The sequence below is a fragment of the Copadichromis virginalis genome, linkage group LG4 (genome assembly GCF_057382275.1).
Source record: "Copadichromis virginalis isolate Kocher_CV1m ecotype Utaka linkage group LG4, C_Virginalis_male_GT1.1, whole genome shotgun sequence".
Lineage (NCBI taxonomy): Eukaryota > Metazoa > Chordata > Actinopteri > Cichliformes > Cichlidae > Copadichromis > Copadichromis virginalis.
The window spans coordinates 1,248,919-1,311,543 of NC_140621.1; the positions used below are offsets into that span (position 1 = coordinate 1,248,919).

The 62,625-nt window shown below is 43.0% G+C and overlaps 1 protein-coding gene across 1 annotated transcript; it reads left to right on the plus strand.

Moving 5' to 3' along the window:
* The first annotated feature begins 19,879 nt into the window (after positions 1–19,879).
* Positions 19,880–43,496, plus strand: LOC146710493 (actin-related protein 2/3 complex subunit 1A-A). The gene is made up of 10 exons (XM_085453056.1): positions 19,880–19,998; positions 20,416–20,546; positions 21,962–22,066; positions 38,767–38,989; positions 39,102–39,209; positions 41,193–41,399; positions 41,550–41,625; positions 41,912–42,102; positions 42,726–42,816; positions 43,335–43,496. The coding sequence occupies exons 2-10, from the start codon at positions 20,483–20,485 to the stop codon at positions 43,338–43,340; spliced, it is 1,071 nt and encodes a 356-aa protein (XP_085309182.1). The 5' UTR covers positions 19,880–19,998; positions 20,416–20,482; the 3' UTR covers positions 43,341–43,496.
* The last annotated feature ends 19,129 nt before the right edge of the window (positions 43,497–62,625 follow it).

Sequence of the window (62,625 nt, forward strand, 5' to 3'; positions counted from 1 at the left end):
GGAAGATGACACATTATGTTAGACCTGGCAGGATATTGACAATGTTGTTGTACACGGTACTGACTGACCCGGCTAGTTGGGAAGTTAGTGTGTTTGTACGTACACTGTGTACTAATACCACTCTGAGCTTTGGTAATAATTGTAATTGTAGGTACTTGATAAACTTTCTTCTAAAGTATTGGAGGGAAAATGTTTGCCACAGGCTCACCCTCTGATTGAGTTAAAATGAAACAAAAGACAACAGCAAAAAACAAACAAGCTGTGTGGTTAAACTTCACATCAATACACACTTTGCTTTCATTTAGCCCCCATTACGTTGAAGACAAGCTAAAATATTGTTGATTTATACCCTTAAATGCACAGTCTGACATGAAATTTGGATATGCCAAAGTTCATGTAGATCCATAACAATAATATCAGTAACTGAAACAATGATGTTACAAATGGTGCCAGAGTGGGGACCAAAATATAACATTGACTAAAAGGACTTTTATTTTTGTTTGCATGTTGGTCTCTTTTAGTTTGTGGTCTAAAGCTTTGAGACATTATTTATTCATATTTGATACTTGGATAAATCCAATACTGTCTATGTGTTCTGATATATACACATATATAAATTAAGTATATATTGTCATATATATATTTTGTACATGGTTTCTGAGTGGAAGTAACATGAAAATGGGACCATTGTATTTCACTTCTAGTTCATCCTCAGTAATATTGTGTGAAGTGGTGTCTAGAGCACACTGATATCATTGCCATCCACCTTCCTACTCTCCTAACTGCACTGGACATAGCTACAGAACACTATTGTTGTTCTGTAAAATGGAAGAAATATCATTCTTAGAGCAAACGGCCTCATGATGATTGCCATAATCGTGTGTTTGATCTTGTGTAAATAAATCCATTGGTTTTTAATGACTCTATACCCTTATACTGCCCTCAGGAAATATTTTTAGCTCTGAGAATAGCTGAATCATCACATCAAAACATTTAATTGTGTAGGTGCTGCACACAAAAACTCATACTAATTGTTTTTAATTAATATTGTGTGTTATTGAGCCAGGATCAATGCATGTGGTTTGTTGAAAAATAATGTGTTATACCTCCAGATATACACAACTGACACTAAACTCTTAGCTCATCGATTTGCCTGTCCCTCCCCCTACATGCTGTCCCCAGAATAGATGGATTTCTGCAGGGAGGAGTTGACAGCCGTTCTATTTTAAAACACACACTGTAAGAGTCAGTGTAATGTGAGCCTTCCTGGCTCTGTTAGTGGTACCAAAACAGTTTCCCACATCCTCTGTCAATTCTCACCTCTACATGCATCAAGAAAGAGGTTGGTGACAGGAACCTCTGATATACCTCCTAAACTAAGCTTAAAGACGTGATTATAGTGAATAAATATACTTATTATACTCTTTTTGGCCACTGTTGTGATGCCGGTGACGCAGACAACACAAAAGCTGGTTGCATTTTTGGGAAGGTCTTTATACGTGTGTGTGTAATAAGAAAAGCAGGGCAGAAGACTGAATGAGCAAAGGTCAGTCTCTGCAGTGTGTCAGTGTTTTTAATATCAACATGTAATTTATAGATGGAAGTCATAGCATGCATGATGTTGGCAACAAATGTTGGCAACAAATCACAGCCCTGCACACTCAATAAAAAGGAGAATTAACCTTAAAGCCTTGTAGAGAATCAAATGTACAGTAATCAGCAAAGTTTGAGAACAAGTTCCCATGAAGTTCTGAATACTGATTAGATCGTGGCAGTGAGAAACAGCTGAGCTGCAAAGAGTTAAGGACAGAATGAGCGAAGAGACCAAACTGAAATGAGGAGTGCAAAGTGGTTGAAAGTGGAGATGAGCTCAGACATACCAGAGACATTTCTTCTATCTTAGTTTGGCCCGTGGTTGTCGCTGCAGTGACCCATTTATACCGCAACTGTTAATTTTCTTATTCCCGTATTGTAATGAAAAAAAACCCTCAACTCAGTTCAGTTTTATTTATATTGCACTGAATCACAACAACAGCTGCCTCGATGCGTTTCAGTTATAAGACTGGAAAACACGCGTTGGACACTTCTTCCACAGAATGAGGCAGAGAGCACATACCGATCCAACAGGTCTTGGTAAAGGAAAAAAAAGGTGTTATTGGAGGTGTTGGGCAGGGAATAGCAGTGAATTAGAGAGGTGACAGTTAATACACTTCTTCTGCTCATTAATCACCTAGATATGACATTCCCCAGCTGGATTGATTTTCCTCTATGAATTTAGTCCAGTGCCAAATTCATCCCAAGCTCTTTCCATGTAAGGACTGTCTAAAGAAGGAAATCGGTTTCCATGATACAGTTACTGAAGGGGAGTGGTGCATGTGTATGTGGGTGTACGAGCGAAAGCTAAAATATTCAACTTAACACTTTAAAGCCTGAACTGTGAAATTAATTGACAGAACATTAAAATGTTTTGGAGAGGGAGTAATTATGGATCCTCACATTCAAATGACGTATCAGTGTCATCATTTATTCATTTATAGATTACATTTTTGCCAGTCATCTTTATAATTCTTGACCAATAGAAGGAAAATAGGAAAAAAGTGATATTTTTGAAGCAACTGGTATATAATGCGTGTATCTGAAGAACAGCATAGGACACTTCCCTGCAACTGTGCAACTGTCAAAAAATGAGCATTGCTTAAAGGAGTGAATAAATCTGGAGAAATGTGATGTTTATAGACTGCTATCCTCAGAGACTGGCTGAGACATTTTCTTCTCAAAGGTAAAAAACGTCTTAGATGCTACGAAAAATCTGTGACGGCCCTAGGAAGCCAGGTTCCTCCCTGACATGACATTTTGTTTAGTTTTGCTGAGTTCATTCTTTGTTTAAGCCATGTGTAGTTTAAAGTTACACATCTACACAGAGAGAAAAGAGAAAGCACAAAGCAGACGATGACGACCCCAGTTTAAACTACATATGTTTCCAGCCCGTTCTCACTCCCGAGGCGTAATATAATGACGATTTGTCACCTAGCTAAAAATGTTACGCTTTAGGAGTGAGAACGTGTTGAGGTTTCTGTTTTGCATTTGTGCACAGAAACATTTCCATTTTCATTCTTGGAGGCACAATGTTGTTTTCTCGCCGGAGAATATGATATGATACTGAAAGCAATATTTGCAGTCACGTGCTACATGTTTTAAAAGTTTCTCCTTAGCTAGCTAAGTGTAGACCTAATGCTAAATCTTTATTTAATGTGCAAGTCTCTTAACATGATGTTGTTCTGTGTTGTTTGGTGTCTTTCTTACATTCACTTCTATTTCAGCAGCTTAAAAAATCCCTTAACACATCATTCACTATGGCTTGTAAAACAGCAGGGCTGCTCGTTAACCCAAAAGGCGCTACCAAGTACTTGAAGTGACCAAGAGGCGTGTCGTATGCAGTTTAACACTCGTCCTCTTCGTGAATGTGGACGAGGTGGTAAGCAATGTGAAGATCAAGTTTGTGAACATGGTGGCGTAGTGGATGGGTTCAAAAGCTGAGTTTATTAGTGTCAAAGGATATATATGTTTTTACAGTGATGTCGTTTAGGCCTAGATAATCAATACATCCTTCTTCCCTAAGAACAAGAATTCAGCCTCAACTGGAGAAGAAGATAGCCAAATGATTCCTGCCACGAGAGACTCCCAAATGTAATCTCCAGTGCGGCCAGCATTCAGGTGAGCAAAAGGCAAACTGCAAACGTTGAGTATGATGAATCTGAAGAGATACTAGGAGCACAAGGAAAACAAGGTGAGGAAAAAGAAACAAAGCATGGAGAGTTAAGGCGGCCTATACTAACAGGGGTTTTGGACGAACTGGTGAAGAATAGTTGACAACCCTGGCCTTAAATACCGCTGGTTGATTACCAGCGGTATTTAAGGTCACCCACTCACCCAGCCCATGACAGGTGGTGGTGGTGAAGATGAAGCCTGAACCTTGAACAGAGCTCTAGCTAAGGTGCCTGAGGTGGAGATGGGGAGGAGGTAGGTTACATGAAGGACGGAGAGCACAGATTTACAGTGGGACAAAAAAGTATTTAGTCAGCCACCGATTGTGCAAGTTCCCCCACCTAAAATGATGACAGAGGTCAGTAATTTGCACCAGAGGTACACTTCAACTGTGAGAGACAGAATGTGGAAAAAAAAATCCATGAATCCACATGGTAGGATTTGTAAAGAATTTATTGGTAAATCAGGGTGGAAAATAAGTATTTGGTCATTAACAAAAATACAACTCAATACTTTGTAACATAACCTTTGTTGGCAATAACAGAGGTCAAACGTTTACTATAGGTCTTTACCAGGTTTGCACACACAGTAGCTGGTATTTTGGCCCATTCCTCCATGCAGATCTTCTCGAGAGCAGTGATGTTTTGGGGCTGTCGCCGAGCAACATGGACTTTCAACTCCCGCCACAGATTTTCTATGGGGTTGAGGTCTGGAGACTGGCTAGGCCACTCCAGGACTTTCAAATGCTTCTTACGGAGCCACTCCTTTGTTGCCCGGGCGGTGTGTTTTGGATCATTGTCATGTTGGAAGACCCAGCCTCGTTTCATCTTCAAAGTTCTCACTGATGGAAGGAGGTTTTGGCTCAAAATCTCACGATACATGGCCCCATTCATTCTGTCCTTAACACGGATCAGTCGTCCTGTCCCCTTGGCAGAAAAACAGCCCCATAGCATGATGTTTCCACCCCCATGCTTCACAGTAGGTATGGTGTTCTTGGGATGCAACTCAGTATTCTTCTTCCTCCAAACACGACGAGTTGAGTTTATACCAAAAAGTTCTACTTTGGTTTCATCTGACCACATGACATTCTCCCAATCCTCTGCTGTATCATCCATGTGCTCTCTGGCAAACTTCAGACGGGCCTGGACATGCACTGGCTTCAGCAGCGGAACACGTCTGGCACTGCGGGATTTGATTCCCTGCCGTTGTAGTGTGTTACTGATGGTGACCTTTGTTACTTTGGTCCCAGCTCTCTGCAGGTCATTCACCAGGTCCCCCCGTGTGGTTCTGGGATCTTTGCTCACCGTTCTCATGATCATTTTGACCCCACGGGATGAGATCTTGCGTGGAGCCCCAGATCGAGGGAGATTATCAGTGGTCTTGTATGTCTTCCATTTTCTGATGATTGCTCCCACAGTTGATTTTTTCACACCAAGCTGCTTGCCTATTGTAGATTCACTCTTCCCAGTCTGGTGCAGGTCTACAATACTTTTCCTGGTGTCCTTCGAAAGCTCTTTGGTCTTGGCCATGGCGGAGTTTGGAGTCTGACTGTTTGAGGCTGTGGACAGGTGTCTTTTATACAGATGATGAGTTCAAACAGGTGCCATTCATACAGGTAACGAGTGGGGGACAGAAAAGCTTCTTACAGAAGACGTTACAGGTCTGTGAGAGCCAGAGATTTTCCTTGTTTGAGGTGACCAAATACTTATTTTCCACCCTGATTTACCAATAAATTCTTTACAAATCCTACCATGTGGATTCATGGATTTTTTTTCACATTCTGTGTCTCACAGTTGAAGTGTACCTCTGGTGCAAATTACTGACCTCTGTCATCATTTTAAGTGGGGGAACTTGCACAATCGGTGGCTGACTAAATACTTTTTTGCCCCACTGTACACCATGCAAAGCTGAGGCTGATTGGCTAGAAGAAGCCAAGCAAAAAGATGACTGGACAAGAGTAATGAAGTCAGTACTGAGACTTACAGCGTGGGTAGACATGTGGTAGACATGTTAAACAAAAAAGCAGATGAACACCAAAGAAAGCAGGCAGATGAGTGATTACCGATCTTCCTTACTGAACTTAGGCATAAGCTAAACAGCCCATGCAACAGCTTGGCCTTCCATGACGTTTCCTCTTCCTCATCATCATCTGTCTTCCACTTCTTGAGGCCCTCTTGGAGGAGATCATCTCTGAGATGCCATCTTCCTGATGTTTTCATGGGTGCTACTTCTTTCCTCCTAGATGGGGCCCCAAATGGCTGCCTCGGTACTTCGCTCTCCCCCACACACAGACCATCAGCATCAGCCTACCACAGGGATGTGTTCTCTCCCCACTGCTCTTCTTCCTCTACACTTCCTCCCCACGTCAGGGGAACCATCTGTAGAACTCCTGAAGTTCGCAGATGACATCACAGTCATTGGTCTGATCCACGAATAACGACGAGTCCGCACACAGAAACTTTGGATGTAAGGCTCTGTGCTCTGTGAGTAGTTTTCATGTTGTTGCATCACTGGCATCTACACTACCACTTAAAAGTTTAGAACACCCCAGTCAAGTGGAAATGGTCCAAAAGTAAGGGAAAAAAACTGTCAAACGTGGAGGAGGAAGTGTGATGGTCTGGGGCTGTTTGCTGGATCCAGGGTCGATGACTCGTACACAGTCAGGTAACCTGAACCAAAACAACTATGACAGCATTCTGCAGCACCATGCAGTGCCCTCTGCTTGGTCAGGGGTTCATCCTACCGCAAGATAATGACCCCAAACATAAGTCAGAGTTATGCCAGAACTACCTCGGGAAAAAAGAACAAATGGTGAGCTTGAAAACATGGAGTGTCCAGCACAGTCTCCAGACTTAAACCCCATCGCGCTGGTTTGGGATAAACTGGACAGAAGAGTGAAAGCAAAGCAAACTACAAGGTCCACATTTATGGAACTTCTGCTACAGATATGGGAGAATACTTGATTTCTATTTTAGAAAGAATGCCACGGCTGTGTTCAGCTGTTATATCTGCCAAAGGGGGCGACTTTGATGGGTCAAAGTTTAGAATACATTTTGGTCCATGATTCCATTAATTCTTTTTTAACTCGAGTTTGTTATTTGTACTATGCTTTCATTTCAGATTGCAACAAGACATTAAACTGCATAGTTTTCAATAAAAAACTGGAAAATTGGGGTGTTCTAAAACTTTTGACTGGTAGTGTATGTCCTTCTGTGGCCATTTTATTATCTGTATCTGTATATGACCAGGAGGGCAGATGTATTGATAGCTCATTCCTACTGTTGAGCTGAGTTCTCAGCACCTGTCTTGCCTTCTGGTTATGTGGCTGTGGCTAATGCTTGTGGCCTATGAGAATACCCAGGTAATGGTAGCTATTCTGAGTGGCACCAGATCACCTCCTGGATCACCTTCTCTCACTTTGCAACCAATTGGCTGCATTTTCCAGTCCAAAACTGGAGATAATATCTGAAATTCAGGAAGGAGACCACACCTTCATACACACCCCTTCAAGTTCTCTGTCCATCCCGTCTCTATAGTCTGTTCGTTCTCATCTGTTCGGTCAGGACTTCTGTAAATATTTTTTCCGTTAAGGATTCAGATTGGACTGTAGCCCTTCTACAAAGGGGCACGCAAAAGAGAGTCATTTTATTTCACAGCTATTCTAACTGTATTTAGCTTCTTAAAACTCACATATTCAAACATCGTGCAGAAGCAAAGATAGCACCTGAAACAGCAAAGCTACTGCCTACCTTGGAGGTCCACACCCACCAGCACCAGGTAGAAGAGCAGAAGAGCCTCACTCAGGGCAACATAATAAGAAATCTGCCTTCACCCCACAGAGGGTATGTGTGTGTGTGTGTGTGGCTAGGCCTGGGTCTGGGGCTTACCGGGCCTTGATCCCTCTGGGACATTGTTATTAAGGGGGATTCTTCTCCCTGCTACTCCCCACTGGTTGTACAACACAGTCCAGTTCATGTGCTGGTGGGGTTGGGGCAGTCAGTGAAAAGGCAATAGTGGCGGTTCAGAGTTTTGTATGATTAGGGGTTGGGGGGTTCAGAGGGTAGAGATGAATGCAGGTCTGGAGTTGGTGTGTGTGAGAGCAGGGAGTGAATTCAGCATCCTGGCAGCCTGATGGATAAAGCTGTCTCTCAGTCTGCTGGTTCTGGCCCAGAGGCTCTTCAGTCTCCTTCCTGATAGCAGCAAACTGAAGAAGCTGTTGGACGGATGAGTGGAGTCACCTGTAATGCAGAGGGCTTTGGTTAGTGGGGTTTGCAGGGTGTGAGTTCTCCTGAAATCTGTGATGATCTCCTTTGTTTTCTCTACATTCAGGGACAGGTAGTTGTTGCTGCACTACTTGGTCAGATGTTTAGTCTGAGTCTGCAGAGGGTCCCAGTGCTGTGGAAGACGTCATGCGTCATTCCTGTACCAAAGACGCCACGTCCCACGGCCCCCTAGATTACAGGCCTGTGGGACTGATATCCCACGTCATGAAGACTCTGAAAAGACTCATCCTGGAATAGCTCCAACCCATAGTCAGACCACATCAGGTTCTCCTTCAGTTTGCTTACCAGCTCTGCCTCGGAGCTGAGGATGCCACCTGCTCAATCGTATCTACACCCATCTGGACCAGCCGGCGAGCACTGTGAGGGTCATGTTCTCTTACTTTTCCACTGTATTAAACACCATCAGGCCGACCTTCCTGGGTGATAAGCTAACAGTGATGCAAGTGGATGCGTCTCTGGTGTCCTGGATTGTTGATTACCTGACAGGAAGACCACAATACGTGCATCTTCCACAGTGTGTGTCTGAAAAGGTAATCAGCAACACAGGGGCACCACAAGGGACTGTCCTCTCCCCCTTCCTCTTCACTGTCTACACCACAGACTTCAGCCACCGCACAGAGACCTCCATCTTCAGAAGTTTTCTGTTAACTCTCCGGCATAGCCTTAAAACACAAACACTTAATTTGAAATAACAACTCTCCCTGAGCACAATAAACAAAAGAAAACGTTACTATGATGAGGGTAATGAACACGAATAGGGTGAACCACACTACGAGGACAAGATCCTGCGCGATGCGAGCAAAACACACTAAAACTTAACAGTCTGAAACAAGTGAAACAACCAGTTTTACTGAGTACTGGAAGGGGTCCGAGAGGGAGCCTTGGGGCTGTCGCAGTCGGGGAGGAGAACCCGACACTGGGTATGTTCCAGTGCAGGAACTCCGGGGAAGAGGGAAAGAGGTAAGGAAGTGTCACTATGAAGAGCAGGGAGAGAGTACTGATTAGCGGATTGTTCAAGTAAATGTCTACAAACTCACAGGATAATGCCACAGTCTTACTTTAGCATGAGCGGGGCTAAGCCAGAGGGGGGCAGTGGAGTAGCTGGACAGGGAGGCAGGCAGGTGAGCGTGGAAGTGGTAGAAGCGATCCAGCCTAATAATCCAAAAGGTCCTCAGAGAACAAATCCTGCCAGAGAGCTGAGCCAAACCGGCTTCACCTGAGACACATGGGACACCGGATGGACACGTAAGGCAGGCAGCAATGAAAGTTTGAGAGCAGTAGAACTGAGTACCTCTGTGATCTTGAATGGCCCGATGTAATGAGGAGATAGCTTATGAGAAACCGCCTGAAGGGGAATGTCCTTGGCAGTAAGCCAAGCCTCCTGACCAGCGGTGTACACCGGGGCCGGAGTCCGTCGCTGATTGGCGTAGTACTGCTGGCGAACAGGCGTCCTCGTCAACGCCTCCTGAGTCCTACTCCAAGTCCGCCAGCAACGTTGGAGATGGTGTCGCACCGAAGGCACCGCCAGCTCTGCCTCCTGCTCAGGGAACAATGGAGGCTGATATCCCACTGAGGCTTCAAATGGAGACAAACCAGTGGCAGAGGAAGTCAAGGTATTATGTGCGTACTCAAACCAAGGTAAGTAGGAGGCCCAGGTGGATGGAATGTGGGAGGTAACGCAGCGAAGTGTGGATTCTAACTCTTGGTTTAAACACTCAGTCTGTCCATCAGATTGAGGGTGGTAGCCTGAACTCAATGATGGTTTAGCCCCTAGGGCAGTACAAAAAGCCCTCCAAACTTGTGAAGTAAACTGAGGACCTCTGTCTGACACTATATCCGTGGGAATTCCGTGAAGTCTAAAAACATGTTCCACCAAAAGTTTAAAGGTCTCTGACACTGTGGGAAGCTTTTTCAGTGCCACAAAATGGGCTATCTTAGAGAATATGTCTATAATAGTGAGAATTACCGTGTTCCCCGAGGAATCAGGGAGCCCAGTGACAAAGTCCAAGGCGATGTGGGACCATGGACGGTGAGGTGTTTGCAAAGGATGTACAGTGGGGCAAAAAAGTATTTAGTCAGCCACCGATTGTGCAAGTTCCCCCACTTAAAATGATGACAGAGGTCAGTAATTTGCACCAGAGGTACACTTCAACTGTGAGAGACAGAATGTGAAAAAAAAATCCATGAATTCACATGGTAGGATTTGTAAAGAATTTATTGGTAAATCAGGGTGGAAAATAAGTATTTGGTCACCTCAAACAAGGAAAATCTCTGGCTCTCACAGACCTGTAACGTCTTCTGTAAGAAGCTTTTCTGTCCCCCACTCGTTACCTGTATGAATGGCACCTGTTTGAACTCATCATCTGTATAAAAGACACCTGTCCACAGCCTCAAACAGTCAGACTCCAAACTCCGCCATGGCCAAGACCAAAGAGCTTTCGAAGGACACCAGGAAAAGTATTGTAGACCTGCACCAGACTGGGAAGAGTGAATCTACAATAGCATGAGGTTTAATACTTGTAAATAAACGGTTAATCACACAAATCACTGTAACAGTAATAGTAAACATTGTTTAATGTTAATCCCTGGACCCCTCCTCTTGACTCATGGACACTCCCACGAGTCAACTCATCAAACCTGGATCCCTGTCATAAAGAAAAAGGTTAGCTAGACCATATCCCAGGCAACATCAGGGCATCTCCGCTGGAGTAGCCCCTTAACCCTGCAATAAAAGATGTTAGTGTGTTTTGCATATTAAATTTGCTTAACACCTGGCTCTCCCAGGAGCCTGCACACACACCATCATGGCCTGGAAAGCAAAATCTGGAAGTGAAATCAAACTTCACACTTGTAAACAATTATATCATAAGAGCAATAAGCATTCAACATCAGCAAGACAAGTGTCATGTGCAGATTTTCTCAAATCAGTAAACTACAACTATTACCCTAATTTGCCTCAGACATGGATAATCCCATGTACTCAGTCAACATTAATGTAATCGGTGACTGCTCTTAAGCAAAGTCACTCCGCTCATATATTACTATGGGCTCAAAAGTGGCCAGCTAATGAGCCCATATTCAACTTTTCCATAAACACTGCATCTCCTATTTGTTTTTCTCATGTCACTTGTCCGCTTCTGCCGAATCCTCTACACGCAGTCATAGAAAAACAAACATTAGCAACACACAGTGACCATTGGTGGTCAGACGCAGGTCGACAGGTTCCAGAGGTGCCATAAAAAGACCATAAAGTTAGCCATCCATTGCTGTGGAAAGAAGTGACACTAGTTTCCAACACAGGAAATTTCTCACATGTTATTCACATCATCAAAGTAACCTTCACATTTTCCCAAAAACACAGTGTAACAGCATCACCACTCATAACCTGTAAACACAGTTTCTTCACACACAAACCCAGAAATCCTGTAGTAGGAAAAAACATCAACCAGTTGTCCTGGTATAAATCGCATCATCAATTCACATGAAGAACTGGCATGCTGTAAGAATGTAAAAGAAATGCAAATGTTAGCGCTGCGCAGGCGTATGCATACTTTGTCACAGTTACCTCTGTAAGCAACACAAGGTAGTGAATAACACCCCTGGTAGATGCACAGACACAGAAAGTGGCATTTAACAGGTTAAATCATCACGCAACCTCGAATGTGGCTGTCATCTTTCTGCTCCTGTAAAAGGAAACACACATAGATTCATCTGCACCTTTGTCAAGTGGGGGTTAACTTCGCACAGTCGTGTTACATCAGTAAAGTCTTGTCAACTTTTGTCAGCTTTTACCAGTCAGTCAGTTTTTTTCCTCTTTCATTCATTCATGCATTCATTTTTTCTTTGCTGATAGTGGAACCTGTCGTCGCATTTAGTTTCCACTCTCAGCAAAATGACGTCATTTCAAAAAGAAAAAGAAGAACTTTTAGATCGGATTTCCTCGCTGAATCCTTTTTAGGAAGGGACGCTCATCTAATAATTGTCCCAAATAAGCGGCTTTCTCCTGAGCCCATTTTAATGTGGAGAAACTCACTTGTAACAATTTCCTCGACGACGTGTCGTACAGCACTTTCTGTTCTAATCGTGCAGATCTGCTCAAACGACAGAGATTATCAAACAAAACTTTCAGTACACTGTGAAAGTATCAAAATAAAAAGGCCTTGTTAAGTCATGACACAAAATCATACCAGTAGCATGGTTCATCATACCATCATGCTAATTGGCAGGCTCAACTTCACAACTAAAGAAGAATCATCAGTTAGATTCACTCCAAACCAACCATCAGCTGCACAACATAACCCTAATGTCATATTAGCTATGAGTTTAATCACCAGGCCTGTGCTCTTCACTCATTTAGGCCACAGATCTATTTTATTCAGTTTTCCTTTTTTATTTATTTATTTATTAACCTTTATTTAACCAGGAAGATCCCATTGAGATTAAAAACCTCTTTTTCAAGGGAGACCTGGCCAAGATAGGCAGCAGCAGATGTCTCACAGTTACAGAAATTACTCAAACACAGGCAGCAACAACACACATGCAACAATAAGTGAAAGAATACAAATAAAATAAAAATAAAATTCAATAAAATTCAAATAAAATAAAAAGTCAGTTAAAATGACAATCAATCTAATTGAAACAGTTGCATGTTATGGACTTGGCCTCAAGGATTCGTAGTTTAGATTTAAAATCACTTAATGAAATGAATTCAGTCATTTTCCATTCCTTCTGCAGTTTGTTCCAGGCCGAGGGTGCTAAATGGACAAAAGCTCTTTTACCAAGTTCAGTTCGGGCAAATGGAACAGAAAGCAACAAGTAACCATGCGGACGAAGAGAATACCGACCAGCATGTTTCATTACAAGCAGGGAACATATATAAGAAGGCAGCAACCCAAGTATCGCCTTATATATAAAACTGTATAAATGAGAGTTCCTCCGACTTACCAAAGCAGGCCGTCCTACCTGAGAGTATAACTCACAGTGGTGAGTCTGAAATTTACAGTTAGTGATGAACCTCAGAGAAGCACGATACACAGAATCAACCATTCGAAGACATTGAGCAGAAGCATTCATATATAGAATATCACCATAATCCAGCACAGGCAAGAATGTTGCAGCAACAAGCCGCTTCTTTGTATTAAAAGAGAAACACAACTTATTTTGAAAATAAAATCTCAGTTTTAACTTCAGGTTTTTCACAAGATTCTCTACATGTGGTTTGAAGGTAAGCGAGTCATCAATTAAGATTCCCAGATATTTATAGGTGTGAACCAACTCTATTTTATTACCTTCAAGAGTGGTTACTGATAGGATTGTTTGGGCTCGTCTCCTTGATTTAGAAAACAACATGAGCTTTGTTTTGTCTGCGTTGAGAACAAGTTTAAGCTGATGTAATGAGTGCTGGACAGCAGAAAAGGCTTTCTGCAAGGAGTCGATGGCTTGGACAAGAGTTGAACCACAGCTGTAAATAACTGTATCATCAGCATAGAAGTGCAAGTTTGCATCTGGCACATGTAGACTAAGATTGTTTACGTAAATGATAAATAGAAGGGGACCTAATACAGAACCCTGTGGCACTCCGCTGTGCACTGTAACAAAGTCAGAACATAGACCGTCAGATTTAATGCACTGAGTCCTGTTACTGAGGTAGTTTGAGAACCATGCCACTGCTCTCTCAGAGAGTCCTGACTGGAAGAGTCTAAGTTTTAAAATACAATGATCAACAGTGTCAAATGCTTTTGACAAATCAATTTCCCTTCATCATAAAACATGTGACATGTTGTCATGCACTTCACAAAAGAAGTTTGTTCTGACGTATTCAGAGTTGTGTATCTAGGTACAGGATTCACTCGCACATCAAAACAGGAAACTCAGTGTTTTAGAGTCTCCACTCAACACACAACAAACTCCAACACATCCCATTCACTCGTGCTAGAATTCAGTCACCTTTCCTTAATCTAAGAACGATCAACGATCAACTAATTTGCATACCAGCTATTAACCCACTAGGATGACAGGACGACAGAAATGCATGTTCAAAATGTTATCACAAAAATAGAATTTCCCTCATACAGTAAATTACTTGCTGCATCAATCAAGCAGGAAGCATCTCTCAATTTACTATATCAACAACTAAATTTATTGTCTGATCACTGGTTGGTCAAACCAGAATCTTTTTTCCCACAAAAGTTAAACTGTTGTCCTGCAACCTAGAGAGTCAATTTTTTTTTTTTTTTTTTTTTTGGATAAATTCAGTATTTGATAACAAGTGTCTGCTAAATTGACACTATTTTAACACTGATGAAAGATAACAAGCTAATTTTCATTGCATGGGTGTTTGTGTTATTAGGCAGGTCTAATGCATGTCTGTGGAGCTGCATCTCCAGCAGAGCATGTTCTTAAAGCTGCCTTTGCTACACACTTCTCTACTATTGTTTGATCATTTCTTAACTAATGTGCTATGAGTCCACTGGTCTTTGCATCACACTAAGTGACTTGGACAAGATGATAAACAGACTCACATGCTGAAGATGTTGTCTAATCTTCATAAGCTCTCTTTTGTTTGTGTTAGTAGGGTTAATGCATGTTCTGCTTGTGTGTGTGATTTTGTATATGTTTCTATTTTCGCAGTGTTTCAGACTCCTTCACAATTTTCCAACTTAAGCAGTCAGTTTTCTTTTCCCCAGGTTTGCTAACCCAAATTTTGATTTCCCACATTTAAATAACAGCATTCCTCTGTGTTCTCACCACTCCTCTCTGTTGTCTGTTGTCCTCTCACTCTGTTGTCCTCTCCCACTTCAACAGTCCAATAGCCGGCAGTTCTCCTTCAGCTTTGTCCTGTGTCTCTCTTTGTCCCACTGTCTCTTTTATTGCCATCTCGCTCCAAACATGGCAAATATCAAACTCAGACAGTCTTCTCAAAAGTCCTTCACACACAGTGAGGTTGCAGCTGGCTGGAAACGCATCTCCATCCATCCAATCTAGATGGTGGTTCTTCTCTTTCTGATGCCGTTTGCCCACAGCGCTGCTGGACCTCTCTGCTCAGGACTCTGGTATTGTCTCTTGGACTCCTGTCCACTGTTGATGTTCATGCTCGTGCTTCTGAAACTGCACTCGGTGTCTTCAGGGAGAGATTAGTTTCCTTGGAGCTTGCTTGTTCAGGATGAGGACGGGAAGCTGCAAAACAATTCAGCCAAAAAAATTCTGGCTGGGTGTTTCTATTTTTTCTAATGATTTCAACCTATAATTTTCTTCCGACTGCTGCCCGTGGAGAATTGATTCAGGTCTGCTTTTCACCTGAAAGTGACAAACTAAGACATGTTCATTATTATCATCACTGCTTAATCAACACACATCTCTCTCTCTCTCTCTCTGTGTGTGTTTGTGAACAATCCTTTCTTAAAAGCAGAAAATAAGATTGTAGTTGTTCTTGGCTGATCAACACAAAACCTTTTTCCTATAATTATTTTCCATCTACAATGTAAATTTTGTCTCTTTTTCACTCTTTTTTTTCTTTTCTTTACAATAGCTGGTGACCTGCAGAATTACCGCTCTCACAATCTGAGGCAATTACTTTTACACAGCGCACAAAAACACTGTGACGTCAAACACATTCACACTCACTTTTTCATCTGCATAAATAAATCATGTGGCTGGTGATATGTGCCATAGTAATCCATATGTCATGGTCCTGGGTCGTTGACCCAGCGTTTTGTGTTTATTCTGATTTGTATTAGTTTAGGGGTTAACCTGAAGTTTGGTGTATTGTCAGCCCTACCTGTGTCTGTCCTTGGTGCTCTGTTCATGTCCCCGTGTAGTGTTGTAAATCAGTCTGTGTTTCCTGTTTTACTTTGAAGGCTCGTGTTCTGGATTTCCTGTTCCATTCTGAAGGTCTGTGTCTGTGTCATTGTGTTCAGCTTGTGTCCTCCAGTCATTACGTGTATTCAGATCAGCTGTTCTTCCCTCCTGTGTGCGATCACCCGATTACCGTGTGTGTGTGTGTATATATAGTGGGTGTCGGTCTGTGTTCGTTGTCGGCTCGTCTGCGTTCCTCCGTGTGTCTCTGCATTCATCTGCGTTCCATGGTGTCCTGTCTCTGCGTCTCTCTGCCCCGCACCCCTTTTGTATGGTCTCAGGTTTGCTTTTTACTTTCTCCCAGTTTAGGTTTCCGTTTGTAATTGTTCATGCTGAGTTGCCTGTTTTTGCCACCACCACCTTGTAAATAAACATCACTCTGTCATCAGTTTGCTGCATCTTGGGTCCTCCTTCTTCCAACTCCACACAGCTCGCCTCGGCAGCCGTGACACCATAGGCATGACCACAAGTTTATTTAATTATTTTCGACCCAACAAAACAAATAACAAAAACATGATGCTGATGCTATGAACACTCTACACACATGAGTCAAGATGCAGGAAAACTGCTCACGGAAACGCTGCACATTCCAGTTATCACAGTTATCATAGCTCTGTTTCCCTTTCTTTGAGTAGTTCTCAGACAGCTCTCGATCTGATAATGTGCAGCTTGCTCATCAGCCCAGAAGAGACTGCAACGCAACATCACACAGTAGTTGCATGCTCTGCCCACAGCGGCAAAGTCTTACACTTTCATATTCAATTCAGCTTCTCCATCATGTACTTTTAGATGTTTCATACAGGGTTCAGCATATTAGTTGTTTTCACAGGTGTGCTCTATATCTCAACAATGGCTCATAATAAGACGACAGTCTTTCACACAGGTCAAGTGCCTCTATGCACTTCATTAGTTTAAATATTTGCCTATATCACTTCTCCTCATATGTCATTGTACTGAATTTGAGCAACCACAAGCTTAATGTAGATTACTTTTAACAACTATCCACCTCAATTAAATCTATGGTCTGGCACACAGGCTGCTGTCGATCAGGGCAAGTTAAAGAATAAACATTTTGTGTCAGCAAGGGGTGGGGGGAAAGCCATTCACCACAGCACATCTCAAGTGCTGCTGATGTGACAGGCCTTCTCCACACGGTCTTCAAGGCTGGTGTGTTTTCTGAAAACTTCTAACATTTGAATCTCTTCCATTTATAAGCCTGCGATTGACCGCACGGCTCAGGTCCGCGTGAAACCCGCGCGACCGTGCTCGCGTGAACGCGCGCAGCTTTTGAGCCTTCGCTCTCTCACATTTTTATTTAAATACTTTGTGCTGCCAGGAGCAAAGTCCAGCACAAACGTCTGTCTCCCTCCGACTCACTCTTGGTTGCTTTGAAACCCATGATAACAACAACAGTCGGTGTCACAGACCACGTGTTCTGCTCCGCACACACTCACACAACAACAACGACGATGACAACAACGACAACAACACAAAATAGGCCTACTCCGGACTCACACCGGACCTCTCGGGACCCTGACCCAGTTGTGGGACGCTCACCCATTTTCAAATTTCAAAACCTCTTTTTCGGGACACTAACCCAGTTCTGCGGTTATAGAGTCGCTCTCTCAACTTACTCGACGTTGCTTAGCGTGTAATATAGCCTCGAATCCCGCCGATCGTCATTCATCGAGGAGAAAAGATAGACAGTTAATCCACAGGAACTTCCTGGCTGACGTCAGTCTTTCAGCGTGCCCGTTCTCGGTGAATGTTGACTCCAGGGATCCGACATCGAAGGACCAATTAATGATAGGTTTGTAGCTTGAACCTATCCGCTGGAACGTTGAAGACAATATAATTACACAGCAAAGCAAGACACGAGTAGGCACAGTTCTTCATGTTTCTCGTGCACGGGAGAGAACGGACAAACGCCGTTCTTTCGCTTGACCCCAGTTGCTCTCGTCCGTTCCCCCGTAACACTGCCCTTTTATTGAGGTCACATGAATATGCATCGGTTCATTAACATATGACATCTACATACAAACAAAGAGTACCTTGCGTGTGTGTGTGTGTGTGTGTGTGTGTGGTGTGATTTGTGTGAGGTCAAGATGTGACCCTGTGAAGACTCCCCAAAGCTGGTGCCAGGCGTCTAGCAGATCTATCTAAACAAAAGGCTCTTATACTTAAAGAGATATACGTGTGTTTGCTATACCATATATCAACAAAGAGAAGATAGGACCTCTCTGATGTTCCTAGACTGTGGGTGTGCATTCTAGTGTGGAATACACACCAAGCCTTTGCAGCCTGCTAAAGATCACAGTCCTATCACTACACAATTGATTATACACCTCTAAGCATATATGGTTCAATATTTCTAAGCATAAATGACAATCAACAATACAAAACCTAACATTTTCTCTTAGTATTTAAGTATGAACATGAAGTCAACTGCACAAAACAAAGATGAAAACCAGCACAAAGACAATTCAAAGTGATCGCATCATTGCACACCTGCCTACCGGTTATATATTTACAACAATCTTTAACAGTTATTACTTCTTCTAAGGGGTGCCTTCTTTGTTTATCTGCCCGAGAGCTGCCACCAGTCCCATCTGAAGCCTTCCCCACACCGCAGTCTCAATTCATGCTCAAGCCACCTGACATTATTTACTAGAAATGCTGTCAAACCTAAAATGAAAATGTGGTCCCAGTCTTAGTTATGAGCTGGCTTAGGGGCCTATACAGAGCAGCAATGGACACAGTGCATCACCTTGGTACATACTTGATGGTGACTTGTGTGATTGGCTTGGAGTTGGCCTCCATTGTTGTAATCCACAGTCCCTTTGAGTTCCTGATAAATGCTATTAACATGCTTTTAGCCGTGTACAGTGGACAAGCACTCCACTATCTGTGTCAGGGACATTCGGTCATAGTGGGTTTCTGAGGATGGTCTGCCTGATCTTGGAGTCCCAAACAACATCAGATTTGAATTGATGGTTGCACCAAATGATATACATCAGAGTAACATATGGTTAGATAATATAGGGTTAGGGTATAGGTAAATGACACATCGCCCAATTACCATCCCGAGCTGAAAAGAAGAACACGACTTACTAGAGTAAGTCATCTACTAATCAGGAGGTTGGAGATCCAATCCCCGGCTGCTCCAGTCTCCGGGTTGCATGCCCACTTAGGTATGTTCATTGAAGTATGACTCTGGGGCACTTTGCTTTCTTTCACTTTGAAGATGAATCTAATTCAGGAGTCGGATAAATCGGGTGAAATATAAAGTAGTGAAAAACAGTCAATGAAACCCTGGACCCCACAGGGTCAATGCACATATTTGTAATTCATCCATTCATTCTGTACTATATAAACAAATTTAGAAGTGCTCAATAAAGCATTACATGTAAAGACCACAAAGGACCTAACAAAGAGGTTTACATTTTAGCTCATTTATTTGTTAAACATATTTACTTTAATCAAAAGTCCAAACAAAACAGGGGATAAAAAGTTACAGTTATTTGATACACCAGAGGTCACTAACAGGCGGACTGCGGTCTGGATCCAGACCCACAAGCTGTCCCATATGGACCTGGACCTGCAGCCAAAACACAAGGTTATGATCTAAGAGCTGAGGGGAGCTTTTAAAGCTGAAATCGATGAATGTGTACGTAAATGATCCCCATTATTCATATTTGGACATATGGATTTAAAATAGCTTTACTCGTGGTCAGATTTATAATAATGGCAGGATATAAAAATAACATTGAAAGTTTTCATTCAGTTTCATCCCCCAAAAATCAAAGTAAGTCCCAAAGAATGAATGAAGTAGATGTTTTTGTATGAAGCATTTAGTCAAACTGCTGATCACCAGCCTGTGCTGAGAGCGAATTGGAGACATTTGCTCCCAGCAAACTTCTGAGCAGGCAAGCTTGCTCAACAGCTATCAGTAGACACACCTACTGTTCTTTCACTCCCTTCAACAATAACACAGTCATATTCTTCACCAGGACACAGTGCACAGCTCCTGTTGTGCAGACAGTCTCATGAGTACAACTCTGAACGCTCTTCTACTACCTGACCACACAGACACAGGGTAAGTAATAATTTCAGCCCTAATTATTTTGTATCAAATCTGAGTAAAAGTTTCAGATTGTTTAAACAGAACAAAAGTAGAAGCTGGAATTTAGGTGATATGTTATTGGGCTTAAAACTTTTTCAGTGTAGTCTGTTGTTGTGTATTCAGAAACAAACGCTGACAAGTCTGTCGTTCACCTCCAGATTTGTCTGCATTAGATCTGATAAAGTTGTTATCTCCCAGTCGTTATTCATTCAACTAACTATTAATTACACTAAAGCTATTCCAGAGTCCCTTCTTGAAACCTGATTTCTAATAAAACCCTCAAACAGAGAAAAGTATAAACAACGAACCATTTCTGCTTTATTTAAGAAAACTGTTTCTCAAACAAAGTGTACCCTGTTTTTTCTCTCCCTTTCATCCTGGAACATGCAGCAGCCCATCTTTACAACAACTGTGACAGCAGCAGCATTCCAGCAGTCTGTCTTGCCTCTGTTCAGACATGTCGCTGTACAGTTTTGGACTGGAGCCGCTGTCCTGCCATACCTGGAACAAAGATAGGACCCGTAGGTGAAATACCAGAAAAAATAGTCATGCTCCATTTCCATATATAGAGTAGCTCACACATAAATGCACATATATGGATTGCATTAATGTGGTTCAGAGAAACGTTGGCAATCTTATTATCAGTACAGGAAATTGACTCAGAGAGCTTTAATGCATACATGTATGTATACACCTGGAGGTGATCTGGGCCTTTGAATAACATTGCACTTCACTACCTTTTTTTTAATGTTATATAGAAAGCACTTGGGTGTAGAAGAAATTGCTTGTATGAATGGGTGTGAACAGGTGAATGAGGCATGTTATACAACGATCAAGTACCTGCAGAGGGTCAGGCAAGTCCTGAAGAGTCAGCTGAACGGCAAGTACAAGATCCAGGCTATCAACACCTACGCCCTGCCCGTGATCAGGTAGCCTGCTGGGGTAATAGGCTGGCCAAAGGAGGAGATAGAAGCCACTGACATCAAGACCAGGAAGCTCCTGACCATGCATGGAGGGTTTCACCCCAAGTCCAGCACCCTGAGGCTGTACGCTAAACAGAAGGAAGGGGGCCGGGGACTGGTGAGTGTCAGCACCACAGTCCAGGATGAGACAAGGAACATCCAAGAATACATTGGGAAGATGGCCCCAACTGACCGAGTGCTCAGTGAATACCTCAGGCAGCAGAAACCCAAGAAAGAGGAGGGAGACGAGGAACCATCATGGAAGGACAGGCCCCTGCACGGTATGTACCACCGGCAGATAGAGGAGGTGGCTGATATCCAGAAATCCTACCAGTGGCTGGACAAAGCTGGACTGAAAGACAGCACAGAGGCACTAATCATGGCAGCACAAGAACAAGCTCTGAGCACAAGATCCATAGAGGCTGGGGTCTATCACACCAGGCAAGACCCCAGGTGCAGGCTGTGTAAAGATGCCCCAGAGACAATCCAGCACACGGAAGAGCACAGGAAGAAGGAACACGAGAAGCTGGTGAGGTCCCAAGGCCTGGAGAACATGTGGAGGGTGAAGGTAACAGTGGTCCCAGGGTAATCGGAGCACTCAGTGCAGTGACTCCCAAGCGAGTGGCTCCAGCAGATCCCGGGAACAACATCGGAGATCTCTGTCCAGAAGAGCGCAGTCCTAGGAACAGCTAAGATACTGCAGGACCCTCAAGCTCCCAGGCCTCTGGTAGAGGACCCGAGCTTGAAGGATAAACCGCCCGCAGGGGCGAGAGGGAATAAAAAAAAAAAAAAGTATATATATATATATATATATATATATATGACAATGTATGTATGTGAAGCAAGAGAGAGGAATTTATATATATCTCTTTATATCTCTCTTAGATGTTTCTTACATAAATGCCTTTCTGTGGTTCATATTTCTTCATTATTGTTTGACTACTGAAACAAAGTGATGACATATTTGCTTCCAGAGATTGCTGTGAGTCCTAACAACAATGCGGTGAACATCTATGAAAAGAATGGCAAAGACTGGGTCAAGATCCATGAGCTGACTGAGCACAGCGGACGAATCACAGGTACCATATCTGTAATGGAAAGATTTAATCTGTTAAAATCCATTATGACTTTCAAAACGTTCCCATTTTCAAAGTATTAAAGAGGCTGGCTCAGAAGTACATCAGTTAATTATTAATGCCTAACCCCTCGTGTGCCTAAGCATTTGCTTTGCTCTTTATTTCAAAGTTAGCAAACAAAAGTGGAAAAGTCTGCCCATTGAAATTAGATCATTTTAAAAATATCTTCTTATAAAATGATCATCCTTGATAGCCTTTCATAAATATTTGATATGTATAATATTTCTATCCCGTTTTTGTGTTTTTAGTTAATGAGTTTTATTTTTGTTATTTTTATTCCATAATGTTGTTATTTTTTTTCCCAATTAAAAAGATGTTCATTGTTTTAGCTTTAACCCTCTGGGCTCTATCCTGGCTATTTGTTCACTTTTCTTTTTTCAACCATTTTCGCTCTGTTAATACAAATGGAATGAAACTTCCCAAAGGTCTATATTTTTTTAATTTTCAACATCAGCTCCTTAATAAGATCAATAATATTCACTATACACCAAATTGTTCCTCTTGACTCTATCGTGGCCATTTTTGGCCAATTGAAATCCATTATAACCACCTTTTTTGATTCCTTGTTATTGACAGTACTATATCGTGCGATTTAGGTAGAATTGCTTTCATTCTGAAGTCAACACATGAAAATTGTAGTTTTTAATGTTTTTTACCAAATTACATCATTTACCCATTTTTGGCCAAACAAGCAATTTCATGTAATATTCTGAGTTTCTAGTAGCAGCCTTTGATGGCCTACCTCACTCCAATGGACCAAAATAATGACACAATTTTGACACAGGTTTGATCTTAAGGATCTAATAGTTTGTGTTTGTGCATGACATTGCAGCACAAACATGTATTTGCAAGATAGACTGGAATAAATAATGATGCATCAAACATTACATAGGCTGCAGTGAGTTTCTGTGGATGCAGGCTGTTGAGCTTTGAGTTTCCCAGTCAAACTCAGCTTTGAAGCACATGCTAAAAGCACTTTTACTCTTGTATTTTTCATCAAAAGATACCATACCCAAAATATTAACTCTAGAAACAAAAACAAACCCAATCACAGGACATTTTGCAGAGTTCAAACCTGCAGCTGCAGCTGCAGCACAAACAACAACAAACACTGTAAACGTGTCCTGGAGTTTCTGCAGGTGCAGACAGAGCTACTGCTGTAAGTAAGCCTAACAGCTTCCAGATCATTTATTCTGGCTGTATGGCAAGAAGGTCATCACTGCTTCAAGCACGGTCTGTATGATCTGGTCAGAGAGCAAGGACAGCAGCAGTCCTCTGCCCTTGAAGAAAAGTCATCTGCCCAAGATGAAGAAACTTCCTCTCCAGAAGATGAGGGGCCAATCTCCAAAGAGGCTGACTGCATCACCACTGATGAAGAGTACTAGCCAGTGCCTGAATCCTCTTCTTTGGGGGAAGATTGGGGTTGGGGGGCATGGAGGTGGAGGCCGAGCAGCTGATGGAAAAGAACATAGGAGCATTTTCTGAAACCGAGGAGCCGGTGACTGAGTGGATCCCTCATGAAAGGAAAACCATGTGGGTCCCACCACTGAAGAGAGACTGCTCTACAATCCAGTACCCACTGGTATCAAACCAGGGCTCAGCCTGTATGCAGTTTCCTGCATTAGCAGCCTGAGATCTACTTTTGACTTTTTTATAACAAAGGAGATCTTTTAGCTGCTGTGCACCCTTACAAAGCTGCACGTGAAGCCAAGGTGTGAGGATTGGAGGATTATAGATGAAGTGAAGATGTGAGCCTAAACCAGAATAAAGCAATGCATAGCATGTTGGATGACAACACTGGAAGTTCTCAGGAAGTTAAAAAGGGAAAGGGGTTCAGACTCCAACTGACGGAGGAGCTCCGAGGACAACGTCTTTCCTTCGGGCACCTTGGCAGAGGAACTCCTCAGATGAAAACATGCACAGGGGAAACAACCCAGAGCTTCCCCCCCAGCTCCTCCAGTTGCAACAGAGGAAGATTTTGTTGTCTGTCTTTGGCTTCACCAAAACTACCATGGCAATATCCCACATGCCAAAGCAACAGAGGAATGTGCTTCTTTCTTTAAGCACATTTTCTAAGTGCTTTCTAACTAACATTCACACAGATTCATACTCCGATGGAGGCATCGAAAAGCAATTTAGGGTTAGTATCTTGCCCAAGGATATTTGTCATGCAGTCTAGGGGAAGCCAGGAATCGAACCACCAACCTTCCAATCAGTAGATCTGCTCTACCACCTGAGCTACAGCCACCAACAGCTCTAGCGCAGTGTCTTTCACCTAGCAGAGTGGACAAACAAACTGATGTTTAAAGGGTTAAAATTTTAAAACAGTAATAACTATTTTACATTTATGAAAAGACCTGAAGTTAGTTAAAACCTTTATGCAGAAAAAATGGCAAAAAACCCCATAAAAATAATAAAAATTACAGACCTAATCAATTGGTGGTCACTTTTGGCCACGAACAAGCTGAAAGTGTGGTGATTTTGAACAAACCCAAAGGGTTAATTATGGGGTTACAGGTTTAATAATCTTCCTCTAAAAATGTTGTACACGCACAAATGTTTGGGTGCTGTGAAGTGTATTATTATAATTAGGTCATGTACTTGTCACTTGTGTAAGTTAGTTAGTAAGCCTTGAGGCGACTTATGTTGTGATTTGGCGCTATATAAATAAAATTGAATTGAATTGAATTGAATTGAGTTAGAAGGGAACCCCTTCTAAAACGGCAACAGCAGCAGGGGATGATCACGGGAACAGAAAGAAATGTAAAATCTGGTAAAATATATACTTTATTTACAGCATAAAAATGTATCCGGAATCATTCGATCAATCAATTTTCCTGTAGACTCCTGGTGGAGCATAGGTCCGCAACATCACCACGCCAACGGACTCTGTTCTGGGCTGTTCTCTTCAGCTGGGTCCACGTCATTCCGGCGGCCGTCACTTCGCTCTCGACAGATCTTCTCCATGTCTGTTTGGGTCTCCCCACTTTCCTTTTTCCTTGTGGGTTCCAGTTCAGTGCTTGCCTTGTGACATTGTTGGATGGTTTTCGGAGTGTGTGGCCTATCCAGCCTGATTTTCTCCTCTTGATGCTTTGACCAACCGGGTTCTGGCTGGTTCTCTTCCACAGGTCTGTATTCGAGATCTTCTCAGGCCATTTGATGTTAAGGCTGTGTCGCAAGCACTTGTTGATGAAAATCTGCATCTTGCTGGTAATGGTGTTGGTCACCTGCCACGTCTCGGACCCATACAGGAGGACTGCTTTCATATTGGTGTTGAAGATGCGGATCTTGCTGCGCTGGGATAGGGGTTTGGAGTTCCAGATTGGTTGCAGGGAGTTGAATGCAAGCCTTGCTTTGTTGATCCGGCTCCTAATGTCTTCATCTGCGCCGCCATCTCTGTTGACTATGCTTCCTAGGTAGACGAAGAGGTCGGTTTCCACCAAGTAGCTGCAGTGGATGTTCTTGTCGGTTGTTCAGCTGCATCACCTCTGTTTTTCTGACGTTGATCTTCAGGCCGGTCTTTTCTGCCTCCTCAGCGAGCCGGGTGAGCTTGGACTGTGCATGTTGCTGCTTGTGGGACAGAAGGCTGATGCCTTATGCAAAATCCAGGTCCTCCAGCTGTTTGGTGAAGGTCCACTGGATACCGGTGTTGCTCTGTGGTTCTTCTCATGATCCAGTCCATGATGATCAGGAAGATTGCTGACAGCAATGAGCCTTGCCTCATTGCAGTTTTCACTGCGAAGGAGTTGGTCAGTTTTCCATTGTTCAAATCAATTAAATTCAATTTTATTCAATTCAATTTTATTTATATAGCGCCAAATCACAACAAAAGTCACCTCACGGCGCTTCATAGATACAGAGAAAAACCCAACAATCATATGACCCCCTATGAGCAGCACTTTGGCGACAATGGGAAGGAAAAACTCCCTTTTAACAGGAAGAAACCTCCAGCAGAACCAGGCTCAGGGAGGGGCGGGGCCATCTGCTGTGATTGGTTGGGGTGAGAGAAGGAAGACAGGATAAAGACATGCTGTGGAAGAGAGACAGAGGTTAATAACAGATATGATTCAATGCAGAGAGGTCTGTTAACACATAGTGAGTGAGAAAGGTGACTGGAAAGGAAAAACTCAATGCATCATGGGAATCCCCCGGCAGCCTACGTCTATTGCAGCATAACTAAGGGAGGATTCAGGGTCACCTGGTCCAGCCCTAACTATATGCTTTAGCAAAAAGGAAAGTTTGAAGCCTAATCTTGAAAGTAGAGATAGTGTCTGTCTCCTGAATCCAAACTGGAAGCTGGTTCCACAGAAGAGGGGCCTGAAAACTGAAGGCTCTGCCTCCCATTCTACTTTTAAATACTCTAGGAACAACAAGTAGGCCTGCAGAGCGAGAGCGAAGTGCTGTAGTAGGGTGATATGGTACTACAAGGTCATTTTATTTTTTTTATTTATTTATTTATTTATTTATTTTTTATACATTAAGATAAGATGGGGCCTGATTATTTAAGACCTTGTATGTGAGGAGCAGGATTTTGAATTCTGGATTTAACAGGAAGCCAATACAGGAGAAATCTGCTCTCTCTTTCTAGTCCCTGTCAGGACTCTTGCTGCAGCATTTTGGATCAGCTGAAGGCTTTTCGGGAAGTTTTTAGGACATCCTGATAATAATGAATTACAGTAGTCCAGCCTGGAAGTAATAAATGCATGAACTAGTTTTTCAACGTCACTCTGAGACAGGATATTTCTAACTTTAGAGATGTTGCACAAATGGAAGAAAGCAGTCTTACATATTTGTTTAATATGTGCGTTGAAGGACATGTCCTGGTCAAAAATGACTCCAAGGTTCCTCACAGCGTTACTGGAGGCCAAGGTAATGCCATCCAGAGTAAGAATCTGCTTAGATACCATATTTCTAAGATTTTCAGGGCCGAGTCCAATAACCTCATTTTGATCTGAATGAAGAAGCAGAAAGTTAGCGGCCATCCAGGTCTTTATGTCTTTAAGACATTCCTGCAGTTTAACTCATTGGTGTGTGTTATCTGGCTTCATGGACAGATAGAGCTGGGTGCCATCTGCATAGCAGTGTAAATGTATGCTATGTCTTCTAATGATGCTGCCTAAGGGAAGCATGTATAATGTAAACAGAATTGGTCCTAGCACTGAACCCTGTGGAACTCCATAATTAACCTCAGTGTGTGAAGAGGACTCTCCATTTACATGCACAAACTGGAGTCTATTATTAAACCACTGCAGCACAGTACCTGTAATACCTACAGCATGTTCTAATTGCTCTAATAGGATATTATGGTCGACAGTATCGAACGCTGCACTGAGGTCTAGCAGGACAAGCACAGAGATGAGTCCACTGTCAGAGGCCATAAGAAGATCATTTGTAACCTTCACTAAAGCTGTTTCTGTGCTGTGATGAGCTCTGAAACCTGACTGAAACTCTTCAAATAAGCCATTCCTCTGCAGATGATCTGTTAGCTGTTTGACAACTACTCTTTCAAGGATGTTTGATATGAAAGGAAGGTTGGAGATTGGCCTATGATTAGCTAAGACTGCTGGGTCTAGAGATGCTTTTTGAGTAAAGGTTTAACTACAGCCAGCTTGAAGGCCTGTGGTACATAGCCGATCATTAGAGATAGGTTGATCATATTTAAGATCGAAGCATTAATTAATGGCAGGACTTCTTTGAGCAGTTTTGTAGGAATGGGGTCTAAAAGACACGTTGATGGTTTGGAGGAAGTAATTATTGAAGTTAACTCAGAAAGATCAATTGGAGAAAAAGAGTCTAACTTAACATCAATGGTACTGAAAGTAGCTGTAGATAATATTACAGTGGGGCAAAAAAGTATTTAGTCAGCCACCGATTGTGCAAGTTCCCCCACTTAAAATGATGACAGAGGTCAGTAATTTGCACCAGAGGTACACTTCAACTGTGAGAGACAGAATGTGAAAAAAAAAAATCCATGAATCCACATGGTAGGATTTGTAAAGAATTTATTCGTAAATTAGGGTGGAAAATAAGTATTTGGTCACCTCAAACAAGGAAAATCTCTGGCTCTCACAGACCTGTAACGTCTTCTGTAATAAGCTTTTCTGTCCCCCACTCGTTACCTGTATGAATGGCACCTGTTTGAACTCATCATCTGTATAAAAGACACCTGTCCACAGCCTCAAACAGTCAGACTCCAAACTCCGCCATGGCCAAGACCAAAGAGCTTTTGAAGGACACCAGGAAAAGTATTGTAGACCTGCACCAGACTGGGAAGAGTGAATCTACAATAGGCAAGCAGCTTGGTGTGAAAAAAATCAACTGTGGGAGCAATCATCAGAAAATGGAAGACATACAAGACCACTGATAATCTCCCTCGATCTGGGGCTCCACGCAAGATCTCATCCCGTGGGGTCAAAATGATCATGAGAACGGTGAGCAAAGATCCCAGAACCACACGGGGGGACCTGGTGAATGACGTGCAGAGAGCTGGGACCAAAGTAACAAAGGTCACCATCAGTAACACACTACAACGGCAGGGAATCAAATCCCGCAGTGCCAGACGTGTTCCGCTGCTGAAGCCAGTGCATGTCCAGGCCCGTCTGAAGTTTGCCAGAGAGCACATGGATGATACAGCAGAGGATTGGGAGAATGTCATGTGGTCAGATGAAACCAAAGTAGAACTTTTTGGTATAAACTCAACTCGTCGTGTTTGGAGGAAGAAGAATACTGAGTTGCATCCCAAGAACACCATACCTACTGTGAAGCATGGGGGTGGAAACATCATGCTATGGGGCTGTTTTTCTGCCAAGGGGACAGGACGACTGATCCGTGTTAACGACAGAATGAATGGGGCCATGTACCGTGAGATTTTGAGCCAAAACCTCCTTCCATCAGTGAGAACTTTGAAGATGAAACGAGGCTGGGTCTTCCAACATGACAATGATCCAAAACACACCGCCCGGGCAACAAAGGAGTGGCTCCGTAAGAAGCATTTGAAAGTCCTGGAGTGGCCTAGCCAGTCTCCAGACCTCAACCCCATAGAAAATCTGTGGCGGGAGTTGAAAGTCCGTGTTGCTCGGCGACAGCCCCAAAACATCACTGCTCTCGAGAAGATCTGCATGGAGGAATGGGCCAAAATACCAGCTACTGTGTGTGCAAACCTGGTAAAGACCTATAGTAAACGTTTGACCTCTGTTATTGCCAACAGAGGTTATGTTACAAAGTATTGAGTTGTATTTTTGTTATTGACCAAATACTTATTTTCCACCCTGATTTACGAATAAATTCTTTACAAATCCTACCATGTGGATTCATGGATTTTTTTTTTCACATTCTGTCTCTCACAGTTGAAGTGTACCTCTGGTGCAAATTACTGACCTCTGTCATCATTTTAGGTGGGGGAACTTGCACAATCGTTGGCTGACTAAATACTTTTTTGCCCCACTGTACATCTGTGGGATGATTATTGGTAATTTTTTCTCTAATGTTATTCGTGAAGAAGTTCATGAAGTCATTACTAGTTAATGTTAAAGGGATGGTTGGCTCAACAGAGCTCTGACCGTTTGTCAGCCTGGCTACAGAGCTGAAGAGAAACCTGGGGTTGTTCTTATTTTCTTCAATCAGTGATGAATAGTAAGATGTTCTGGCTTTGCGGAGGGCTTTCTTATAAAGCAGCAAACTATTTCTCTAGGCTAAATGATGATCCTGTAAATTTGTGACACGCCATTTCCTCTCCAGCTTACGAGTCATCTGCTTTAGGGTACGTGTTTGAGAATTATACCACGGAGTCAGGTACTTCTGATTTGAGACCTTAGTTTTCAAGGAGCTACATTATCCAGAGTCGTACGTAGTGAGGAGGTGAAATTATTAACAAGATAATCGACCTCTGTTGGGGTAGCGTTCAGATAGCTGCTTTGCTCTGTGTTGGTACAGGGCATTGAAGATGATAACAGTGGGTGGATTATATTCTTAAACTTAGTTACAGCGCTTTCAGAAAGACATCTACTTTGATAAAGTCTACCCTCCACCGCTGTGTAATCAATTATTGTAAATGTTATCAGGAAATGATCAGACAGGAGAGGGTTTTCAGGAAACACTGTTAAATGTTCAGTTTCTATGCCATATGTTAAAACAAGATCTAGAGTGTGATTAAAGTGGTGGGTGGGTTCTTTTACATTTCTGAGTCTTAGAAATCAGACAGAAACTCTGTGTAAGGCCCAGGTGGACGATAGGTGATAACAAGTAAGACTGGTTTCTGAGTTTTACAGCTGGGGTGGACGAGGCTAAGCATCAGGCTTTCAAATGAATTAAAAGTCTGTCTGGGTCTTTGGTTGATTAATAGGCTGGTGTGAAAAATTGCTGCCACACCTCCCCCTCGGCCTGTGCTTCGAGGTTTCTGGTAGTTAGAATGACTCGGGGGTGTTGATTCATTTAAACTAACATAATCATCCTGCTGCAACCAGGTTTCTGTAAGGCAGAGTAAATCGATTTGTTGATCAATTCATGTACTAACAGAGACTTGGAGGAGAGAGACCTAATATTTAATAATCCACATTTCACTGTTTTACTCTTTGGTTCTGATGTGGATACTGTATTGTTGTCAAAGGAGCTTGCAAAGAAAAGCATCTGGACTTCTTTAAGTTACTTGAAGATATTTCACCTCTCATCCGAGAAGCTTCTTCAGTTCTAAGGTCAAATGGTGGAGAGTCCCAGATATAAACCTAGTGGGAGTGACCCCCCACAGAGAGACAAAAGGACCCCCTGATGATCCTCTAATCGCCTGAGCCAAGGTGTGAAACTGGGTGTGGGTCCCAATCAGCCAGGGTTTCGGGTGTGTTCATTGTGAAACCTGGCCCCACCCTATCATGCGAATTCCTGAGGTCAGATGGCCCAGGATGTGAGTGGGCGTTAAGGCGTCTGGGAAGGATCTCAAAACTGGATTATAGATGGCAGAGAGTTGGTGTCGTAAACCCCCGCCTCTGTTCAAAGATGGTCGCTCACAGTGGACATAGATGCTTCTTTCACTCCTCTTTCAAACCATCTGTCCTCTCTGTCCAACATGTGAACACTGGCATCCTCGATACTGTATTGTTCTTTCTTTGTGATTGTTTATGTTTAAGTTGTTTGTTGCTGGTTTTTAGTTTGTTTTTTGTCTTTTTGGAAGCTGACACGGTCTCTGTGGAGATGGGTTTTTGGGGGGCGGTAGCAGGAGGAGAGAAGCTGCAGAGAGGCGTGTAAGACTGCAACTCTGCTTCCTGGTCCCAACTCTGGATAGTCATATTTTGGGGGGTTTAATAAATTTGTCCATATTTCTAGAAATGAGAGCTGCTCCATCCAAAGTGGGATGGATGCCGTCTCTGCTAACAAGACCAGGTTTCCTCCAGAAGGTTTGCCAATTATCTATGAAGCCCACATCGTTTCTGGGACACCACTCAGACAGCCAGCAATTTAAGGAGAACATGCAGCTAAACATGTTACTCCTGGTCTGATTGGGGAGGGGACCAGAGAAAACTACAGAGTCCGACATTGTTTTGGCAAAGTTACACATCGATTCAATATTGATTTTAGTGACCTCCGATTGGCGTAACCGGGTGTCATTACTGCCGACGTGAATTATGATTTTACTGAATTTACGTTTACCCTTAGCCAGCAGTTTTAAATTTCCTTCAATGTCGCCTGCTCTGGCCCCTGGAAGACAATTGACTATGGTTGCCGGTGTCTCTAGCTTCACATGTCTGAGAACAGAATCACCAATTACCAGAGTTTGACCCCCGGCGGGTGTGTCGCCGAGTGGGGAAAAACGGTTAGACACATGAACGGGTTGGTGGTGTACCTGGGGCTTCTGTTTAGGACTATGCTTCCTCCTCACTGTCACCCAGCCGCCCTCTTTCCCCTGCTGCTTGGGGTCTGCCAGGGAACAGCTAACGGGGCCTACGCTATCTTCGGCTGCACCAGCTACAGGGGCCTGGCTAGCTACGGGTGAATGAAGGGTGCGAAGCCGAGTCTCCAATTCAGTAATCCTGGCCTCCAGAGCTGCAAATATGCTACATTTGTTACAGATATCATTACTGCTAAAGGAGGCCGAGGAGTAACTAAACATCTGACACAATGAGCAAGAAAGTGCAGGAGGGACAGGTGAAGTAGCCATGGTGCTAACGAGTCGGCTACGAGCTAAGCTAAGCTACAGAAACAGTACAGAGACAGTGAGTGAATACTTTGGCTATAAATTAGGTAGTGAGTACACAGAAATTGTGCTTCGGATGAAGCATGTGAAGATTATACTATGAAAAAAGAATGTATTTAAAGTTTTTAATTAAATTGCTAAGCAGATAAGCTACTCAGAAACAACAATGTGTTTGAGCAGGAACAGGAAGTGATACTCTACCACAGAGCGAGTGAACACCAAGTGACAGCGCCACCAAGAGTCAGGATGATCTGGCAGGATGAGTCTTCGTATAGCTGTTGGATGATGTTGATGAGCTTCTGCGGGATTCCGTAGTGCTGCGTCAGTTTCCACATGGTCTCCCTGTCAACGCTGTCGAAGGCTTTTTCAAAGTCAACAAAGATTGTGTACAAGGGAGACTGCCATTCAATAGACTGCTTGATGATGTGGTCTGTACTAGAGATGGCACGATACCACTTTTTTATGTCCGATACCGATACCGATATCATAAATTTGGATATCTGCCGATACCGATATGAATCCGATATAGTGTTTTTTAATCAACAAAACTGTTTTTTAAAATATCTTGCTGCATTTTGTATAAGTTCATACTCAAGTTTAAAACAACAACTACACTAAAGCTATTCTGTTATACCTGTATACAAAAAAAATATTTCATAGTTCAGCAATACTGATCAATCTAATAAACTTAGACCTACACCATCCTCCCTATTCTGGTATTTTAAAGAGTACTTAGCGTAAATATTAAGCAACCTAACTAATAGGGTTCCAACTCCCAGCAACAACAAAAATAAATAAATAAAAAATAGGGAACCACCCCTCACGCGCCACCTCATGATGCTTAATCGACGTAATCAACCTTAATTTGATGCAGTGTGAAAAAAAATGCACAGAAATCAATTATTTTTCAAGAAATATTAAATAGATTCAACATCTTTCTTCAACAAAATTGCAGACTGCACAGATGGTACCTTCCCAAAGGAAAAAGTACTATAGCTTACTAGGGTATATATATTAGACTTAATAGTCACTATGTACAGTAATTGACTTCTATTCATTTTACATCAAATTAAAACTTTGTGTGTCAGATAATTATTTATTAAAAGCTTGACATTTTAAATGAGAATAAGAAAGAAAAGTATGTCTTTGTGCCCCCTTTTCCCTGTTCATGCCCTATCGGCCCCCCTGGCTAAACTTTGCTAGATCCGCCCCTGCACAGTTACCAGCGTCAGCTACGTAGAAAAAGATCCTGGTGTAGAAAGTAATATTAAATAAATTCTAACAACAGCTTATCAAGCTTAAACGTGCTGCTGTTGTTCAGCCGCTGGTTTCCTCTTTCTGGTGCAAAGTGGGCCAAAAACAAACAAGAGAGACAGACTCGCGACAGAAAAGCCGATCAGCTGATCAGTTTCACGATTGAAGTAGCAGCCGGAGAGCGAGAGGCAGTCGCTCGTTAAGCTTAACGCAGGAATGCTTTACAAACATTCAGAGATGGACTTACACACTTGCTTTACTTCTCTCGGGGATAACTTTGTCGGAGATGAAATGCCAGGTTGCTAGCGAAGCTCCAAATGCTATCCAGACCACCAACAGGTCCCGCATGCCACAGCCGCTCTATCACGTGATGCATACTGCTCCGACGTGCTAACGTTCTGAGGTGAGTTACGGTGTGTTGCAAGTTTTGTGAGGTGCTTTCGTGATATTTAATGGATCGGATTACATTTTTTATTTTTCTCCGATATCCGATCCAGTCATTTAGGTCAGTATCGGACCGATACCGATACGTAATATCGGATCGGTCCATCTCTAGTCTGTACATGATCTGTCTTGTCTAAATCCTGCCTGCTCTGATCTCAGTCTCTTGTCCAGTGCCTTCGTCAGTCTCTGCAAGATCATTCTGGTCAACACCTTGCTGGGGAATGACAGCAGCATAATTCCTCACCAGTTGCTGCACTGGGATAGGTCGCCTTTCTTATGGAGCTTCATCAGGTACCCATGCTTCCAGTTCGCAGGCACTTGCTCCTGTTCACATATCTTCACTAGGAGAGGATGTAGCATCTCCCCTGCTGCTGCCGCGTCTGGCTTGAGAGCTTCTGGAGGGATGCCATCAGGCCCTGTGTCGGGAACTGTTTGCGGTGGTGGTGGATTCAGGATCTCTTCAAAATGTTCCACCTATCTTTCCTGACAAGGACACTCTCTTCATGTTGTTCTGCTTGGCTGCTGTTTCTGCCTCTTCTGTCATACTGTGCACAAATTGTCCTTTGTCCCGTCTGGCACTCTTCTTCACTTCTCGGTTCACCTCCCAATATTGTGCTCTGAGGTCTGTTTTCTCATGTTGATCCTGACATCTGTTAATTTTCTGCCTCACCTCCTTCCTCTTCCCTACCTTCTCCCATGTCTCTTTTGCCATCCACTCTTTCTGCCCCTTCTCCTTCTTCCCCCGGACTTTGGTGCAAACGGCCTTCCAGGTCTTCTGTATTTCTGTCCAGGAGTTCTCTATTGTCTCTTCGACCAGATCCCCAAGGGCTTCAAACCTGTTCCTGACTTCACAGTTGAACTCTTTTTCTTGCTTGCCCAATTTCAAAAACTGTATGTTGAATTTCAGTTCAATTCAATTCAATTCAATTTTATTTATATTATATATATAATTTGTGGGGTGGTCTTCCTGAAGAGTTGCATAAGGATCTCAATTTGGTCTTCAGTGTTGCCACTAGCAACTGATGGTCTGAGGCTGCATCAGCACCGCGCCTTGCTCTGACATCCAGCATACTTCGTCTCCACTTCTGGTCGATGGTGAAGTGGTCGATCTGGTTGTCAGTCTTCCCATTTGGTGAAGTCGGAGTGGTCTTTTGGATCTTCCTGTGTGGGTAGATGGTGCCACCCATGGATAGGTCATAAAAGGAACAGAAGTCAGTGAACAGCTCTCCATTCTTGTTGCAGATGCCTATGCCGTGTCTACCCATGATGAGTTCTCTGTCTGTGTTGTCGCCTCCCACCTTGGCGTTCAAGTCACCCATGACGATGCACCCACTAACGCGCTGCATTAGTGGATGCATAACATTGGATGATAGTGGGTTCAACTGCCCTTGCAGACTTGCCAGCGAGCTGGCTTCCCAATGGCTTTCACTGGCACGCGTCATGGGCCCCACTGAAGAGGAGTCTACCTGTCCAGGCAGTTGTAGGGATGTATTTGTTGTTGCAGTTTCTGTAGCATGACTTTTTTTTTTTAAGAGGATGGGGTTGCTAGACCCACGCCCAACCCTCCTCCTTTCTCATCCTGGACTTGACACCAGGCAATGGCGGAGTTGGAAAGAATCATTAAAAGAACATAAAACTAAAGACAATAAAGATCTGCAGTCTGGGAGCTGAAGCCCCCCTAAGAGTCCTGTAGCATCCAGTCGAACTGAGAAGGCCAGAACTGATGGTTGTTGAATGACCTTTATTATTCCTTGCCGTGTATCAGACAACGAACCAACGTAAGAGCTAGACAAACAAATAAAACAATTACCATGTTATTTATGTAACACCATTTTAACCGCCATTACGCTGGTCTAACCGTTTTCTATTAAACTATATAATACATATTATGCATTTCAGATTGCTCAAATTAAATCATGTACATTACAAACCTTGTTCCCCTGTCGACTGTAGCTAGAACCATTCGTTTTTGTACAATTTAACCATGTTTTTCTCTCCCTTTTCTCCGTTAGCATTAGTTTTCCGTTTTCTTCCGTCTTTTTTGGGGTGGCTGTAGCTCAGGTGGCAGAGCAGGTCAGCCACTAATCAGAAGGTCGGTGGTTCGATCCCAGGCTGCCTCCTGGCTGCATGTCAAATATCCTTGGGCAAGATACTAACCCCATGTTTGCCTACTGGTGGTGGTCAGAGGGCCCGGTGGCGCCTGTGTCCGGCAGCCTCGCCTCTGTCAGTGCGCCCCAGGGCAGCTGTGGCTACAATGTAGCTGCCATCGCCAGTGTGTGAATGTGTGTGTGAATGGGTGAATGACTGAATGTAGTGTAAAGCGCTTTGGGGTCCTATGGACTAGAAAAGCGCTATACAAAAAATGCAGGCCATTTTTTGTACATCAAGTTGGTTACCGTTACATCATTCACTTCCGGTTACACGGGAAGTTACCAAAATAAAAGAACAAGCATTATATTACGTGTATATGAATTAGCTTTACATATCCGCTGTTACAGGTCCCAATCAGTCTCAGTCCACTGAACTCCACCAATGGGGCCAGGCCGTCAGCGTCCTCCAGTAGTGTCCTCCGCCACTCCGCTCTGCTTCCGCTAAACACAGTGAAGCAGGAGCACCCATCCTAATGTACCAGGGATGTCTCTATACATTTTTACAATGGGACTTACCCCACAAGTGCAGAGCTCTAAACCCCGCCTGCCGCTGCTCTGTGCCTAAAGCGTTTTAGCTGGCGTCTTGCTGCCACTTGGACAAAGTCTGCCATTGATGAACCGAAGGCCCTCTCTCCTTCTCCTGCGACTGCGGCCCCACCCTGCCGCCAGTTACTGTTCCACGGCTCGTGCTGCCTACGGCTGCGTCCTTTCGCACAGTCACCTCCTGTGGCTGCACCTCCCGCCACGCTCCTCCATGGCTCTCTCCTTCTCCTCTGCGTCCGGCCACACCTCTCTTCTCTGACCTGCCAGGCCCTCCTATTGGCTGCTGCCAACAAGGGAGGCCTGATTGATTTCTGTCCCCTGTGCCCTCCAGGTGTGTCTAATTAGGGAAAGCAGGGGGCGGAGTCTCTCTGAAAGAAGATCCAATTAATACAATAAAAGCACGCAACACTAAAATACACTCAACATTAAAACACAACAAAGCATGCAACACTAGAAAAGAAATCCTTCTTCCCCAGATGACATACTTCTCTCAGTAAATAGACCCTTTAACAGCAGTGAACTTCTTTGTGTAGGACATAACGTTGAAGACAACATTTATTTACCAAATTAAAGCTGAAACATTTTGTTAGAATTCTAAGTGTGTTTACTGAAAATCAAAGTGTCAGTGAGTACAGTCTCCACCAATACGCACTCAGAAACTGGGGAAACTCACACAGGAAGTGGTCTGGCAGACCCAAAGCAACAACAGAATCAGAATACAGGTTTGTGAGAGTCAACAGCAGGTGTGATAGCTGGAGATTGCAGCTCAATAGTAGTTAAAGGGTGCAAGTCTTTGCTTCAGTTATACAGAGAAGACTGCAACCTGTAGGTCTGACACGGTGAATTGCTAAGATGTCAGAAAGGGGGATTGTTTGGGCCATGAACCAAGGCCAGTGGACTAAAGAATACCTATAAGACCTATAAGACCTCTAATAAGTCCATAAGAAGGGTTTATAGACCAATGAAACAAAATCTAATTGACTGCAGATGAATTACACCAAAAGTATGTGCTTCATGAGATGTATGATTTCTATTTTATATTAGAGCTTTAAATGGAGTTGACTGCAAAGGTATAATTTGTGTTTTTAAATAAATCAAAAAATCCTTATGAAAGTAATTGGATAAATTCTAATGCACATTTTAAAGCTCTTATCCAGTCATGGTATGTTAGTTTCATGTGTTTGCAACAGATGTAGCACCTTTTGGGAGGTTTAAATGTCTGTATTTTGGCCAAGTATAACTGACTGTCAGTGAGTAGCTAAGTTCAAGTATCTGGTACCTCTGCTAGACCATAAATTCCAACACATGAATACCATTACAGACGGCGTCACCGACTATATAAATATCTGCAAGTATACCATCATATCAAGCAATGACCTGAAGGCGTACTGAATGATAAGAAGAGGGTCATTAGGTCAGGGAACAAAGGGGAGTTGCAAAAAATGAAGGTGGAGTATTAAGGGAGGAGTAAGGAGATGGAGTCCAGGGAGCTGGTGAGGAGGTCTGTGAAGCAATAAGTCAGAAATCACCTCCTTCTGAATGTCAGCAACATAAAAGAGATGGTAAAGAGAGGGGAAAAGAATGTGACTAGGCCCATTAGAATCATAGGTGAGGAGGTGGACAGCTACAGGTACCTGAGGTACACCTCATTTTATTTTCTCAGGAAGCTCAGATCCTGCAGCAACATCTTGGAGATCTTTTAGCAGTCTGTCACAAATGCCATTTACTTTTCTGATCAATTCACAATGCTGGAACCATCACTGGCCAGAATCATTTTAGTCAGTGATGGACAAACTGCTTCCTATCATGTACAGCCCATCTCACCTGATCCATTCCACACTACTGACATAGTAGAGAGCCGTCTTCCTCAGACTTACTGAACTCCTCTGCCATAAAGAATGCTTCAGGAAATTATTTCTACCATTATCTATAAATCAATTCAATAAATCTGTTTTGTGTGTGATGGGTGAGGATACCTATCAACTATAAGATTCCATGCACATATTTCTGTGTTATACCTTCTTGCAGCTGTTTCTCAGATATATAGTGTCCATATCTGTCATCCATAGGCATAGACTGGGCCCCGCAGTCTAATCGCATAGTGACATGTGCCTCCGACCGCAATGCCTATGTGTGGACCCTGAAGGATGGTGTCTGGAAACCTACCTTAGTCTTGGTACGCATCAACCGTGCAGCCACATGTGTGAAGTGGTCCCCACTGGAGAACAAGTTTGCCCTGGGCAGTGGAGCCCGTCTTATCTCTATCTGCTACTTCGAGCAGGAAAATGACTGGTGAGCAATATAAGATCTCATTTAAAAGACTTGTGTTTGGTACATAAGACGTGATGATGTTGATTTTTGTTAGTATGATAGGAATGGTTCTAACATTCCTCCTCCACTTTAGGTGGCTGAGTAAGCACATCAAGAAGTCAATTTGCTCTACAGTGCTGAGTCTGGACTGGCATCCCAACAACATTCTCCTGGCAGCAGGGTCTGCAGACCTTCACTGCAGGTGAAACTACAACGAAACCTGTGGTCGATCTTTGCATGATGAAGACACACAATGACTGCATCTTTCTCACATATTTGCACTTCTTATTTCAGTATAAATTTGTTTTAGACAAATCTTCAAGCCACACTGTTGCACTGGATCTTGCTCCTTGATTAACACATACTAATACAGTGGAATTTATTTTGACTTAATCACACTTACAGTCTTCTGTTGCCCTCATCAGTGAGGGTTAGGATTTCCTTTGTGTAAATCTTAAGGGGTGGCTGTAGCTCAGGAGGTAGTGCACGTCATCTGCCAATCGGAAGGTTGGTGGGTCAATTACTGGCTCCCCCAGTCTGCATGCCAAATATCCTTGGGCAAGATACTAACCCCCATGCAACCATTGGAGTATGAATGTGCATGAGTGTGAGAGGCATAGAGTACTTGTGTGAATGGGTGAGTATGGGTGAATGCGGCGTGTTGTATAGAGCGCTTTGAGTACTCCAGGACAGTAGAAAAGCGCTATATAAGAATCAGTCCATTTACACAAAGTTTGACTAAGTCTAGAGTTAGCAGGTGTTGGGAATTTCAGTTTAAAGCCATGATCAGGATAAAGAAGACACATTACTTTCATAAGAAAGTGTGCCAAATCATCTCTGGCAGTGCCAGTTTGACTGTTGTTTGGTGTCATTCATTGAACTGGATCATTGAAGTCTGAATTACCATACATAGCCACAACAGCCTGTTACCTCCTCCTAATGCTGGTCACTGGCTTGGTCACACACTGCTGTGGATCGGCGTCCCATTCTTCAACCAGCATTTGTCTCTCTTGCGCAAACATTGCATCCAAACTGATCCCGCAAATGTTCAATGTGGTTGTGGTCAGGACTGCAGGTAGGCCAATCGACCCACTCTCCTCCCGAGTTCTGGAGGTTTCTGGTAAACTGCGCTCTGTGGGGACGAGCACTGTCATCTTGGAGAATAGAGTTTGGTCCCGGACTGTGGAGATATGGGATTGCCTGGTGGCACAACCTCATCTCGATACCTCTCAGCATTGAAACTGCCTCCAGTGAGGAGAAGCCTCGCCACCACCATCGCACTGCCTCAACCAAAATCTCTGGCTGGTGAAGAAATCAGCTCAGTGTTCTTTGCGTCTTCACACTACCATACAATCCAACTGCTGTAGGCAGAATCTGGACTCATCGCTAATGTTCCTCCACATGTTCAAGTCCAGTGCATGTGTCGCCAGCACCACTGCAACTGGTCCTGACAGTGAAGGGCAGCCATAGCAGACCTCCTGGCTCGCCTGGCTGACAGGGTGAGGAAATGGTCTTCTTGTCGTGTCATCTTCTTGGCATGCCCACTTCACAGCCTATCTTCGACATCCTGCATTACATGGAGCTTGACCATCAGTTTATAGATGGTACTAGGGATCACGCGAAATAATGTTGCAGCTCGGTTTTGCAGAACACCAGCTTGAATTTGCCTGATCAGTCAAACATGGCATACTTGGATGAGAAGCAAACTGACTGTTGTAGCCAGTGTTGCTAGTCTGGTGTCGATTAATCACCTTATTGTCACCAGAAGCTCAAAACAAAAGTCAGTAGCAGAATAAGTTTTCAATGGCACAGCCCAAATACTCAACTCTGCTGCATAAGTCACACATTCTCCTTAAAGATGTAGCACCATTTAAGGAGAAATAAATAACTGCCATCAAGCATCAATCTGGTTTTTGTGCTAAGTTTAATTTTATACTATATTTCCTTTAACCTAATATTGATTTGTGTAAAAATGTTTAAATAATAAAAGTAAAAAGTCAGATATGTCAAGCATGAAAGGCAACCACAAGGTTTTATGTTATAAAATAATGTCAGTACACTTGAACCAAAGATGTCTTATTCATTTTGGTTATGGGCCATACAGGCTTTATGGGTAATGAAAAAGTAGACAAAACACACTGATTCACTATTTAAGAACTAACAAAGAGATATTTGTGTTTCCCAGGATTTTCTCAACCTACATCAAGGACATTGAGGAAAAGCCCGGGCCCACTGCCTGGGGGGCCAAGATGCCTTTTGGGGAGATGATGCTGGAGCATAAAGACTGTGGTGGGTGGGTACACAGTGTTTCTTTCTCTCCCAGTGGAGACCAGTTGGCCTGGGTGGCCCACAACAGCAGCATCAGTGTCGCTGATGCCACACAGGGGAAGGAGTAAGTATTGCTACCGAACCACTTACTTCATTAATATGAGGAGTATTATTTTATTCACTTAAACATATAGCCATTACTGTAAACCTTTCCTTGTATATAGGAGTGCCACAGGTGCATGACCTTATATCATTTCACCTGTTCGCCTGTTAGGGTAATCCAGCTGACCAGTGACAGCCTGCCACTGCTGAGCGTCCTCTATATCAGCCCTACTGAGATTGTTGCTGCGGTAACTATGCCCCGCTCCATGTGTTTGTCTGTGTAAATCAAAATTATTCAACTGTGTAAAGATGTAAAATCTCCATATTATCAATAGATTAAATGACTGTGAGTCATGTGAAAGGCATGTTCAAGACAGAAAGACAAAACTGAAGCCTTGACAAATAAAACAAAAAAAATTATACTAAATTGTGTCTGAGCTTTGCTGCTCCATGGCCATTGGTCACACAATATCACATTGAAAAACCGAATATCCAAAATGATCAGATATTCTTTTGTGCTTTTTCTGCACCCAGGGACATGACTGTTGCCCCTACCAGTACACGTATAAGGGCCCACGCTCTCTGGAGTTTGTGAAGAAGCTTGATATCCCAAAGCAGACCTCCAAAGGGAATATGTCAGCAATGCAACACTTTCGCAACCTGGACAAAAAGGCCACTGACGAGGAAATCGGTGACCTGGACGCACTTCATCAAAACAGCATCACGTGAGGAATACTGCTTTTTAATTTGAAAAGGCACAATAACCTTTGCTGAGGAGGTTCTGTTCTTAAACAACTGAGTGAAGGAAGCATGTTTTAAATATTTTATACTATTTGTCATCCTACAGCTCTCACCCACTTTATTTTCTGCCAACATTTCCAAAGCTGAGTGTTTCTTCTTCACTCACTATGTGTTGATAGACCTCTCTCTGTTTAATCATTAGTTATTATTAATCTCTGGCTCCCAAACCAATCACAGCAGATGGCCCCGCCCCTCCCTGAGCCTGGTTCTGCTGGAGGTTTCTTCCTGTTAAAAGGGAGTTTTTCCTTCCCACTGTCGCCAAAGTGCTTGCTCATAGGGGGTCATATGATTGTTGTGGTTTCTCTCTATTATTTACAAAGTAAAGTGTGCTGAGGTGACTGTTGTTGTGATTTGGTGCTATGTAAATACAATTCAAGTGAACTGACAAATTAAAATGGAAACTGATTTTAAAACCATCATTAATACCCGTTGATCTCACTTTGCTCACAGAAGAGCATCTGTTAGTACGCGTCAGACATTTTGTCTGTCCAAATATTTTCACCTATGTTGTCATTTCCTTTCTTAGCTGTTACTTTGTGCTCTGCAGGCAGCTGCGTATTGTATCACTGGACAAAGCCAAAGTTGTGCAGTACAGCAGCGTGGGTCTGGATGGAGCTATGGTGATCTGGGATTTTAAGGTACTGTCTTCAGTAAAAATACAAAAAGATGAAGTGGATGTAGTAATTATTTTTGAAACAATCTTTTTTGAATCGCTCTGATGATGAGAAACTGAGCAAGCTCAGCTCACTGAAGTCGGGCTTCTCGATGAAGTAAAAGTAGGATGCACACATTTAGTGCAAATTTACCAATGTTTCTTAAATATCTCACATTACAGGCTCAGACCAGTTTTCTGATTTCAGATCTCCAAAACACTCAAAGTGATTTGTCGCTGCACTTGAATGTAAATTTGAATTGTTAAATTTGTTACTAAGAGTTATATAAACCTTAGAAGGCTGGGAAATATGAATTTCATGCCTGAGAGTATTAATGGAGATCCACACTGATAATACACTCAGGTGTATTGGATCTCTGTGCTCAGTGTTAGCCATCAGCTATAATGGAACAAGAAACACATAATTTGATGATCCTTGTGTGTCATTCACATCTTAAAGGCTCATATGTTCTAATATGCTTTTGTTTTTGCTCTCCTTTGCAGCCCTGACTCCACATTTGTCCTTGAGCTGAGTCGGAGATCAAACACATCCTTGGTTCATTCATTCATCTGTGTTTTCCAGTAACTGGGAAATGCTGTTAGCACATGTGATTTGTGATATTTGACAAAAAACTAATTGTTTACTAAAATAAATGGGTAATGTATTGCCTGTTGTGGATCCACTGTGCTTTACATAACTTACTCTGCCAGTACATATGGAGGCCAGTGTAGCTAATCCTGTGTTACGGCTGGTTTCCTTGACTTTAGGGTTTTAGACCTGCGGTCATGTATTTGGCGCAAACTGGACTTTAAATTCAGACCCAGCACACCAGAAGTTTAAAAGCTTTATTTACAGACTAAGTGTAACTTACTGAGAACAAACAGGAGACTGGTATGGCAAAACTGACTGTGGGAACTAAAGCAGAAGCTCATTTGAGTGAGGAGAAACAATGGTAGCTGGGACTGGGAAAAGTGTGGAAGACTTGCTAAACTGTTTTGGGTACATCTGGTTATCTCACTCGAGGGAGTTCCAGAACAGAAACTTCGGAGGGATCTGAGGAGAGCCCACAGGTTTCCAGACAGGGAGAGTGAATAAGCTGTTGAGTTATAGGTAATACGGTTATTAAGGCCCCATAATACTGGCTGGACTCTCGTTGCATGGGACCATCAAGCTTGCTGTGTTGTGGCTGTCTCACACCAATGTTGACATCACATCATGTGTCGCGTGATTAGAAAATTACCTTCACTCTAGTTGGATACCTTCAAGTGGGGATGTTCTGGTGACTAATTTCTAACCATGGAAAAGAATGAGACTAAATGACAGGTCTTTGGTAAACGGCCTGTATTTGTATAGCGCTTTACTAGTCCCTAAGGACCCCAAAGCGCTTTACATATCCAGTCATCCACCCATTCACACACATATTCACACACTGGTGATGGCAGGTACACTGTAGCCACAGACACCCTGGGGCGCACTGACAGAGGCGAGGCTGCCGGACACTGGCGCCACCGGGCCCTCTGACCACCACCAGTAGGCAACGGGTGAAGTGTCTCGCCCAAGGACACAACGACAGAGACTGTCCAAGCCGGGGCTCGAACCAGCAACCTTCCGATTACAAGGCGAGCTCCCAACTCTTGAGCCACGATCGCCCAGGTCTATAACTAAGAGACACTCAGATATGAAGTTAAATTTGAGAACTGTTTAATTGGAGATAAATTATCTGAATTTCAGGAGTGGGACCACGCCTCCAAACAGGCCCCTTCCATGTCTTATCTATATATGGTTGATTTCATTGGTTTAGATGTCCACTTGGTCAAAAAACAAACAATGATCTTAGTCTCACTATCAGCCAATAGTAAGAGGCAGATAAACCTTTGACCTTAGCCCCGAACTGTTCTTATTTTACGTCTTTGTGGGAGGGTTTTTCTTCTCCATGGTCTGGATGACCGACCTCTGAAATACCTGCAATAAAACTGAAATTAAAGTTATTTCTAATGGAGAAAGCCATCGCCTTTGATTTGGGTACTCATCCACACATTAACAGCTCCATATTTCTTCCAAATTGGAGCATTCTTCTACCCTACCAACATCTGGTGACAAATGACCAGGCCTCCAGTCCAAGTCCAAGGAAGAGAAGGAGGCCTCTGGACATGAGGATGGAGACCACTGTTCCCCTGGAGTTCTTCAAATTCTTATAACCAAAGGACAAACCAGCTTTTCCAACACTTCTTAACATGTCATAAGGCTGTGTTACCTGAGTCACACTTTGAGGACCATTTACAGTGCATGGAAAAAAGACAGAAGTCTTTTCCATGCACTGTCTTAGAGTCTTAGTCCTTCCCTGCAGTGGTGTGAGGAGAAGCATGAGGACACTCCAGGTGAGAGGAGTTAATGCAACAGGTATTTAAAAGAAATGAGACATTCTTGACGAGTCATTGTAATGTAATGTTAAACAGGTCACCTTGTTGTATTTTATGATGTTAGGTGGTCAAATTCTCTAAAAGGCAGAATAACAACAGTACAACGCAGTAAAAGAGACATATGAGTTGTAATTTGTACCTTGAAAGAATGTGATGTATAAGAGAGCTACTGTAAATTCAACAGAGTTCAACAAGCTATGGAGACATTAGACACCTTTATTATTGGACTGTATGCCTTGGCTGAAAACAGCAACTATAGTGCTTTGCATGACAAATTTATCAGACATCATACAGTGGTAGGACTGAAGTAAACCTGCCTATCTGAGCTGCTGGATAAAGACTTAACTCTGCAGTCCAAAGCTGTCAACACAGCAAGGCAGTCTGAAGCCATTAAAAGTCAGCAAACTGACCTGACGGTGGATAATAACTGGGACACTGATCCAGTGACCATTACGCAGAAGATGTAAAAGCAATCACCACACAAAACCCTACATCAAACACCTGCTGAATGACGGCATGCTACAGATGTGCCAGCTTCCCCAACTATTGGAAATCAAGTAATGAGGTGACAAGATATAACTGCAGCAAGAGAGGACGCTACAGGAAAGTGTGTCCATGCTAAATGGACTGGTTCTTATAGAACTCTTTTCTACTCTGAGCTTTACATTTTACACAATCCCTCAGTCGCCTATTCCCTCAAGCACTTTTTTTTCTATGCTCTTTCTATGTAGGTGCTTCTATGTACCATTCACACACATGCATACTCCGATAGAAGCATCAGAGAGCATGTTGGGGTTAGTATCTTGCCCACTGAGACTGGTGCACGCAGGCAAATCGAACCACCTGCTCTACCATCTGAGCTACAGTCACCACAGAGCCAAATCTTCTGCTTCATCGCAAAAACAAGAATGTCCCCCCCCCCCCTCCCTCCTCTCTGGACATACAATCACTTGATGTCCAGCCCAATGGCGTGTCCAGCGGGGTGGCCTGGGGGGGCACAGGCCACCCCCCAAACCAGACTGGCCACCCCAGGTGCCACCCCAAAGGCAAAACAATAAAATTCAATCAAATATCAAATGTCCGATTATGTTTTCACGGTGACGCTCAGATATCCGAGTGTAAGTGAATGCAGCATCGCTTCTGCTATGCGCATCACGTTAGCAAAGGTAGGAGAGCCAAGCACGAAAGATGGCACCGCAGGAAACAATTTTTCGGTGAAAGAAAATGAGGACAGAATAAATGTCCCGGTAAGTAATATTAAGTTTGTTGAGTTTAGTAAACTTCGGTGAAATTAGAATACCAAGGAAAAAATAACACTTAAAGAATTATTGCAGCCGTGGAATATTTCAGACAGTATGCTACTGAGGGCAGCTAACATAAGAGTTATGAGTTATAAGATGTAATCTAAGTCGTAACATTGCTGTATGGAGCTGCAGATTTGGTTGCAGGTTAACATAGCTGGACTGGCCATCGGGCTTATTTGACTTATTTTTTATTTTTTTTGTAATGGCATGAACAATGAGAGGTGGTGGATTGGCCAGATGCAGGTCGATGTGTAGAAATAACTCCGTTGTTTGGTGGTGGCTGTGACGGGGCTTCCACAGAGGCAACAGGTGGATGAGGGAAGGGGAGGCAGGAGGAGAGCCCCGAGGCGGCCACCAGTCCGAGTGTCAGGTGAACTGAACTTCAGGTAAGAAGTTATGAGCTGCAGTCTGTCTGGGTCAGATATGAACTAAGTTTAGGTGGAGTTTATTTTCATGTTGCTGACTTTTTACTGTCAGTTGCAATAACTCGTACTGCGTTCTAGCCAGTTTGACGGAGTTTTTATACATCTGGGTGGTGCTATGATGTTACTGATAGTGAACTTTATTTTATTCATAAGGTTAGTAGAGTTGCCAACGGCTCCTTAAAAAAATGGAATGGTCCCTCATTCAGAGAAAATATTACGCGTTTCGTATTGAGCTGAGAAGAGATGCAGTTTGTCCCGAACTTCAGCTAGAATGGAAAAAGAGACACAAAGCTGGATTTATTCTGTGTTTACGCTGCACAGCTGCCTCTTCTTCTCTCGTTCTCTCCCCCTCCCTCTCCTGTTGCTACTTCAATCATGAAACTGATCAATGATCAGCTGATCGGCTTTTCTCTCTTGTTTATCGCCCACTTTGCGCCAGAAAGAGGAAACCAGCAGATGTCGCGCTAAACAACAGCAGCACGTTTAAGCTTGATCAGCTGTTGTTAGAATTTATTTAATATTAATTTCTAGTATCAGCTGATGTTTGCTGGAGCCACAGCTGTAAAGCTGCTGGTCATGATGTCGGTTTGGATATGTGGTGAGAGGGAAACATGAAGATGAAACCAGGAGATGTCCTTACTGAATCATTAGAGCTGAACAGGTGATGGAGAAACAGGTTTACCTTTTAGGTGACATGAATGAGTTGAAGGGAAGTTATGAACTGTTTCTGAGAGACAAATAACACCAGGATCCTTTTTCTACGTAGCTGACAGCTGGTAACTGTGCAGGGGCGGGTCTAGGAAAGTTTTGCCAGGGGGGCAGGTAGGGCATTAACAGGAAGAGGGGGGCACAAAGAAATACTTTTCTTTCTTATTCTCATTTAAAATACCTAGTTTTTATTAAATAATTATCTAAATCTTACAACCAAAGTTTTTATCTGACGTAAAATGTATAGAAATCATACATATACCAACAAGACTGTACATCACTGTCACCACAGGGTTTGTTTTCAGTCAAAGTCTTTATGGCTTTACTACCTGGTGGGCCGGTCTGTAGTCAAAATGCCCGATTTTCTGTCCCAGTCCAGCCCTGCGGGTTAATACTGGCAGTGTCACCATGCCAGCTGACTGTATTTCATCATCAGCCAGTGTTGTTCTTTATCAATATTACCAAAGTTTACCATAAGGCAGCATAGAAAGTATTTACTTGCTTTCAGGTTTTATTCAAATGTTAGTCTTTTCAGTTGTTTCCCCACTTTTTTCCTGTTTCAAAATCAAACACCAGTTTGTGAGAAGATTATCTTCTTTTTTTAACAGGCAGATAAAGTTTTGCATTGGCTAATTTGTCAATTGTTTGTTACAAATGTTCGTATTTTAATTTTCAAAAATGTTTTTGCCCAAAACATATGTGCACTACATGTCAGTAAAAATGCTATGCAAATATTGCTGTCCTTGAATGCTGAGTAAACACTGACAAAGCACTGATTGTATCTCTTGTACTTTATCAACGCAGTATCTAAAAACTTTGCACCGTAGTGGTTAAAATCTCATTCTAATAAGAGTTAAAAGTGCATTTGGTTATTAGGTTTACAGGGTTATTGAATTATGGTTAAGGGTTGGTAGAATTTTTTTTTTAAACATTATCTGCCAATTACATCTGCCACCCTTCTCCAAATCTGTGCCCCTACCTGGCCCCCCCAACAAAAATTTTCTAGACACGCCACTGGTCCAGCCACACCTTATCACCTTCTCCTTCTCCCACTTTTTCACATAAACACTTTAAGAAAAGTTTTAACATATCATTCCATTTCCGTCTTTTCTATGCTGTACTTAAATATGACTGGCAGGGCGTGGTCTGCGGCGCCACTGCATGGCATCTACAGTCACGCCTCACCGGCATAAAAAGTTTTGCTTTTTGTCTGTCGTGGTTGTTGTTGGTATGTTGAGCTGGCAGGGGGTTGGCTGCAGCTGTGGTGTGAACAGCAACTGTGTGAGATTTAATAAACGATGCATAAAAGCATAAAAATGTCACCGGGTCTGCCGTGGTTTGTTACAATGACATGTCAATAATTCCAGTACATATGAGTATATCGTGTGTTTCATTCAGTTTATGCAATTTCACTTCAATTAGATTTATTATTAGCTCACATGACCATTTCAGCATAACCTCTTTTTAAAACAGTGAAATACTTCATCTCACATTTTTGTTCAACACTCTGTGTTTTGTCATTTACAATATACCGAATCCATTTTCTTCTATTGAATCATACATGTTAGCCGTTCTTGAAATCAAATGCAACAGGTGTGAATTTATGAAAATGGTGAGGAAATCAAAAAGCACAAGCGTAGATCAAAAAATTAAATGTCTTAACCAGATGGATGGTGGCAGAAGTGTCCCTAGCGGGACTGTCTATTGAGGACATCAAAGACATCTACCTATTCTGAACCATGATAACTGGGTTCGTGCTGATTGGAACTGGCTTGGCCCTGGCTAATCGGAAATTGAAGAAAGCAGTTACAGCTGTTCAAAACCCCACAAGGCTAGCTGCAATGATCGAAGGGCTGGGACGAGCTGTGAGTACTAACACCGTTCTTATGCAACGCAATGTGGGAAAGATCCTGGCGTAGCTCACGGCTCTTCAACAGGAAATTGATACACCTGCGAACCAGTGATGGATATTCTGTTCGTCCTAAACAACATGACCACCATGATCATCTCACTGTGGCAGGCAACTGCAAGTGACAAATAAAGGGTTTAATCAATCAATCATGCTGCTTGCAAAAATTAAGTCTTGAAAATGAACAAACTCCATGCTCGGATATCCAAGCTAAAAGACATTCAGGAGTGCTCCATACTGTGTTTCTGTGAAACCTGGCCGGGGGAGAGGACACCTGATACGGCAATATCACCAGATGGCTATATGGTGTTCAGAGCGGACCAAAGCTGTACGGGCACCGGCAAGAGCCGCAGCGGAGGAATTGCCGCCCTCGTCAAGCAATCATGGTGTACTGACTGTAAGATAACTTCAAAATCCTGCCCTGAAAATGTGGAATTTCTGACTGCGAGGTTAAGGCCTTTTTACTTGCCTGGAGAACTGGAGTGCATCATTGTGAGTGTTGGATATAAGGAGGCTGAGATGAGGGGGCTGCACGACATGATAAATGAGCATGAAAATTAACATGTTGACTTGGCCCTGGCTGAATTGTTCTGGGAGACTTTTATCGTTGTCATTTCCAGAAAAATATGCCTGAACTGCATCAGTTTGTAACCTTTCCACCAGGGGAAATAAATCACATCTACAACGAAAAGCTCAAGACGAAGCCCGTCACAGTCAGGACTATTAACAACTGGACTGACAGTGCAAAAGCCAGCCTGCGGGGCTGCTTAGAGGCTACAGGCTGGAGCATCTTCAAAGGAACAGCTAACGACATCCACGAGTACACAGAGACTGTGAGCGACTACACAAACTGGTGTACGTCTGTTTGTGCCCCTCCCAGGACTGTGCGTAGGGTCCCCAACCAAAACCCTGGTTTAATGGAGACATTAAACTGAAAATCAGGGAGAGGAGGGAGGGCTTCAAGGCAGGAAATCAGGTGGAGTAAAAGAGAGCCTGCTACTAACTGCAAAAACCATCAGAGCAGCAAAGAGGCCCACTCAGAAAAGCTTAAAGGCTAATACCTCAACAACAACATACGCAGCATGTGGCAGGGAATTCAAGCTGTCACAACCTACAGGGGAACCACAACAACCACAGACCCCTGAGACACCACCCTTCCAGACAGCCTCAACACCTTCTGTGCCAGGTTTGACAGAGTGAACACAGACGCTCCATCAAAGACCTCCTGTGACCCCACAGATAGCGTCTTTCAGGTGACACACACACAGGTCCTGAAAGCTCTGAATAAGGGGAATCCCTGCAAGGCTGTGGGACCCTGGGAGTTCCTCCCAGAGTACTGAAGGCCTGTGGGGAACAACTAGCTGGTGTGTACTCTGACATCTTCAACCTGTCACTTTCCCACGTATTTTTAAATCCTCTATCATCATACCAGTTCCCAAAAGACCAGACACCTCCACTCTGAATGACTTCAGGCCAGTGGCACTCACACCAGTCGTCACATCAATCACATGGTCCCAGACACTATACACCCCCTCCAGTTTGCATACTGTCCCCATCGATCAGTGGATGATGCAACAGCAATAGCCCTGAAACACGTTTGGCTCTCGGCGAAGGCGGTCGCACTTTTCTCCTCTCCTCCTTCCCCTTAGCTTCCCTGCTTAGCCTCTTGTGTCCTTGTCTTGTCTTGTGTTTTTACTTTCCCTGGAACAATCTCTCACAGTCGGTCTCTAAAACCTAAAAGAGAATTATGGATTTGATCAGCTGGTCTCTGAATGCTATTGACACCCTTTTCTCAACAAGAAGTCTGGGCTCAGGAGAGCTTTCTAAGAAAGCCCTCCACAAAGCCAGAACATCTTACTATTCATCACTGATTGAAGAAAATAAGAACAACCCCAGGTTTCTCTGGTTGCTCTTTTGAGCCAACCATCCCTTTAACGTTAACTAGTAATGACTTCATGAACTTCTTCACAAATAACATTTTTATCATTAGAGAAAAAATTACCAATAATCATCCCACAGATGTAATATTATCTACAGCTACTCTTAGTACCATTGATGTTAAGTTAGACTCTTTTTCTCCAATTGATCTTTCTGAGTTAACTTCAATAATTACTTCCTCCAAACCATCAACCTGTCTTTTAGACCCCATTCCTACAAAACTGCTCAAAGAAGTCCTGCCATTAATTAATGCTTCCATCTTAAATATGATCAACCTATCTCTAATGATCAGCTATGTACCACAGGCCTTCAAGCTGGCTGTAGTTAAACCTTTACTCAAAAAGCATCTCTAGACCCAGCAGTCTTAGCTAATTATAGGCCAATCTCCAACCTTCCTTTATATCAAACATCCTTGAAAGAGTAGTTGTCAAACAGCTAACAGATCATCTGCAGAGGTTTATTTGAAGAGTTTCAGTCTTGGTCTCGTCATGTTTGATTACTCCCTGCTATGTTCCCCTATTGTTTCCCATTCCCCCATTATCCCTCTGTGTCTATTTGTAGGTGCTCCCAGTTTAGGTTTAGTTTAGTTTTTGCCATGTTCTGTTTTTGTTTTCTGTCCCCACCGCAGATGAAAGCTTATTCACAGTTAAGTTTGTTGTCAGTGTCTGCACTTGGGTCCTATTTCTCTCCACACCTTTCCCTTACAGCCTCTTGATGTGATTTGGTGGTATATAAATAAAACTGAACTGAATTAAAACATTTATTTTCCTTCTTCCTTTCTTCAGTGACCATTGGTCTTCAGTTACTTACTGTCACCCGGTTGCAAGGAAACTTTGTTGTAATTGGGGTAATTCATTCTTTTGTTACCGCTCGCAGAGACTATTGTAATTCTTTATATGTTGGCTCTGTTCAGTCATTACTTTGTTGAATGCAGGTCATACAAAGAGAAGCAGCTCAACTTTTCACAGGAAGGAAATGTTAAACTGTATCTTATAATGAACTGGAAGCCAGTGTAAAAAGTCAAATTTACACGTATGTGAACACACAGTTTAACATTTTATTCCTTGTTTTTAAGAATCTGAGAGGTTTAGGCTTAGGAGATTTAACAGACCTCTCTGCATTGAATCACACTTGTTATTAATCTCTGTCTCTCTTCCACAGCATGTCTTTATCCTGTCTTCCTTCTCTCACCCCAACCAATCACAGCAGATGGCCCCGCCCCTCCCTGAGCCTGGTTCTGCTGGAGGTTTCTTCCTGTTAAAAGGGAGTTTTTCCTTCCCACTGTCGCCAAAGTGCTGCTCATAGGGGGTCATATGATTGTTGGGTTTTGCTCTGTATCTATTATTGTAGGATCTACTGTACAGTATAAAGCGCCTTGAGGCGACTGTTGTTGTGATTTGGCGTTGTTTACATAAAATTGAATTGAATTAAATTGAATTGAATTTAGGCTCCACCTTACTTTACTGAATTTTTGCAACCCTGCACTCCAACCAGAGAACCTAGGTCTATGAACCAACTTCTATCCTAGATATCTCCTCCAGCTTATCTGGGAGAACACAAGGCGTTTACAGATGAGCTGAGAGATATAACCTCTCCAGTATGTCCTGGGTCTGCCCCAGGGCCTCCTTTCAGTGGGATATGTCCGGAAATGTAGAGAAGTGTGGGGATCGGTCTGCCAGGGACTCCACCCTTGGCGGCCACCAGACACAGCAGTAGGCCGCCCTTCTGTAGGCCTACTGCACCTGTAGGCCTACAGAAGGGCGGGACCATGTCTACTCTTCAGGCTGACAGGTCAAACAATGTAAAGCATCTCAAAGGTCAGGAAAAAAAACACACATTGAAACAAATGCTTAAGTCTTAAACTCTTGCAAATTAATAATCCACACAAATCAGGCAACCACACATTCTGTATAAGCAAAATGTACTTATTTGTTATGTATGTTGTATTTTCATAATTAATTGATTGCAACAGATTTTTTTCTCACAACATTTTTAAGGGAGTGGTGCTGTAGCGCCCTCTATTGATGAGCCAGCACCAGTAAAGTAGCTTAACTGCACATTTAATCCCCAGATAGCTCAATATGAGAATAAGAAATGCAATGACAAAACTATATGTAAATGGCCTGTATTTGTATAGCGCTTTACTAGTCCCTAAGGACCCCAAAGCGCTTTACACATCCAGTCATCCACCCATTCACACACACATTCACACACTGGTGATGGCAGCTACATTGTAGCCACAGCCACCCTGGGGCGCACTGACAGAGGCGAGGCTGCCGGACACTGGCGCCACCGGGCCCTCTGACCACCACCAGTAGGCAACGGGTGAAGTATCTTGCCCAAGGACACAACGACCGAGACTGTCGGAGCCGGGGCTCGAACCAGCAACCTTCCGATTACAAGGCGAACTCCCAACTCTTGAGCCACGATCGCCCCATGTCTCAGTTTATCTGCATGATAAAGAAATGCTGCTGTGGTTAATGAAAGAAATCTGTTTGCTCTTTGAACTTAAAATATAAGAAATTAATATATAAAATCACTGATAATTCTGGTAGCTCATTACCCAGACTGCCCCATAAATATAAAGTGGAACGTTTGTTTTTAATTCACAGAGAATGTCCTATTATATGTTTTTATTTTGATGTGGATACATTGTAAAGAAAATCCTGACATTTCTAAATTTAAAAAGATTACATGTCGTTCATGCAACGTCCTTAAGTGTAAGAGGAGTCATATGGGGATGCTGTGATCCTGTGGTCCTTGTCTGCATTTTGTAGGACATTCACCTAAACTGAACTTGCTTCCAGAACAAAGGCCACCTGAGCAAAGGCATCAATATTGTTTTCTCTAATAATCTCTAAGTTCTGAGAATTTGCTCCTTCTTCTTTCTGTGTTTGTTTTTCTGACACTTTTCAGAAATAATACTGACTGAGGTCTCAGAGTGTCCTGAAATATATTATAACAGTATACTATTACAGGCCATTGTTAATGGGTCTAGGGTGAACTGTTAATAAAAATAAAGATTGTGTTGTAACTTAGGTACAGTGTAGTATATAGTATTCTAACAGGTATGACTAAGCAGTTGTGATACTGTAAGATAAGCCACATGATACTGTGATAATAATCCACTGTTGCAGAGTACACTGTGCACTCACAGAAGTGAACTCTATGGTTTCCTCTGGTAGCTATAACTCTGCCTCTGGCTTCGTTGAAACTATAGTATGTCAGCTGAGATCGCTATTATGTGGACTCAAACAAAGAAGGTCTCTTTCTCTGGATTTTCTTACAGTACAGCCAGTTCCAGTTCATTTAAACAGCATTTCATGACTCAGATTTTCATGCACAAAAAAAGTGCAGATATTTTTAAGGGGTCTTTGAAACATGGATGATCTTCTATTGTCAATATGTAGATTCACTACTTTTATCGAATATTCCTTGTGTCATTTCAAATGACTGTGACAGTGACCCCAGCTCCTGACAGTCCTCTGGCAGCTCTCGCTGTTGTATAACGCTGTGGCAGGCAGGAGTAGGACCCAAATACAGGACTCACGAGCAACAAAGGGATGAACTCAGGGAGGCAGCTTTAATGCTATATCAAAACTCAAATAATACGAACAGGGGAAAAGAAAAGAAAACCTAAACAGCTAGAAACTGGCAAACTAAGAACCTAGCAGGGTGCGCTGACTTCTGGTGGAGATGGAGCTGGACCACGCGATGTGGACACCTCTGGCACAGACAGAGCTAGCTGTAGCTGTGCAGGACGCACAGCCGGCTCAGGATACTTCTCAGGCACTGACAGTAATGAGGAGTCTGTAGCTGGCTGGATAAGCTCGCCCGAGCTCCCAGCAGATGATGCAGGAGGCTAGGTTGGCTCACCTGAGCTCCCAGTGGAGACAGGTGGCTGGGACGGCTCTGCTGAGCTCTCAGCAGTGGCAGATGATGACTGGACAGGCTGCAAAACCTGCGGGGGTCCAGAGGCCCCAGGTTCAGCCTCTGGGTAGGCTGCTTCTCCGAAACACTGTTTACACCGTCCGAGCTGCTAATCAGTCCCTGTAGTGATAACTCGCTCAGAAGGAGCAGGATGATTGCCCCTCTGTTGGTCTTCCTTGGTCTCTTGTGCTGTGAGGGCCTCTGCATGTCTGGAGTCTTGTTCTCCTCCATACCAGCTTCATGCCCTGGAGGACGGGGCTGTGGCCCCCCCACACCCTTTTTGGCTCCTACCTCAAAGCACACTGTGAGCTGTCGATCTTACGTGCTGCACAATAATGTTTAATATTTAGTATTTACTGTTATATTCACATAGATCATCGCGATTATGTTGTTTATTGTATTGCTCTCATTTTCTGCTTGTTTTCTCTTTTTTCTTTCTCAACCGGTGATCCAGCTGATTGATAGATGTATTTTTTGTCTGTTTTTGTTTTTTGCCCTTTATCACCGTTCCTCTTCCCCGCTGTTTTTCTTTCCCCCTGTCATGTCTGTCCCGTGTGTAGCAAGTGAAAATAAAATCAAATAAACAATAAAAGCAAAGGTCAATCAAATGGACCAATGCGGCAAGGCTGGGATGGTCCGTTTGGTAAAGTAAATCCGTTGGGCATCTTTCTTTGCCTTTAGACAACAATTCTGATGCAAAAGAGCCAAACGGTACAGGCAGGAAAAGAAAAAGAAAAGAGAAAGAAGAAGGAGCAGGATGAAAACAGTCTATAATGTCATTAAACGTGGTATAAACAGTCTCTGTAGAAATAATTCCAAGCTTGGAAACACCAGGAAGAAAGGTGTCTTTTATGTAGGCTGAAGAGCAGAATACAAAAGCTTACGCAAAGGAAAAACACAATTTACTGAAAACCAGAACAATAGTATATAAACTAGGGGTATGAAACACTGGACCAGGAGAAGTGACTTAACGCTGTGACAAAGAGAGACTGAGATAATGAGAGAGCTGGGAACACAGCAGGGATTAACAAGACAGGGGATTTTCGGCAGGGCACTGAAATTCGTAATTCTCGGGAGGGTTGGCATGTATGGTCTGCTCTGACACCTGGGACTGCACAGGGCTGGAAGAGTACACCAACAGAGACTGTTAGGATCATACATGCCAACCCTCCCAATTTCAGTGCCTGTCCCAAAAATCTCCCGGCGCCACCATTCTCCTGAATTTCTCCCAATTTTCCACCCGGACAACAAAATTGAAACACAATATCCCAGAATTCATAGCACGGCTCAGCCAATTCCAGTTTCCAACAATGGCGTCAGCTACTTAGTTTTAACATTAGTCTTATTTCTCTTTCTGGGTCGCAAAATAAACTTTTAACATGTTTTCAGGCGAGAATGTAGCTGTGAGAACAGCGAACTCCCGGCACATCATTTTCAAACCCCCCAAGGTTAAACATGATAAGTCATTTAGATAAAAATGTTTTGTTTGTTTTGTTTTTTAGCTTTTTCAGTGTTTTATTTGTTTGTGAATAAATCGGTTTGGCGCAGATTAAAGTTATTAGATTAGATTAAATAAAACTTTATTAATCCCTCGGGAGGGTTCCTCCGGGGTTTTCACACAGCTGAATAAACTGGTCATATTTTAGATAGCCAGGAGCAGACGGCAGAGTTTCACTCCAAAGACAGCTCGTGATGTAATTCCTAAGGCTAGACCGCCCAATTTTACAGTCGCTCACTTCCGGCTTTCGGAGGACCCGGCCCACTACATTGTGGAGGCCGATAAGTGTTTATCCGATAAATAAACACTGTAAAACTCAAGTTTTTTGTATATGTATGTATATGTATATCTCCCCCCCCCCCCCCAACAGTCCTTTTGAATGTCTCCCTAATTCTGAGGTCTGAAGGTTTTCAAGTATTGTTGCATTGGATGAAACTTTATTAATCCCTCGGGTGGCTTCCCCCAGTAGCACAGCACCGACAGAAGTTGCATGTTACAGATACAATAAGGGGAATGAGAGTAAGGATGTGCGCACAAATACACCATATATACACACAGAGGTCCTATTCCTCTGTGGGACAACCTGCATATGGCCAATAAAGCATTCATTCATTCATATACACATATATAAAAACAGAATATATAATATGGATAAATAGGATTGCACATTCGAGTGAGTATATTGCACAGTGATTATTGCACAGTCGAATATAAGAAAAAACTAATCTTGCACAGTGTAAAAAAGCACTACAACTCAGTTGTTCCTGCCCTCCCTTGTCCTCCTGTCTCCCCTCCAGTGAGGAGTTAAACAGTCTGATGGTGTGTGGGACAAAGGAGTTTTTAAGTCTGTTGGTTCTTGACTTTGGTAGAAGCTGAACAGGCTCCTCTGATTGTTTACGACTGTGTGCAGAGGATTCCCAGCATCGTCCATAACGTCCAGCAGTTTCTTTAGTGTCCTTTTCTCTGCCACTGTCACCAGAGTGTCCAGCTTCATGCCGACCACAGAGCCCGCCTTCCTGATCAGTTTCTCCAGCCTGGATGAGTCCTTCCTGTTACGATTTTATGAATAATTAATACAAAGTACATACATGTAATTATAAGTTCATTGATTGTGTTTGCCCGCAACTCGTCACATATTTGATTTCCTTTGTCTGAGAACTGCAAGTGTCCAGGACAGACTGATAAACCCCCTGCTGTAAATCATCTGTGGGAGGGCTGCTGGGACAGGAACAGGACTAGAAAGAGACAGCAAGCAGCAGCTGAGACATGGAGAACAGGGGAGAATGGGCTGATCTCCCTTTCTCTTTCCATCTAAAACAACTTGATCAGCAAAGTGGGACTTTTTCAATGTTGGAGAAAGTACTCAGATCTTTATAGTAAAAAGTATGAAGGGCGGTGTGTACGTGTCAGATCCAGAATGTAAATAAATGAAATAAATGTCAGGATTTGTTTTCTGCAGTTATATGAAACATGGTGTGTTTTGGATTAAAATTACTGCTACATCTGACTTAAGACAGTTATGACAATATTTTCTCACTTCATAAAAGGAATATTGAATTATTCTACTTTTTATTTTCTTAGAAACACTAATGCACTTCCTGCTATCTCCACTTCCTCTTTTGGGAGGAAATGGAGGCAGCTTATTCTACTAGTCACTACCCAGAGCTCATAACCACAGGTGATGGTAGGTGATGGTAGGAACGAGTAAATCCACTTCCATGTTCAGCACTCTCTCACAAAAATTAGGTGCAGGATCCACATCACTGTGGATTTAGGAGTTTCTTACATTTTTCACACCATCAGTCAATCTCACATTTCACTCTACGCCCACTCATGAACAAGACCCAGAGACACTTGAAGTCCCAGGCTTGGAGTGGTTACTTATCTCTGACCTGGAATGGGCACCCCTCCCTTTTCTGGCTGAGAACTGTGGTCTCTGACGGGGAGACTTCCTGACACTTCACACTTACTACAAACCAAAAATAAAATGAGTCTGAGTTACTGCCGGCAGTACTACGGGTGGGGACTGAATGGCCTATAACAATGGGCAAGAACCCCATACTTCTTAAGCACCTCCCCACAGGACACAGTTACATGCCTTCTCCAAATCCACGCTGGAAAACCACAATGTTCCTCATAAATCTGAGGTTCGACTAAAGGACTCTCTCTCCTCTCTAGTATTCTGGCATAGACTTTTCTGGGGAGGCTGGGAAGTGTGATCCGCCTATAGTTGGAGCACACCCTTGAAACCAACAGGGAAACATACATTTGGGTACACCCGTTCTGCCCAACATCTTCTCCTACCATCTAAACCAAGTCACCACCAGAAGGTGGCAGACAGTTTTGGAAACTGTGGCTCGGCATGTCAGGGCCTCTACCCCCCCCTCAAGAAATACACTGAGCAAATAAATGTTAGGTAGCTAAAAAGGTGGACTCAGATAGCAGAACACACAGACGCACCACTGCACGGGAGTTGCAGTGAAGTGTATTTATAGATCCGGGGCATGCTGGAAAGACTGGCAGCGAACTTGATCAATCTAAGTGAGGAGGACAGAACAGTGAAAACATTTGCATAAATGAGAGTTGGAAAGCTTACTTGGCATAAACTGAAATACGGGTGGAGGTTTCCCGTAATCGGAGGTGGAGGCACGTAACGCGAAGGCGGAGTGTGGTACAGGTGGGTGAGACAGATCTCCGTTCTGACCGAGGACGGGGACAATCTCCAGGGGCTCAGACAGGGGGGCGGGCAGTATGGCAGGTTGATGGAAAGGAAATCAGGCAAGGAAATGAATCATGAATAATGGGCAGGTCGTTGGCTCCAAGCTTGAGAGTTTACAAACACTTAACCACTCGTGGAAGTGACAATACTCTGACGCCAGGCGTCGGCCACGCAGCTCCTTAAACACTCCTGATGATGACACCTGATTCACCGCAGGTGTGCCGGGATCCTGTGAATCATCACCCCACCGGACTGTGCCGAAAAAGGAAAGCAAACACAAAACACCACACATACACACCCCAGCTCCTAATAACATAACACGAGGGCTAGAGGAACGTTTTTCAGCACAATCTATAATTTATTTGGATAACATCCTCAGGCCTAATATTGCTCATGTGACACATCGCGGACATGCTCTCAGTTCATTACATATTATTTGTATCGCACTTCGGTTTTTTGCAAACGGGAGCTTTCTGTATAATATTGGTGACGCTGAGCACGTTTCCAAGGCTACCGTCTGTCGGGCAGTCAGGAATGTTACAGTTGCACTGAAACGTCTCCTGTACTCGTCTGTGGTGTTCCCCGGTCATAGACCCACAAGATTTATCAAAGAGGGATGCCACAAAATTGCAGGTATCAGGATGAACAAAACTTAATTCATGATGTGGTGATACTTGAACTACTACTTAAATTTTACATTTATTCTCACGGTTCCCAGGCGTGATTGGCTGTATAGATGGCACTCACATTCCAATCATTGCTCCTTCAGTAAATGAAGGAGACTATGTGAACAGGAAGTCTTTCCACAGCATTAATGTACAGGTACATAGCTCCCTGTAGCATTTCAAACTAACAAATTATTTCATTATAGTAATGGATGCTAATTTGTGTTCTCTGCACTGTGAAGATCATATGTGATGCTGCCAACATTATCACAAATGTGGAAGCCAACTGCTCAGCCTCTGTGAGTGGTGGTGGTGGAGGACCCCCACCTGTTTTTCGGGCCTCCACTTTTTTTCTAGTGGCTATAACGGGTCACATTTGAGCATACAGAGTAAGCAAATATGTACTTGTAATGTGCTCAGATAATTTCAACAAGTGCTTACAGAAAGAAAATTAATGTAGCCTCTAACTGCAATTGATTTACATGGGACAAACAGATCAAGCACTATGGCTCATAATACAATTACACCTTACCTGTTTGGACTAGAGATGGCACGATACCACTTTTTTATGTCCGATACCGATATCATAAATTTGGATATCTGCCGATACCGATATGAATCCGATATAGTGTTTTTTGATAAACAAAACTGTTTTTTAAAATATCTTGCTGCATTTTGCAAGTCTGCAAGTTCATACTCAAGTTTAAAACAACAACTACACTAAAGCTATTCTGTTATACCTGTATACAAAAAAAATATTTCATAGTTCAGCAATACTGATCAATCTAATAAACTTAGACCAGGGCTGCCCAATCCCAGTCCTCGAGAGCTACTATCCTGCAGCTTTTAGATGCATCCCTACTCCAACACAGCTGAATCAAATGAATGGCTTGTTATCAGGCCTTTGCCAAACACGATGGCATGCTGAAGAGGTAATCAAACCATTTGATTCAGCTGTGTTGGAGTAGGGATGCATCTAAAAGCTGCAGGACGGTAGCTCTCGAGGACCGGGATTGGGCACCCCTGACTTAGACCTACACCATCCTCCCTATTCTGGTATTTTAAAGAGTACTTAGCGTAAATATTAAGCAACCTAACTAATAGGGTTCCAACTCCCAGCAACAACAAAAATAAATAAATAAAAAATAGGGAACCACCCCTCACGCTCCACCTCATGATGCTTAATCGACATAATCAACCTTAATTTGATGCAGTGTGAAAAAAATGCACAGAAATCAATTATTTTTCAAGAAATATTAAATAGATTCAACATCTTTCTTCAACAAAATTGCAGACTGCACAGATGGTACCTTCCCAAAGGAAAAAGTACTATAGCTTACTAGGGTATATATATTAGACTTAATAGTCACTATGTACAGTAATGGACTTCTATTCATTTTACATCAAATTAAAACTTTGGGTGTCAGATAATTATTTATTAAAAGCTAGACATTTTAAATGAGAATAAGAAAGAAAAGTATGTCTTTGTGCCCCCTTTTCCCTGTTAATGCCCTATCGGCCCCCCTGGCTAAACTTTGCTAGATCCGCCCCTGCACAGTTACCAGCGTCAGCTACGTAGAAAAAGATCCTGGAGTAGAAAGTAATATTAAATAAATTGTAACAACAGCTTATCAAGCTTAAACGTGCTGCTGTTGTTCAGCCGCTGGTTTCCTCTTTCTGGCGCAAAGTGGACCAAAAACAAACGAGAGACAGACTCGCGACAGAAAAGCCGATCAGCTGATCATTTAAGCAGTTTCATGATTGAAGTAGCAGCCGGAGAGCGAGAGGCAGTCGCTTGTTAAGCTTAACGTGGGAATGCTTTACAAACATTCAGAGATGGACTTACACACTTGCTTTACTTCTCTCGGGGATAACTTTGTCGGAGATGAAATGCCAGGTTGCTAGCGAAGCTCCACATGCTATCCAGACCACCGACAGGTCCCGCATGCCACAGCCGCTCTATCACGTGATGCATACTGCTCCAACATGCTAACGTTCTGAGGTGAGTTACTGCGTGTTGCAAGTTTTGTGAGGTGCTTTCGTGATATTTAATGGATCGGATTACATTTTTTATTTTTCTCCGATATCCGATCCAGTAATTTAGGTCAGTATCGGACCGATACCGATACGTAATATCGGATCGGTCCATCTCTAGTTTGGACTATATTTTTATATTTCATTTTTACTTGCTGCCAGGAACGTTTGGGGCCTGTTGGGTTGCACCTGCGCTCAAATCACAGCACAAAATAAAATGTATAAAATAAAAAATAAAATATAA

Bases quoted from the DNA above. Each gene is read 5' to 3' on its own strand.
- LOC146710493 (XM_085453056.1), top strand. From the start codon at position 20,483: ATGTCGCTGTACAGTTTTGGACTGGAGCCGCTGTCCTGCCATACCTGG. The intron at 38,990-39,101 runs GTGAGCAATATA...CCTCCACTTTAG, and splicing joins TTCGAGCAGGAAAATGACTG to GTGGCTGAGTAAGCACATCA. The intron at 39,210-41,192 runs GTGAAACTACAA...TGTGTTTCCCAG, and splicing joins TCTGCAGACCTTCACTGCAG to GATTTTCTCAACCTACATCA.